Source organism: Equus asinus, chromosome 29 (assembly GCF_041296235.1).
Source record: "Equus asinus isolate D_3611 breed Donkey chromosome 29, EquAss-T2T_v2, whole genome shotgun sequence".
Classification (NCBI taxonomy): domain Eukaryota; kingdom Metazoa; phylum Chordata; class Mammalia; order Perissodactyla; family Equidae; genus Equus; species Equus asinus.
Window position 1 is genome coordinate 44,025,880 of NC_091818.1, and position 72,089 is coordinate 44,097,968.

A 72,089-nucleotide genomic window follows, 5' to 3' on the forward strand; every position below is an offset into this window, starting at 1 on the left:
ACATTGAAACTATCCTGTCTTTTCTTTCCATTGCAGTGAATATCCAATCTAATATCAAATTTGGTTGACTCAATTTTTTAAATACATTCTGAACCTTCCTGTCATGCTCATTGCTACCACCTGACGCGAGCCAACATTTTCCGCTCCTGGATTGTTGCCATGGGCTCCAGGTGTTCTCTCTGCTTTTACCCCTGCACGCTTGCCATCTCTACTCAACACAGCAGCCAGAGTGAGGCAACAGTCACGTAAGACATACCATGTCACTTCTGTGCTCAGAACTTTCCAATAACGCCCTTTTTACTGAGAATGAAGGCAAAGCCCTGGTTTAGTCACAGGACCCTGAATAATCTGATGCCCTTTTTCCACCCCGATCTTATCCTCTGCTCCTCTCCTCTTCCTGTCTAAGCTGGTGTTCGCCAGCCTCAGTGCTGTTCCTCAAATGGGAAGAGCATGCTCCTTGCACAGGACCTTTGCACTGGCTGCTCTCTGCCCTCCTCCGAGTTCTGTTTTTCTCGGTGAGTCCTAGCCATTCCTTTTAACTTGCTTTATTTTTCTTCATGTCACTTATCACATTCTAACATATGATACACTTTATTTATTTATTCTGCTTTTTGTCTATTTTCTTCCACTAGAATATGAGCCCTAGGAAGCAAGTGACTTTGCTGGTGTTGTTCTCTGTTGTATTGTAAGCACGCACAGTAGGCCTGATTCATCACAGGTGCTCAATCAATATTGAAAAATAGGACGAAAGATGGAAAGAAAGAAGGAAGGAAGGAAGAAAGGAAGGAAGGAGGGAAGGAAGGAAGGAGTGATTGCTAATGATCCTTAAACATTTTAAAAATATGTTCTCTCTATGAAATATGTATTATTATAAACAGTGTTCAGAATGAAAATGATGTGTGTAAATTATATACTTCAGGTCACTTTTTCACTTAATATTAGCATCAGGAGAACAGAACATATAGAGAGGCTAATTTCAAACTGTGCAGTATTGTAGTCATTTAATTTGTTTGACCTACATAATGAGCAGAATGGGAAGTGTTCCAACCCCAATCCGTTAAAAGCAGGTAGTTCATGCTAGATTATGAAGCATTCTTCCTGGTTTTATTCCTAAAGAAAAGTCTTCAGTGGCAGAAATGTCTAAGCTGGTATCAATGGCACATGATTAAGTCAAATCGGCTGTGGTAGGAAGATGATGAAAACTCTACAGAATAAGTGGACTTCACTTTCAAAGACCGTGCTTCTACAGGGAACCTATGCATCACTCCATATGGAAAGCTTCCATTTGATCAAGAATAACTAAATCGTAGCTGTAAAATGAGTGTCTACTTTAACTAATATGTTTTAAAATTTGCAAAATAACTGGTAGAATATTGACCTCAGACTTAGTCTCATACAGACTCAAGACAGGAAATCATGTTCTTTTGGGTAAAGGACAGCCAGGCTGATAATGTAGAAACTGGACTCAGCTGTGGAGCTTGGGAGCAGCGCCCTGCTTGTCAGGTGTTACCCGTATCAGCCTGTGTCTGTCGGAAGGAAAATTTATGGTACTCAATAAACATCATAAAGCTTACTCAAAAATTTTAGAACTAGAAAAAGACAGGAAAGATATTGCTAAATCAGTCAATATCCTCCTCAGATCAGCTGTAAGAGGTCAATCTGATTTTTGCATGTACTCCATATTCCAATGAATCACCCTAAAATGCCATTTATTTAAGTGACTAGAAATTCACAAATGAAATATCAACTTCAAACCACTGAGTCAAATATTTTCAAATTTGTTATGAAGCTTTTAAACAGAAAATTGTGTAACAGATCTCTCTGTAGCCACCACTGATGATTAAACAAATGGGAATGTTCTACTATATTTGCTTCATACTTTTAAAATTTTTAAAGAGTGATATAAAACCTTCCAGACAGGGTTAAGCGTCAGCTCTTTGCATCAGTCTCACTTCCTCAGAGAGAACCCCCATGCTGAAATCGGTACATATTGTCCTGAATACACTACTGCCCTTTTATTGCTTACGTATGCGCCCATAAGCAACACTTTATGCAAGTGCATACATACCTACTACTTGTGTAAATAGAATCATAATATACATATATTTTTGCAACATCGTTCTCCCCCTCAATACTACGTACATGAAGTTGATTCCTGTGTAAGTAGATGAATAGATTTGGTTAATTCTAACTTATAATGTTTGTATAAAAATATCACAATTTCTTCTATCCCCCCACTAAAGGATCATAATCTCATTTCAAATTTTTCCTATTACAAAGAAACCTAAAGTGCCATCATCACACAGTTCTCTTATGCCCATATAAAAATGTTATCTAGAAATCTAAAATTTTCCAGGAACAGCTAAGTGGATTTGCTACAACATCCCATTTTAATGGGGTTGCAGAATTGCCTCTCCGTGGCGATTTTACAAAGTCTCATCACCACCAGCAACTTTTAAGAGTTCCTTTTCCCTGTTCATTTGAGCTAACTCTCTCTCTGTCAGATATTCTTTATTGCAAATCCAATTAATAAGAAATGGAATCTCAGTTTCTTAATTTGCATTTCTTTGATTACCAGTGTGGTTTTAATTCCCACCGACTCACGGGGGCCAGCTGTGCAACTAGGGCTGTTAGAGTTCTAGCTTTCACATCTTCACGGTAAATGTCACCCCAAGACTATCAATCTTCTGCACCATTGACATTCTATGGTTACTGCTTCTAATATAAATTTTAATTCTGCTTTTGCACCTTTAGTTTTCTTATCCTTTTCTTCATAAACAGTTTGCACTGACTTGACTTGGTTCTCTATGCTATCTACCTCATTTCTGGTACAATTATCCTCTTTCCAAGTGCCGAAGGGCTGGTGGATGCCCGTAGCCACTAGCAGATGCCTGGCATCCTTCATCTAAGATTTGTAGTATGATGATGTTCTTCCCTTCAGATTCTCTTGTCACTTCTCTAAGAGGAGAATATTACCTTCTTATTCTGAAGCCATCTGTAGTCCTTCCTTTGTCTCAAACAGGGAAGGAAAGAACGTTCTCCTAACCTAAAGAATCCCATTCTCATGCCTCTTCCTTTAGGAGCCCTATGCTCTTATTGGTTCTACATCTTAGGAGCAGAATGGGCAGATCTCCAGTAATCGGAGGAGGTCATCAAGACGACATGACCACCAGTTGACACACCAGCTGGAACCAGGCAATCAGAGGCTCTTCATGTCCTCCCTTGTCCTGGGAATGTAGGTTCTGCTCACAGTTCCCACCTTGGGAGCTGTTTTCAGGGACACGGCCTTGAGAGAGCAATGTGCTGTGGAGAGCTTCTGACTAGCATATATGACTGAACCCAGTTAAGACCTCTATATAAACTTTTAAGAATCTGTGTAAATCTACTCATCTTGTGGCCACCCAATACAAGCCTTGTAAGTAAGTTCCTCTGCTTATTCCACCTGCCACCTACCAATCTGGAGTGGTCTGCCTCTTTCTTCATCTCTCCTTGCCCTCTGTGTACAGGGGCCAGTTTGTGAACCAACACCAGTTTAGCTAACAGTTCTAATCAATGACCTGGAACAAAAGTAGGCATTGCCTGAATGCCTCCTAACATGTGGGAGGGAAATGAAAGACACAGGGTGCCTCAAGTAAACCCCTGTGGAACACAGAGATAGCTGGCAAACTTCTACGGCATGAAAGTCTAGTATTTCCACATTAGAAATATGCATTAAAGGAAAATGAATCCCTAATCTGCCTCCCCCTGCCATATTGTATCAGATCTATCTCTGCTCATTACGGTGGAATTCAGGAATATGAGCAATACCGAGCACTATGCGAGTCTAATGTGAGGCTACTAGTGCTCTTGTTAATTTTCTTTTCTTTGACTCTTCATGAGAATTGGTATTGGGGATGGAATAAAAAACAGACTCAACCAGCTAGGCTCCATCTGAACCCCAGAGCAAAAGTTTGGGCATTACTAGGAGCAATAACATCAACCTACCCTGTGAAAGATGCTAAATTATTGCTGAAAGAGATAAGCATCTGCACAAAGAGAAATCATAATATGGTGGGTAAGCACACAGATGCTGAATACGTCCTGCCTGTGTGCCAACCCCAGCCCCTCTTACCAGCCTTGTGACACTGAGCGTGTTACTTAACCCGTCCATGACTTTGTTTCTTCTCCTAAGTAAATGGGAAAGTATTAATACTTACCTCAGGAGATTATTATGAGCATATATAAACATGATATGTTATATGTATCTCAGTAATTTTGTAAGAGGAATATCCATGTGCACTTCTGAGATGTTCCTTACAATTAAATGTGTCCCATGCATGCCATTCCTGATAAGTTTGGATCATTGACATCGTGTGCAAGTGTATTCGTTTTCTGATTCCCATTTTTTACCTTTGTTGCCTATTTTATTCCCATTCATATAGAAGAATCGGGCTTTTGACTTTCACTAAGGCCCTGAAGTCTCTGGATGCACCATGATTTGTCATGACCAAATGCGTTTGCCCAAGTTAACATCTTACCCTGAGGTCTGGCACTCTCATGCTTTGCGCCTAAATAGCCCCTTTTTGCCTTTGGAGATTAGGGGTGACTCAGGAGTCACCTCCTCCAGGAAGCCTTTTCTGAAATTCAAGATTAACTTAGGTGTGTCGCCTATTTGTTTTCATAGCATATTGTTCCTCTCACCGTTATAACAGCATATGCTTTATTTTTTGTTGATACTTTGGCTGTCTCTGCAAATAGTCAATAATCTCTTACTGGGGAGATTTCACACCTTTACTCTCTTGGATTATAGTTTTCAACACAGTGTCTGGTGCATAGTAAAAGCACAACTTATGTTTGTATAAAAATTGAATAAATAGCTGACTCGCACTCAAAGAGTAACCTAAAGTTTTACTGGAACATTTATGTGTGTACTATACATATAGGAATTATCTTTAAATTTAATAATCTAAATTCTCATGTATATTTGTGTGTGAGGTACACTCAGGCCAGCAAATTGCTCAGTTCTTCTGTAAATAGGTGGACCTTCTGCTTCGATCAACCTTTTGCCACCTTCAAAGTATTAATACCACTATTTAAGAATAATACACTAACATAAATTTATTCTGATTTCATCTCTGCCTGATCAACCTGATGCCTATCCCAGATTCCAGCAGCCAGGTGTAACTCTATACCTAATACATACAGTTTTTCTTCTAGTCTAGGAATAACTAAAGAGAGTCCATTCCAAGAGATACACTTTGGTGCCTTTGAAAAAGGTGTCTTTTTTTAATTGGTTGAAAATGATTAAATTTAAATTTATATTCAAGTCCAGCAAAGAAGAATATTGATGATGAAAGAAAAAAAAAAACTGGGTGGTACGATGAAGACCAGACCCTCACCCTCCGTCTTCAAAAAGCTACTCTACGAGCACGGCAGTTCTCATGAAAGGGTTTTCTTTCCAACATCATTTGGCACAAAAATTCTGACTTGGAACCTGAGAATTGCTATGGTTTTCAATCATTGTTCATGTTTTGGTCATTGTTCGTGTGCATTCTTGGTAAGCATAGTAATTGAACTATTTATGGAATATTTCATTTCAGTCATGTCCCCTCTACTTAATTCCGAAGGGCTTTGTGCAAATTTGTATCACAATAGATTATTCAATCCCTGGAATTACAAGCATTTAGTCTTAAATAGCCTTCAAAGATTTCACGCTAATGAGTTTTGTTATTAGCTTTGAAGACCCATATTAAGAAGTCTCACTGCAACCCTGGTTAATGGAGCAAGGTCACCTGAGACAACAGAAAAAGTTTTATGAAAAAAAAAAGTTGAGGGGCTGGCCTGGTGGTCTAGTGGTTAAGTTCGGCATGCTCCACTTCAGGGGCCTGGGTTCACAGGTTCGATTCTCAGGTGCAGACCTACACCATTTGTTACTCATGCTGTGACAGAGACCCATGTGTGAAATAGAGGAAGATTAGCACAGATGTTAGCTCAGGGTGAATCTTCTTCAGGAAAAAAAAAAAAAGTTGAGAGAAAATAATAAATTCTGGTCTCAGCTCTGTCATGATAAAAATGTTGGACTTAAGCCTTTTCTGCTAAGATCTCAGTTTGCCTTTTATAAAACAAAGATAATACTCAGAAAATCTTCCTACCTGGCAACCATTTGGATCAAGTGAGAAAATATGTGAGAAGACATTTCATAAGTATAAATCACTATTCAGATATGTTATAATTGTATTTCTGTTACTATTGCTTCAAGATCCCATTGGTAACATAAAGCCCATATTTAGAACTTATCATTCGTCAAGTTTTGGACTGGGTGACTATCTCTCTTTCTTTTTTTGCCTATAGTATACCATTTTTTGGCTGAGAGGTATGAGGTATGTTTGTTTTGGTTACTATCAGTACTGCAGTTGTATTTTGTGAACAGTTATTCCTGCGAGTCTGAATTCCAGGCATTATCAATAAACCTGAAAAATCACAAAATAGGGTTTAATCAATGAACCTACAAAAAAAGGAAATAACCTCCAAAAGATGAATTAAACTGACTCACTCAAAATTATATTTAGAAAAAGTAATGAAAATATGCTTATTTAAGTGTATGGCTTATATCAACTCTCACTTCTGTATAATGGTACTATATCCCAAGGAAAATTATGAAAGACACCATTCATAAAACAATTGTCACAGTTTTTACACACTTTGTTGAAATGCCTTTACCACCTAACACACTTATAATCAATTAAGTTTTGCATTTCATAAATTCTATTCAGTAAAAAATCATATATTAGAAAAAAATTTTTCATTTTATGTTCAATAAAAGGAGACAGAGTCATAAACTCTGCCTCATAAGAGAAAATGGTTGACCTAGATTTTCTTCTTTGTTTGTTTGTTTGCTTTTTGTGTGTGTTCCCCAACCTACCAAGTAGTGCTTATTTGCATATATATCACTCCTGTCTTAAATTTGTTAATTCAAACATTTTTAAAATTCAAATATACTTAAACCTGTGTTTGAGGAAATGAATGAATATCTTTTCATTTTGAAATTTTGAAAGTGAGAGTTTTTGCCTGATTTTAATTTATCTTTCTCCTTCCTCTCTCTTCTTCTTACACACGCACGGCTCACATTATTATTTTTTAATATAATCTGTTTTAATTGAATAAATATATTTTTGCAGACTTCTGTGCTGTATAGACTATCCAAAGATAATGAAATTTAGGAAATATATATAAATCTTGCTGATCAGAGAAAGAAAGGAGAAAAGGAGAGAAAGAAGAAAGAACAGATACTCTCCCCTCAAGAAAAGCAGAGTGAAGGTGAGAACACAAGGTCACATGAAGGGTGAGTGAGAAGAGAGGGTGAGAGAGAAAACATCACCCAGAGGGACGTATGGCAGCTGCATTAGGAGGAAAGATAGGATTCTGCAACCCCAGCTTCTTTAGTTCAATGAAAGCCATCAAGTGTGTGGTCCCTCCAGCTTAAAGGGAGTCCTGGAAGCTGGAAGACAATGGAGCAATGTCTTCAAAATGTAAGAGGGGATGATTTTCCAATTCAGATTTTTACCCAGCCAAAACATCGATCAATTGCATGGGTAGACTAACTATATGTTAAGATATGATAGATCTCAAAAAACGTATCTCCTGTGGACCCCTTTCTCAGGAAATGACTGAGAGCCATGTTCCAACCAATGGGGGTGGGAGCCGTAAGGAGGAGGACAGGGTCCTGGAAACTGAAAACCCAATACAGGAAAAAAGCTCTGAGGATGTCTGAGTGGCCAGCCTGGAGATTAGCCGGTCTAGATGGGAAGGGGTCTCCTGGGGGCGCAGGAAGGATGCATGGTAGCGGGAAAGGAACAGAGAGATGGACACCTGCTGTGTTTGGCTACACCTAGAAGAGAATTCAGAGGGATTTTTCTGTGGAAGAGAGGCTGGTAGGTGGAGAGGGAAGAAAGGAACAAAATTTATTAACTCCAGGAAAAATAAAAGGTGCCCAGAAAAGGAAATGTAATCACAGCTTAGCTTGGCTAAGTGGTGAAAAAGAGTAAAATTGACCGAATCAGCTCAAATGAGTGTTGGTTTTAGCTAACGCTGTCTTACCCTGTATTAGACTGATACAGATGAGACCGGGGGAGTGAGGTGGTGTAAGGCAAATCTGTCTTTTCCACAGTAAAAATATCAGTTGAAAATGTTCATTAGTGTTTGATTGATAAATGAAATGGTACACGGAGACAAATTACAGAAAGACATGCTGAAAAAGTAAAGTGTCCTTGTCTGATGGGAGATGGACTGAGGTGCGCTGGGTACCCAGTGTGACCTTGGTGATGCTGTTCGCCTCTTTATACTCTGTCTTCTTTCCCTAGGGCGGCCGTAACAGAGCACCAGAGGCTGGGGCTTCAACAGCAGACATTCGTTGTCCTGTTCTCTGGAGGCTGAAAGTCAGAGATCCAGGTGTGGACAGAGCTGGTTCCTCCAGAGGCCTCTCTCCTTGGTGTGCAGACACCGTCTTCTCCCTGTGTCCTCACATGGTCATCCCTCTGCTTGTGTCCCTGTCTTGATCTCTTCCTGTTAGGACACCAGTCATATGTGATTAGGGCCCCACCCTGATGACCTCATTTACTCTAATCACCATTTTAAAGGCCCTTCTCCAAATACAGTCACATTCTGAGGTCCCGGGACTTAGGACTCCAACATGTGAATTTTGGGAGGACGCAATTCAGCCCATAACATATGCCTATGTATAACTTTAATACAAATGAAAATAAGAATACTAATTAAAGTAGGTGCACAGCAAGTATATGTGTTTACCAAAAACACATCAAATTACACTCAAGTGCATGTGTTGCATTGTAGGCAAATCAAACCTCAATAAAACTGATTTTATTTATTTATTTATTTTTCCTTTTTCTCCCTAAAGCCCCCCAGTACATGGTTGTATATTCTTAGTTGTGGGTCCTTCCAGTTGTGGCATGTGGGACGCCGCCCCAGCATGGTTCGATGAGCAGTGCCATGTCCGCGCCCAGGACCCTGAACCGATGAAACACTGGGCTGCCTGCAGTGGAGCACGCGAACTTAACCGCTCAGCCACAGGGCCAGCCCCTCCATAAAATTGATTTTAAAAGTATGTGCCCAGGAGAATTTTATTTGAACTCAGTATTATTTAAGTAATTTTGACAATATCTCTTCTCTGGGTTGTCATTGTTTAAATTACCTAGAGTAAGAAAAGATAAATTATATATTCCCGGCTAAATAACTGAGATTCTTAGGACCCTGTTTGCCCTTTTCCTTCATGCTTATTTATCACACGCACACATGCTCACATGTATGTTCTGAGCAGGAAGGAGGGAGAGAGTGATCTGGAATCTGTCAGTTGGCAGGTCCATCCCCAAGGAGGGGAGGCAGAGATGGAGAGAAGAGTGCAGGCTGCTCGGGTGGAGGAGCACAGGGTGCAGCACTGCCTCGGCGGCAGACCCATCAATTACGTCCCCTCATACCATCGCCATTAGTCCCTGTCAGTTCTCTCCCAAATGACTCTCAGGAAAAATAAGACGTCCCTGCTTCTCCCTCTAGGTCAAGCATCAGTGATTGAGGTCACAACGGTTGTTGATTCTGTGCAGTGTCCTTTTCATATTTCCTGTTTTCTCACTTCACTCTTGGAATCATAACCTAAAGCGTAAACTCTGTGCAGTCCCCTGTGGACCGCCACCTGGATAACCCAGGACGGCCATGTGGTGTTAAAAATAGGCCAGGCTTCACTTACAAAAACGTGCCTGAGCAATGCCGATAGCCCAAAGTCAGGGAAAGGCGTAAACACGGACACCAAAGATCAGCTCCAACGCCGACAGGCCCTGCAGCATCTGCACGGCTTTCTGTTTTCCACCAGAAAGTGACTAATGAAATAGTTTGGGGCTACAAGCTCTCACAGTCACAGGGAGAACAAATGTCACAGCTTTCTCGTTCTGGCTTAGTCATATTGAGTGAACTTGACCTGGCCTACCAACCTTATTAAAAAAACTATATATATGTTATAGGTAGAGTGCAAGTCACAGAGTGTGTTCACTGAGCTGCCTCTGAGGCTGGTCTTTGTGGTAATTTACTCTCCTGCCTTATTCTTTCAATGACTTTGATGGAAGTACCTACAATTTTGAGTACTTGAATCTCTGGTAAGCTTAAGAAACTTCTGTCAAAGAGCTGTGGAATGGCTGTGTTTGGTTGTAGTCATCTTACTCAATTTGTAAATGAAAATATTCATTGGCCACTTGCTGTTTGTAAAACATTATGTCAGATATTTGAGAATAAAGGGAATATTTAGGTCTCTTTCCTTGAATGTGCATTATAAGTAGCAAGGTTCTTGTAGTGCATGTAACAATACTATAAGGCAAAAAATTTGGGAAGTACCAAGATAACAATAAAGACAAAAGGCTGGAAACATCACATATTCAGTGTGACTCCTCTATTTATGTGATCAAGGAAAACAGTTTACGATGCCATGACTGAGTCCTCATCTTATGTGGACTTGGGCTCATTCAGAAAAGAGTGAAGTGTTAAGGCTGTGAATGTGCAGCCTTCCTCAGAAGGAACAGGGACGCGTCGGTCCTTGGCAGCAATCCTAGAGAGCTACTGTTTCCTTTGGAGACATCACATCAAATCTGCTAGAGGAGAAAAATTTTTTCTTTTTGTTCCAGTTAGGAAATTGGCCATCCACAGCCATGCTTCCTCTGTGAGCAGCACAGTTATGCCAGACGCTTTCCGATGTGTGTTAAACGAAGCCACCAAATTGGCGGGTGCCCGTTTCGCATGTGGCTGGAGGCTTGCCGAGTCAGCAGTGACCCCCACTCTACTCAGGAACCCTCATCTGTGCAGCTGTCAGGGCCGTGCGTGAGTAATAAGCTCGTGCGTCCATGTGGAACGTCTCTCCCTAGGAACTGTGGCTCCATCGCAAGCAAGATGCCTGTCTAGTATGCCTCGTGCTACCTTTATATTTATGCAGTAAAGACGCAGTGAGGGGAGCATTAAATACTTCTCGTCTTGTGCACGGAGCATGCGATGAGTCATAATTGGGCAGACTGTCACATGATTCATGGCCCCTATTGCCATTTAGCAGGGCCAGCCAACTGGAAATTGTGAACGAGGCTCCTCCGTATCGGTGGACTCGAAAGATACGTGATACTGGTTCCTTCTGGAGGTGACAAATAGTACAGCGAACATGTGCAGCCTTTTTCTCAGACATTTCTTGTTTGCAAGGAAAGTCTAATTTCCTGTGACACAACAGGAAAAAAAACAGTGACTACTTCAAGCAGGTACTATAACAGTGCTTCTTAGATGCAAAATCTTATGTCTGTGAAATACCCAGTAACTTGCTATCAAAGACCCCTGTAACATTTTCTCTCCTATTTGTGCATCTCAGGGAAACGCAGATGTTTCCACACTTTCCTCTTTCTTCCTCTCTCTCCATTGCTCCCAAATTTTCCCTCTCTGTTCTTTCATGTTCTATCCACTTCCCAATTTCTGGAAATATGCTTTTCTCCAACTTGGAGTCTCTCTTCTCTGAACTGAGTGTAATTGATCTACTATGCTGATTTTTTCGTCCTTTATTTTATCTATCAGGACCAATATCAAAGAAGCTCAATGGGTGAGTATACATAGACAGAGAAGGATCAGATATTTTTTCCAAATATAATTGTAACATTTAACATTCAAATACACAATGATTGAATATCGCCTCAAATAAATGTCAAATCATTCTATGTAAATATTACTGTTCCCAATATACAGAAAGGGAACTAAAATATAGGTATTTTAAGACCTCTATCCAAGAATAATATAATTGTAGGTGGCAGACCCAGAATATAAACTCACAGTGAGGCTTTGCTGACTCTGGCATTCTGTCAACAAACTTGCAGAGTCCATTTCTGTACGAGTAGAGTTACTATATGATCATATGCAAAGCAAACATTAAGTGCCAAAATAAATGCTAATCAGCCAATTAAGGAACAAGTTATTCATAGAGGTGTAATATTTTCCAAACTTTGGGGCAATTACAATGTTTAGATATAGTAAGATTGAGTCTGCATTCTTAAACAAGCACTTTTGGAACACAGCAGATGGTGTCAAGTATTTTATAAGATTGAAGAAATGTTTTACAACTGAATCAAAACACGATATGTGTATTTTGATACTCTAGGTTATTAGGAGGGAAATAAAATATATTTAAATCTTTGTTTTATTCTGTAGTTTTTTTTAATTACAAAATGTTTTGAAATAAGCATTTTAAATTAGAAGATTTTAACATTTACAGAAAAAGTGCAAAAAGAATGCGGAGAGTTCCCATATACCACACACTTGGTTTCCTCTGTTAATAATGTCTTACGTTAATATGGTGTATTTGTTACAATGAATGGTCCAGTGTCCACACACTGTGATTAATTAAAGCCCATTCTTTATTCAGATTTCCTTAGTTGTAACTTGAGTCCTTTTTCTGTTGTAGGATCCCACCCAGGACACCACGTTACATTTCGTCTTATGTCTCCTGAGGTTCCTCTTCGCTGGGACAACTCTTCACACTTTTCTTGTTTTCGACTACCTTGGCAGTTTCAAGGAGAACTCATGTTGTGTGGAATGTTCCTCACTTGGGATTTCTCTGATGTTTTCTCATGATTAGACCGGGGTGAGGAGATCCTGGGAGCGAGAATGCAGGGATAAAGTGCCATTCTCATCTCATCACGTCACATCAGGGTACATGTCATCAACATGACCTGTCACTGCTGAGCTTGATCTTGCTCACCTGGCTGAGGCTGTTAACATTAGCTCCCTCCACTGGAAAGTGACTTTTTTTCCCCTTTCATACACTTAATGAGTGGGGAGTTATGATTCATTTTGGGGCAGAGTATCCACATAAATCATTTGAAATTATTCTGTATAGGATATCTGTCTGTTCATCTCCATGTATTTATTTAGTTAACCATTGATTTATGTTAGTATAGACTCACCAATATTTATTATATACTCTCTGTTATAATCCAATAATATTTATTTTCTTGAGCAAATTGTTCCAGTTTCGGCCATTGGCAACACTTTCAGTTGGCTCCTGTGTCCCTTTGACATAATATATTTAATCATAATATTTCAAATGTTGTTTTTTTTTTTTTTTAAAGATTTTATTTTTTCCTTTTTCTCCCCAAAGCCCTCCGGTACATAGTTGTATATTCTTCATTGTCGGTCCTTCTAGTTGTGGCATGTGGGACGCTGCCTCAGCGTGGTTTGATGAGCAGTGCCATGTCCGCACCCAGGATTCGAACCAACGAAACACTGGGCCGCCTGCAGCGGAGCGTGCGAACTTAACCGCTCAGCCACGGGGCCAGCCCCTCAAATGTTGTTTTATGTCTTCAGGGCTACTAGAAACATTAGATGTAGAAATAATTTAGTAAGCAGAAACATTACTCTTAAAAATAACAGAAATAACAGCACATGGATAATGAACTGATTCAAATGTATTTTGGGGGAAATAAGTATTAAGAATATGAAATAAAGGCTTATAAGTTTATGAAAAGATCTGGTAATCAGCTCCAATTGCTTCCATAAAGTGATTTTGTTTTAAAATATGCTTTTATTTTGGCAAAATAAAATTAGACTCCAAGGAGACCATACACAAGATATCATCTCAAGTGTCTTTCTAAACAAGCATGCTTCAGAGTTGGTGGAATTGGGGTCCATAGAGCTTGGGTTTGTCTTATCCATTTGGGTGGCATTGGCAATCTCTCTGAAAAGCCTGAAGTAGGGCAAAACTGTGATCTACTGGAAACATCAGAAAGGAGCCTGGATGGAGAGGTAAGGAATGGAGCCCAGGCAGTGGAACTTGTAAAGACAGAGGGAGACACAGAACACATTAGATAAGGGGAAGTCTATAAAATTAGAAATGGAATAAATTTAGCATTTTCTTCAATTCAGTACTTTGTTCATTTTTTCTTTGGTTAGTCCCTTAATTTATTTGCTCTTTCTCTCAAAAATTATTTATCAAGGCCTTTCTTCCAGGCACTGTGTCAGGCACTACGAAATCAAAGACGAATAGGACACAGTCTCAGTTCGTGGGGTTTACTGTCCACTGGGAGCTGGTGGGTGCCAAGACTTCTACAGGATAAATGAGAGAATGTCCTAATAGGTGTGTAGACTTCATCTGTGGGGGCAGAGAGGAGGAGCACCTGATCCAATGGTTCCTAGTACTGTCTTCAAGTTCCTCAGTCCTTTCTTCTGCAATATCTAACCTGCTGTTAACTCTACCCAGGATATTTCTTGCCTCAGACAAATTAGTTTTCATCTCTAGATGTTTGATCTGGGTCACGTTATATCTTTCATGCTGTACATGACCCATCTTTCCTCTAGGTTTTTGCACGTGTGAATTACAGTTCTACAAAATATTTCAATGTCCTTATTTACTAATTCTATCATCCGTGTATTTTCCTGGGTTGGTTTTGAATGACTGATTATTCCTTTCATTATACGTTCTATTCCCCTGCCTTTTTGCATATCTGGTAAATTTTAGCTGCATGCCACACATTGTGAATTTTACCTCAGAGGGTGTTAGATGGGTTTGTAGTCCTACAAATACTCTCCATCTTTGTTCTGGGATGCAGCTGAGTGACTTACACACTGTTTGACTCTATCCAGTTCTGCTTTTAAGCTTTGCTGGGTGGGACCAGTATTTAGTCTACGGTTAATTTTCCCCCTTTCTTAGGCAAGATCCTTCTGAGGACTCTCCTCAATCCTCCTTGAAATGTAAGATTCTCCAGTCTCTCTGGTACAATGTGATTCCAGGCTGTGGTTCCTTATATCCTTTCAAGTACTTCTTTTCTCTCTGCAGCTGTTGCTTCCCACACACACCAATCCATCTCCAGTGAAGATTCAAAGGGGACATGCAGCAAGTTTTCGGTGCCCTCTCTCTGTGCATTCTCTTTTCCAGGACTCTGCTCTGTGAACTCTATCAGCCTCACTCTCCTTGGGCTCCTGATTCTCTCTACACAGGGTCTGTAATCTCTCTCCATGCATCAGGCTTGGGTGAGCATGGGCTCATCTCATTTCCTTTCCATCTCTCAGGGTCCACTGCCCCTTCATTGCCTGATGTCCAATAACTTGAATCCTATTGCTTCATGTATTTTGTCTATTTGTTTGTTACTAACTTCAGGCAAAAGAGTAAATCCAGTCCCTGTTGCCTCATCTTAGTGAATGGACTCCCACTTGTGCATTTTTTTTCTTTTTCTTTTGGTGAGGAAGATTGTCACTGAGCTGACATCTGTTATCAATCTTCCTCTCTTTTGTATTTGGGATGCTGCCACAACATGGCTTGATGAACTGTGTGTAACTCTGCACCTGGGATCCAAACCCACAAACCCAGGCTGCCGAATAAGAGTGTGAATTTAACCACTACGCCACTGGGCCAGCTCCCCACGTACCTATTTCTGATGATAGAATATTTGAACATAAAATTCTAACTTAAGATGATCATGTAGCAGATGTTAAAATATAGAAAACATAGCTTGAGCTAGGAACCATTGATTTATTTAAAATAAAAATAGAATTTTAGATCTATTATGAGTCAAAGCTTTGACAAAGTTATTTCATTCTAACAAATACATAACCAAAAATTAAGACATATGTACATTAGAAATTAATATTGATTATCTTCTCTAGACTTTCTATATGACAGTGCTGATCTTTATTGAGTGACTCCAATGCACCCTACACAATATGAGACTTGTATTTAAAAATATATGTAATCTACACATGTATTTTTATTTGTCTTATTCAAAAGATGCAAATTTTGTTGTTATTCCAAAATAAAGGAGGAGGAAAGCATGATTTGGAGAAAGAAAATGGTTTACTAAAATGGTTATATAGTGAGTAGATAATCTGACATACAAGCCTGTCAGTGCTATCCTTGAATATACTTTTTATAACTAAAATATTATGCCCTAGAAATACTTGCATTTTTATTTTACAAATTTCCTTTAAAATAAAAATGAATTTAAATAAAGTATATGTTACCTTCTCCACTGATGTTTTACATTAAATCTAAGAGGGGAAGCTTGAGTTGTTTTATTTTATTATATTTCTCAAATAAAAGCATTAACAGCCTTACGATATAATTACAAATCACACCTATAAGGCCTCATTGATGGAACCACAAAGGGAACATTGAAATTAATAACCCTCGGTTAGTATTTGAAAGAGAAACTATTTAAGATTCAAGCTCTATGATAAAGCAGGCCTGTTTCAGCAAAAGTTCTAAGAGAAAATTATGAGTCCAAACTCCTAAGCAGATTTTACTGCTATAGATCGGAACATAAATGCTCAAGAAGACAGATGATGAATATCCTTTAAAGTCTGCGAATCTTTAAATGCAAGTTGGAAAAATAAGGCTGCATTGAATTTTTATGATAGCCTATGGTTTCTGGGTAAAAGAAAGCACAAAATCAATATTTTCACACAGTATTATATTCAGTTATTATTGTAATTTCTAGTTAGAACTTGATAATTAAATATAAGTGAGCTTTACTTCCAAGCAATTGGAAAATTTATTTTAAAACCCTTATGCAGATATTGATGGAGGTGAACAGTAACATAGACACAATCCTTTACAGTATGCCATTAGTTCTTCCTTTTAAAAAATTAATAGAGACTCAGATGAATAATAATTTGAAGATATTTGGTGGAATACAGTTCTTTCCTCCATTGGGATATGATTAATAATTATAACACTTAATGTCTAAACTCTGTCTAATGAGCCTGAAGACACTAAGTTAAACAAACATATTAACCTTATAGCATGAGATAGAGTTAGTGTTCTATGGAAGCAAGCATTTCCCCATGACATAGTCAATATTAATGGGATTTCATGACTGTACTGAGACAAAGACAACTCCTCTTTTTCTCTTTCATTCAACAGTGGCTCCCAATCTGAATATCAATGTTCAAAATCTTTAGTTTAATACAGATTATTTTATTCTGAGAAGCAAAACAGAACAGTTTATGATAAAGCATCTTATGGCTGAGGGCCATTTTGACCGTTGTCTTGTGAGGGCCATTTAGAAGGAGACTAGAAAGTGAAGGTTTTTAGAGCCCCTTTTCATCTTGGTCTAGGATTGTTTTCAGCCAAGTCTCACTCACAATCTTTTAAACAAAGTTCCCTTCTTTGAAATGGTTACGTTCTTTATTAATCTCAAAGAAATGTGTAAATAATTCTATTTGGCATAAAGACACCAGTCTAGCAGGATAATCACTTTTCATTTTCATATCTCTACCTGCACAGGGACAAACCATCTGGAGAAAAACTGGAATAAGGCCAGGCTGATCTGCTGTTACATTTAATTTAGCCAGTTTTTATATGATGTGAATTGTGTTGGAATCCCTGATCACTCTCAAGTCACTGAGTTTTGGTTCTGAAGTGTATCATACTCTAACTACTGATGAAATGTACATGTTTATCTGTGTTTAGGATTTATGTTGTTCATGTCATTCAATAGAAAATAAATGTGATCAGAGTAAACTCAATCCAATACCAAACATAGTCTGCATAAGCTGTATGCTATAGAGTAAAAAAATAATTTTTTTTCTGCCATTGGTCTCTTATAATCTAGTGAAGAAGATAGACATTCATACATCCAACAAAAATGCAAGACAAAATATGATTACTTGTATTTCTTGAATATATTTTCTCCTTACCATTCTTGCTGCCATAATTATAATTTTTTGTTTATCAATCCTCACCAAGAATTTTGTAAGAACCTCCGGGTTGATCTCTTTGCCTGAATCTTTGACTCCTTCAAATCATTTGCAAGAATTATCTTCTTAAAACACAAATCCCATCTTGCTTTCATCCTGATGCTAAAATTCCAATGTCTCTCCATTGCTTCAGGATAATGCATGACCCAGCAGGCATGTCACAACCTCTTTATAAATGCCCTTTGCATCTTCGTATCCTACCCCCTCGGTGAATGGACGTTTTCCAGTGACTCCAAGCTTTTTACCTGTCTCAGAAGTAGTCATAATTCAAATACACACACACACACACACACACACACACACACACACCCCTTTTTGGAGCATCACTAATTTTCTAAGATTGAATCATTTAATTATTTGTTTAAATGTCTCATTTATCTTTGTAAACTTTCCAGTGTCCAGAATATTGTCTGGGGAAAAGTAAGTGTTCAGTAGTTTATTATGCAAATAATTTTCCTAATAAAAATGTAAACTGTTACAGAGGTACATAAAAAATATTTTTACTATTGAGGTTAAAGAAAAATGTGTTGATGGCGATGGTACATTAATTTTGCCTTGAAAAATGAGTAGGTTCTTTAAAGGTAAAAATAAGAGGATGGAATAAAACAAGGGTTTGCTAAAGAAAAGACACCAACGTCACATTTTCTCCCTCAGTTACCTCTTTTTGAAGACAAGGCAATCCACCTGACATGCATAAATACAACTAATAGCCTGGGTTGCAATTCTTTTGTGTGTCTTGTAGGAGACTCCGTCAGGTGCCTACTGAAAATCCAGCCTCCACTTTTCCTTACATACAGAATCCTAATTTTGTCCATGGCAGCAAAGTGGCCAGCTAAAAAATTACACTTCCTTAATTCTTTTGAAGTTATTGATGACCTTTTAACACACCTCTAGACAAAGAGACATAAGGAGAATTTACCAGGATTTCTGAAAAAACATGGCTTCCTGGACGTAGGCATTATGTTTCTCTTTCACATCGTGCATCTTTTATCCTGTGGCTAAGATGTGAAGACTGGAGCTGTAGTGGTCATTGTCACAGCATGACAAAAGACACAGTGAATAAAAGAGGTCTCAAGTATGAGTCGATAAAATGAAATAAGCAGCAACTTATTTGCAGATTTCTTGTTGCTAAAATTGTAAAACATTACCCAACTTGCTTAGTTTACTCTTTGCTTCTCATATCCAAATCCAGTCCTTAAATGAAACAAGCCTGTAATAGATATTGCCAAAGACTACTCAAAAAAATGTAATTCTTTATATGACAGATCTTGCTGAGAAAGCGTTTGGAGATGCATGAAGCAGCTTGTAATTTTACTAATAGTTTATGACTATTAGTAAACAGTGTTCACCCATCAGCTCTTAACATATGAGAGACACACAGAACTACATTGACAAAACATACCAATGCTTGATTTTAGCCCCAACATCAGACTAATAGCATATTTAAAACAGACTATCAACAGAGTCAATCATGAAGGTCTTCTTGCCCAAATTCACAAGATGTTGTATCAGTGCAGGCTTTGACATCCCTTCCGTGAGTGGATGGATATATACAGAATTATGATAAAACTTGGGTTCACTATAAACCAACTAATCAAATCTTTCAGTTTTGTGAAGTATACTTTTTCAGGAAAATCAAAACACCACAATTATGACAATTATATGCTATTCATTTTTAATAGGAGAAACAATTAAAATTATTAAAAATCTGGGAGATAGTTTGATATTGGAAAATCCCTCTTTTCATACTTTATCCTAGATCATTACAACTAACGTTAAGCATTACAATATGGATTTCCTAGGAATTGTAGGCAAGAGAGACTGATAGATTCGGGGGGATTTTTGTTTGTTTTTCTAAGATTTAAATCAAGGACACTTTTCTGTTTTACCCTGAATTAGACTGGAAAAGGGATGAAAAGAAAGGAAGTTTCATGATTGAGGCAGAATAACTTTGGCATATATGGAACTGAAAAAGATTATCAATAGAGGCCTGATGGGAATGACGGAGACTGAAATTCACAAAAATACTGACTAAAGCACAGAGTCTAATTAATGTCATTCACAAATATGTCCAGTAAAACAGGGAGACTGGTCTCCTTCTCTTAAAGCCACCATCTGTTTCTCCTGCCCTTCCTCGGGTCGTTTTGAGTTGCGTCCCCGCTTGAACTTTGCCCATAGTCTGTCATTCACCGTCAGGACTGGGAAAGTCTCATTTGCTTTTCCACAATAGCTGACTCAACACAGACAAGAGACCCTGTTGTATCTGCTACTCGCGACCTTCTTCACGGTGAACCCCCCTTTCCCCTTGGACAAGCCACGGCTGTGTGATGACCATGCTGACATTCAAAATAATTCGAGGGGAGAAAGTAGTGTTTAAATGAACCTCCTGGTGAACCTGAGTTTGTCATATTAAAGATCAGATGTGATTCACCTGTATTTTAGTGGAGAATAATTTAGTTCAATGTAATTATTTCTCAAATCTCTACTACCCTTCAAGATCTCACGCTTTTAAATAACTGTGTGCTAAGGAATTTGGCCTTTGTCTCCTGTCTCCTGGGAGGGTCTTCTAAACCCTTGGAATTTCCAAAGCGGTGGGTTATTTTTGCTACGCAAGGCAGGCTTCCTGGGTTGTCAGTACTCCCAGAAGTATTGTCACACGTCCCACATCATTGCTGGGAGAGGAAGGAGGGAGGGGGCCCGTCCTGAGGACAATAAGGCTTCACCTTTGAAGGTCTCCTAGTCTACTATAGGATTCATTATGTGTTGTTTTTGAAGAGATAGCACATGTATATATGGTCTACGAGTCAGAAGGATATCAGAGATGAACTGAGAAGTCTCCCTTACTCCTCTTGCCCCACCCATCCTATTTATTTCTGAGTCCTTAACATATCTACATTATTGAGTTTTTTCTCATCCCAGATTTCTTTATGTGGATATAAGGAAATGTAAATAGATATTAATTCGTATTTTGCCCTTTTCCTATATACAAAATATACAACAGTGTATGATGTAAGAATTCAATATCCACTGTTCTATACTTTGCTTTTCTCAGAAATATATACTAAATATCTGTCCATATTAGTATGTAGACATCCTTTTCATTCTTTCAATTGTATCGAAATCCATGTACTGAGGAAATAAGATTTATCCAAACAGTCATCTCTATTAGGCACTCACAAGAGGGAGCTTGGCTGATCCATGTTAGTAGAACTCCATTCTTTGAATATGCCATTTAATTAGTGCTGCTTTATTAGAGGTGTGGTGTTAGGGAGCAGCCAGTGCAAGGCATAACCTCATAGCATATGTGAGGGCTTAACATCTTGATCATCCTGGGTCTGTGTCATGAAAAGTCAAATGCACATGACTTAGACATACCTGTGAACATTCCCATTTTAGATTTATTTATTAATGAAACTACTAATAATGCCCATAAATGTATGCAATTCTAAAGTAGTCCAACAGATGGACTGTTCAACAAAGGAATAAAAATAACTGAAAATCATAAAATGCTTCAATGTTCTTCTTTACTATGAATAATAACGAGAATTCCGAAACACTGCAGCATGCTCATTTCATAAAAAATGTGATTCAATTTATGTCAATTTACTGCAATAGTAGTCTGATTGGCCTGCATCACATTATATTAAACTTAATTTGTATCTATTTTAGACTTCTAATAAATCAGCTCTAAGTAAAGGCCTAAAGATTAAGGGATATTTTATGATGTATCATAATAGAACACCTGATCTCATTGGTTTCTTTTTGTGCAACCATAAACCAAATTTCTACTGATGATTGGGGCAAGTGAAATTCTGCTGCATTACTCTCACCCTTATATTCCACGATGAATAAAACACCTTGACCTCTGAAAAAAACTAATACGCTTACTTTATATTTTCTATTAGAAGCTACCACATAGAATAGAAATAGCAATAATGATCATAATAAATAACATTATGTATGTATTCTCAAGTTTGTGCAAAATATATCTAATTGAAAAATGCTTGAATTAAAAATTTAAGGCAAAAGGACCACTTACTGTTAGGGGTATGACAGCGTCCAAAGGACTTCGGATAGTAGAACTTGATACTGCTCATCCTCCTTTATGACCCCAACCAAGAAACATTCTTATATGCTTGTCTCTTGCCCAAATAGATTAATGAATTCAGGATATAATAGGTCCCTGAAGTGATTTGCATGTATTGATTAAATGTCATGAATGAAACCCTGTAGGTTAAATTACTAGAGACATGGGAAATGGAGAAAGCACAATCGTAACCATTGTTTAAATAAATTACTTGGCAATCCTTCTTGACATATGATTATATTCCTTATATCTACCCCAAAGGCTATGTTGGTAGTGAGAGTTGCCATACAACTGCCAGTGTTTCTGACAGACTCCAACACTTCGGGGACCTTTGGCCCTAGAAATTGCTTCATTATCTTAATAGAATCGTGTAATGAATGATCCTTGGTTGTATGATTAAAGTGCATATAATGAAAAGCAGACATTTCAAAATGGAGATGTACCAATGTTTACAAACAAAATTGAAGCATAGTTAGAAGGCTTCGTTATAGACAGCATAGCAAGGCTGACTGAGTGTGGAGTAGAATGAACAAAAACAGACCCACACCTAGGCTGAGAGGTCAGCAGAAATGGGAAACTCGGACCACAGTTAAGTGATGCCAACTATTTACTTAACTGAGATAAAGAGCACATTTCCACAAATTGGGGCAAAGAACAGAGTTATGTTATAGTTCACAAGGGCCCCAGTGCTTGCCTCCCTTATGCCTCTCTCAAGAGTTCTTTCAGATGATTCGTTCATGTGACCAGTATGTGGTTAGCGTGCCGCAAAATAAGGAAAGCTCTGAATCCTCCTACTCACGCATTTATCCCAAACAATCTAGGAAGCCGCACCAGTTACTTCCTAGCCTCATACATGCCTTACCCAACTGTTTATCCAGCCTGTAACTGCCACCACATCCAGTCTTCACTTCTAGTTTCTTGGTCAGGTAAAAAGCATCCAATAGACTTCTTCACATAAGAGCTTCCTATAAATAAGAGGGGAATTTTAGCTGAGGGCTTTCCAAGAATCAGACCTGATCATGGTCTAACACACCAAGACATATCATTTTATGATTTTATGAGACCGTGTGTAAAAGAGGAGACCATAAAAGCATCTAAGAGGAAAGAAACAAAGGCTTTCAAACAGACAAAAGCACATCAGCAAAGGAAGAACGTCTGGTACAGCAATACACCAGCAGATGATATGGAAAGAGTATTCTCAAGCTGGAATTCTGTATAAGAGAGTCTCCTGAATTCTGATTAGGATAAACAAACAAAAAAACCTACATATCCACAGCTGGAGCCCAAGACCTCTGTAGTTTAATGTGTGACCGAATGGGAAATTCAGAACATATTTAACTGGTGTGAACTCAGGAACTGGGAGGGGTCCCAGATTTTGCCTTGTTTGCAACCTAGCATGTTAGCCTATGAGAATTTCTTAAATGATGGTAGAATGACACTGTCTCAGTCAGTTCAGGCTGCCATACAAAATGCCAGGACTTGGGGACTTACAAACAACAGAAATTTATTTCTCACAGTTCTGGAGGCTGGTTGTCTGCTGGAAGAGAGCTTTCTCCAGAACCCAGCCATGCTGGCACCCTGACCTCATTCCCTCCTGTGGGACCCAGGATGTGTGGAAGGGGAGAGGGAGCTCTCTGGGGTCTGTTTTATTAGGGCACTGATCCCATTCCTGAGGGTTCCACCCTCATGACCTGAGAACCTTCCAAAGGTCCTGCCTCCTAATCCCATCACATTGGGGGTTAGGATTTCAACAAGTGAATTTGGGGAGATAAAACAGACCATAGCAGACATGAAACTCTTGGGTTGGAGACAAAGGATGTTATCATCCACAATACAGCAGGCAGCCTGAGCTTCATGTTCAAATAGGACCCCTTTGCTCCCCAGCCCACTGTGAGCAATGGGGAGAGGCCAGGTGAGTGCTGCATACACGATGGGTCTGTGGCACAGCTGGGAACCCCAAACTTAGGAAACCCATAGTCCAAAAAGGAGCAGCTAGCAAACCTCCCCAAGCTTTGCCCCTAGGAGGACATTGTCTTTATCATGCTGGTCAGGAAAGCACCTGCGCTCTGCCCTGGAGAGAGATGCTGTCTTGGTCCTATCAGGCTGTTTGCTATAGGAACATCCTTTAGAAGATATTCTGCCACAAAAGCTGTCACATGATGAGTAGAAATGCCATAGAGAGTTGTCTCCTGGCAAGTGGTATCAAGTGTTTGCTTAACATGAAGGGAGGATCCATTTCAGCCAATTCAGAGAAGGACATTTAATGTCAACATGGACCAGGGTCACAGTGGATCAAGAGTGAGGCACTGCATCCATATGAGGACGTATGGACATAGTAAATGTTTCATGTGAATACATGCTTAGGAAATTAATTTTTTAAAATTGTATTCCAACAAAATGAGTTTTAAAATCAAGAAATGGATCCAGGAAACAGGTATTCCAACTCAAAAATACCAGAAAGGGAAATCCTAAGATAACAGTTACTCACAGGCTTAAAGAAAACCAGTCCTGCCTGATGTACGAGGCAGAAGGATTGTGGAAGGAAGTCAAAAATAAACTAGAGGGCTCTGCAAACATAGTATAGTTGAATGCTTGAAAGCAAAAATGAGGATATAGCAATGCACAGAATGTGGCTCGTAGAAAATCTAGTACAACTTAAATAGTGTGTTCTTAAAGATCATAGTCCAACCACATGTGACATATCCAATGCAAAGGAGGAGAGGAAGCCAAGGGATTTCAACTTGAAAAGTAAAATAGTGATGGAGAGAGTGAATAAGAAATCAGTGTATTTTTTTCACTTTTTGCGCAGTGAGTTCAAGAGAAGAAGGAATATGGTATATGATTATTCACATAATAAGAAGATATAGATAATCGAAACTACAAGAAAAAATAATTATTTTTAAAGATTTATGACTCAAATGTGGAGCAACCTGAAATGCAGCATGGCTTTAAGAAATCAGTATTGAGCAAGAAAGGAGAGTGTGTGAGACAGATTTCTTTGGGGTGGCATACAGATTGTGGCACTCAAATCTCAGGGTTTTCTTTTTTTTTGAGAAAGATTAGCCCTGAGCTAACGTCAGCCACCAATCCTCCTCTTTTTGCTGAGGAAGATGGGCCCAGAGCTAACATCTGGGCCCATCTTCCTCTACTTTATACGTGGGACAGCTGCCACTGCATGGCTTGACAAATGGTGCCTAAGTCAAGGCCCAGGATCCGAACCTGAGAACCCCAGGCCAAACTTAACCACTGTGCAAGTGAGCAGGCCCCATGAAATCTCATTGTCAGCCACAGTTTACGTAGTACTAACAATAATGTAAATGCTGCCCATTGTTGTTTTGTTTTGTCTCCTGAAATTATAGATGATTTCTATATACCGATAATATAATATAGTATAATATATAGATAACTATGGATAAAATCTATGGATAAAAAGGAAAATATTTATTTTTGGTTATAAAAATAATGCAAATGCAATTAATCCTGTTAAAGGGAAAAAAAGGCAGATAGTTGAAAGTTAGAAAGATGGGAAGTTTGGAAGGGGAAAAAGCTGATAAAATTCTCATCTTACTACGTTAGGAATCTAGAGTTATTATGTGAAGTCCCTGACATAAGAAGTAGCGGTTAAGAATTATAAATTATGAACAAATTAAATATGAAGAACTAAAAGTAATTATATAATATTATGGAGAGTATAACAGAAAGGGGATGAAAGGGGAGTGGTGCTGATAAACTATATTTTTACCACAGAAAGAAGTCTATACATCAGGGAGATGAATTAAAAAAATAACCAGTAAAATCTCTTCAAGTCGTGTTGTGAAAACTGGACAGCCGCATACAAAAGCCTGAAAGTAGACCATTATCCTACACCATACACAAAAATTAACTCAAAATGAATTAACGACTTGAAGGTAAGATGTGAAACCATAAAGCTCTTAGAAGAAAATATAGGGAGACACTCTTTGACATCAGTCGTAGCAGTATCTTTTTAAATACCATGTCTACTCAGACAAGGGAAACAAAAGAAAAGATAAACAAATGGGAAACATCCTATTAAAAAGCTTCTGCAAAGCAAAGGAAACCATGAACCAGATGAAAAGACAACCCACCAACTAGGAGAAAAAGCATTTGCAAATCATATATCTGAAAAAAAGATAATTTCCAAAATATATAAAGAACTCGTACAACTCAACAACAAAAAAAATGAACAACCTGATCAAAACCAGGCAGAGGATATGAACAGACATTTTTCTAAAGAAGATATACAGATGGCCAACAGGCACATGGAAAGATGTTTAACATCACTAATTATTAGGGAAATGCAGATCAAAACTATGAGATATCACCCCACTCTCAGAATGGCTACAATTAACAAGACAAGAAATAACAAGTGTTGGAAAGGATATGGAAAAAAGAAAACCTTCATAGGCTGCTGGTGGGAATGCAAACTGGTGCAGTAACTGTGAAACACTCCACAGTATGGAGATTTCTCAAAAAATTAAAAATAGAAATACCGCATGATCCAGCTATCCCACTGCTGAGTATTCACCCAAAGAACATGAAATGAACAATTCAAAGAGACTTATGCACCCCTATGTTCATTGCAGCATTATTCACAATAACCAAGACACTCAAGCAACCCAAGTGCTCATCAACCGATGAATGGATAAAGAAGATTTGGGAATGTTTCCCAAAAGGTTTAGACTATGCAATTAATCCTCCTCCTCTGAGTGTGTGTGCTAGGGGTGTGTGTGCTGGGGTTGTGTGTGTGCTGGATGTGTGTGGCTGGGGTGTCTGTGTGCTGGGTGGGTGTACGCTGAAGTGTGGCGGGTGGGATGTGCTGGGCGTGGAGAGGGAGCTGCTTTCTCCCTGCTCTGATGTCATCTTTCTGCTCTTCTGCTTTCTGTGTCTTCCCAAGGTCAACCCTAACACTGCTGAAGTTTGCCCTCTCCAGGTAAACCTTGGTTCCCGCCCTTGGTTCTTCAGGGACTGTTGAATCCTTGCCTATTTGGAGCTTTCTGGATGATTTCCAACCTCTAACTTGATAGATAATGAGTTTTTTTGTGGTTCAAGGTACAAATCAATAAGTGGCACTTTAATTGCTCAGAGGAAAAGGGAAATGAGGGAAAATCACAAAGAAAGCTATAGAAGGGTTGATTTCTGCCTATTTGGAAAAGAGAATGAAAAAGAGGCTCCTGGAGGGCTTCTCCTTCATCCTAGAGTGTATTGAAATGTAAGCTACAACCAACAGTCTGGTTAATAACAATTCAGGCCGCTGTCAATCTTTTTGACCAGTATCATCAATATTTTACACTGCAAAATAGCAACAATTAAGAATCAGGACCAGGAGAAATACTGGGGGCAAAAGTGTTTCTAACACAATAATGAAATCGACAATTCGGAGCAGCATTTCCAATAGACGTTCTAAGAAAGGTCTTGTCCTGACTTTATTTTCCAAACAGTGTGAACGAAGCACTGTTCTTATTACAAAGGAATACTGAGGCACGGGAGAGATACTGTAGTTCCAGTCTCCAAAATTCAGGTAAAAGTGCTTCCGGGTCAAGCAGTAATGCTAACACAAGTTCACATTTACCCTGGACTGACCATGGGCTAGGCACTGTTTTAAATAGGAGATGAGTTCAAAACAAAAGAGTAACTTGAATTCAAACGAATCTTGGCAAATTTCCACCTGATACGCAAACTAGCGTGTAATGCATACCAGAAAAAATCAAATCTGCATTTATTTCTCCCAATTCAATTTTTCTACGTTGTAAGAAAGATGGAAGTGGCTTTCATTTTATTTTCTATTTCTACTTCTTAGTGAAAGTGAAAGCGGTAGGGGCCAAATTCAAAATTCCATTTCATTTATTACATGAGCTTGAGTTGAGCTTTTACATATTTTCATGTCATTTTAGGTTCATATTTTAAGCATCATTTTGGAAGTTTACCAGCCAGAGACCGCCAAAAGCGCACCTACAGTAACAGACCCAGGTAAAGATCGTTGACCTCATTGCAGCCAAAGAAAATGGTCCCTGAGGGCTGATGAGCGTCTCAGTGAGGGAAACTGGGGCCTGAGCTTCTTATAGGATGGCACTGAGGGGGAACTGGGAACGTGGGCTGTTCTGGACTGGATGCTCTCGCTGGATGGGGCAATTGGCAGTTGGGTATCTGGATGTATTTTTGTCCAGGGGGCGGGAATGGAAATGCAGGGCTAGCATTGTGTTGGTGCAGAAAATCTGATCACTCCACAAAGGACATATTGATTGTTTTTGCTGTTGTGATTATGTTGTCTATGTTCTGTTAGAAGCACTGTTTCTGCTAAAAGAGGTTAAGCAGGCCCACATCTTTGTCTGGGTGCTGTTGGAACCATTGTCCGAGTTTTCTTAGGAATTCCTTACACGAAATAATTAGATACAAAATGTAAAGTTTAAGACAAAGGCTTGAGGAGATGGTTAATTTTTGGATAGTTCCTATGAACCATCGTGTATTTCAAAATCATCATTTTATTAACGTGTACGTGAAATATTGCCCGACAGTGTCATGAAGGAAACCTTACAGCATGCAGTGATCCTTCTCAAATCCATGTCTATTGCTATCTCCTAGGAAAGCAGAAATGATTTTTGGGTAATTTTGGCATCTGAGAGTAGGACCCAAGTGTCTTACCTTCTATCAGGATGCACCACGCCGTTAAAAGTTTGAATTTCATAGTATATACATGCATACATATTCCATTCCTAACAACATAGCAGAAATATTGCACAAACAAACTCGACTGTTTTCATTTCACTTCCTGGCACCCACATTGTACCAATACTCTCTGCCTAGGCCTCTGAGAAATAAGGAAGGACCAAAAGTCAGAGCTGCCCTAGGCTGCTGTTCTTCCCTTTGTTTCATTGCTGTCATTTTCAGCTAACACAGGGAGGTACCAGGAGCAAGAAAGGATACGGAGGCTTCCTGGGTTGTTCGTGTTTCTTAGAATGCCATCGCCTTCTTCCTGACTCAGAGCCAGATCTGTTCCAAAGGAAAGCCTGGCCTTTGGGGCGGGCTGGCGTCAATCCTACTTAGTGAGAGACGCAGTGTGCTTACCTCTACTCCCTTTGAGTCTTGCAGACTCCCAGACATCATGGATCCACCAGGATTCTGTACTTCTGGGGCATCATGAACACTGAGTGTGATGGGAAGGAGAGGGAGGGCAGCAGACCCTTGCAGAGCACGCATCTCCTCAGCTCACACGCGTCTTCCATCATCCCACTGGACTTCATTCACTAAACACAAGTTCAAAGATAAAATTATCAAGAATTCAAGAGGGCATCAGCCGAGCATTAAACCAAGAGTGGGGCCTTTCAGCGCCAGCCCTGTGTGCACGCCCAGGAAGCTGGTCCTGCTCATTACAGCACAAACACGCTCTTATTCCTTCCATATGGTGTAAAACAAACTAACAGGTGAGAAAATCCTTTGACTCCACCTTCCCTGCAGCTACTGCTCAGTTTCACTTCTCTTACAGCAGAATTTGAAAAAGTCCCCTCTACATCTGACCTCCAATTTCTCTCCTCCCATTTTCTGTTGAGTCCACTGACATCAGGGTTCTGTGTACATCCCAGCCATGAAGCTGCTTCTCTCAGGGTCACTGATGAGCTTTCCATGGCCAAATCCTGGCCCTTATCTTGACACACAAGAGTGTCCCTGAAACAAGTGTGACACTTGGCTTCCTGAGGCCACACTTGGTGATTTACCCCCATCCCTCTGGCCTCTGCCTTCTGTTCTCCTGAAGCAGCCCTTTGAGCTTCAACGTGCCCATAGCACCATTTGATGTGTTCAGAAAGTCTTCTCTAAGTGAGGGGGGCAGGATACACCCTTCTTTGCCCCTCTAGCATCCTGCAGCCCCAAAGCAAATGTAATTGCTGACAATCTCTCAGTAACCTTGGCTCATGAGGACTGCGGCCACAAAATAGACATCATAAACTGAAGCTGGAGGGGACATCACTGAAGTGTCATTCTATCTGTGGCTGGTCTTCTTGACTTATATGCAAGATTTAAAACTCTGGTCCTTTGGGTTTTCTGTAACATGCAGCTGAACCTATGACACCCTGAGAAATGACTCTTAACTGCTGTCATTCTTTAGAATATGCAGTTTATTCTGAAGATACACAAACCATTTACAAGATGAAAATACCTTAGAATGGGAAGGGTTAGTCAACCCAAGTAGGACCAGGATACAGCTGGCTTAGTCTTTCTCTCCTCTCACTGCAAGTGACTCCTATTTCTTCATTTATTGAGACAACAGGAGTTAAGTTTACGTTTGAAAACAGACAGACTCTTGCCTAGAAGTCTAATTTGCTGAGAAGAGAATAAAAGATTGAAACGTACATTTATTTACAACTTGAGTGAAAGATTCCCTGTGTCCTTTATCCATAGAGATTTGAAGTGAGAAACATTTCCCTCTATTCTGAGATTCTTGCTTCTAACAAATGAAAATAACTTTTATTTGTGTAGATAAAAACAATCTTGGGGCCGGCCCCATGGGTGAGTGGTTAAATTCGTGCACTTTGCTGTGGTGGCCCAGGGCTTTGCTGGTTCGGATCCTGGGTGCGGACATGGCACTGCTTATCAGACCATGCTGAGGTGGCCTCCCACACGCCACAACTAGAAGGACCGACAACTAAAATATACAACTATGTACTGGGGGGACTTGGGGAGAAAAAGTAGAAAGAATAAAAAGGAAGATTGGCAACAGTTGTTAGCTCAGGTGCCAATCTTAAAAAAAGAAAGAAAGAAAAAATGATCTCAGTTGGGTCTCACAAACATTCTTCAAGGTTGAAATTATTACCTCCGTTAACAATGAAAAACAAGGTCAGGAAGTCTAAATCAGTTGTTGATGAACATACGGTGTTGGAGATGGGTCTTGAACATAGATAGTCTGACTCCAAATCCAGAGTTCTTTTTATATAAGATTGCCTTATTAGATAATGTATGTTTGCATCCAAACTCAAAACGAGACAAAGCATGACTCTAACATCACTTGACATCTGAATTCCAGGTTTCTTGACTTTTGTTGGTCATCGGTGTGATCTGGACCATAGCCAATATTAGGAAGAACAAGTCCTACCTTTCAAGTCATTACTAAATAAATAACGTTAATGGGAAACATTTATTCTTACCCAATGGATGAATCTCTCCTATTCCTTCCAGGACAAAATTGACAGTTACATAATGATGACATCAGCTGGGCTTTGGAATTTAGTTGTCCTTCAGGAGAGAGAGTTAAATCCAATTGTAACACTTAGAGTTACTTATCCATTGCCATGAATGCCTTGACTTATTGGAACCTGCTGGCAAAACCCACAGTATTCTGCTAGAATAAGATATTTTCACCACAGTTAAGCAGAATAATGCTGCTGGGGATGAGAACTGAATATATCAAAATTCCTATTTTTCATGATTGAGGCTAAGGAAAAGTCAGGGACCAAATCAATTTTCTCTCCTGGTAAAATGACTTAATATCATTTCAGAAATTGAAGACATTATAAATGTAATCCATTTTAAACTTTTTTACACTGGGCATAAAGTAGGAAATATCATTCTTTTATTGGGAGCTCTTACAAAGAATAACTATACTTTTAGTTATATTTTAGTTATTACATTAAAAATTAGCATATTTTAAAAAGTAAATATTAATTTTAATAAATAAAGGTTACTGGTTACAATAATCCACTCTTTTCTAGTCATATAATCAAATTTGTTTGAACACTTACATTTATGATGCTTTTGATGAGAAATAATGTGGTGAGGAAGAGAGATGAGGAACAGGGTTTAGAATGAATACTATCATAAAGATTAGCTTCTATTTGGAGATATCGCCTGGTACTTTCATAAAAATTTAGAGCCAGGATGCCAAACACTGGGTTCTGACCTCGGGCTTTGAGATAATCACATAAACTTTTCTGAAAAAAAATAGTGGTGCTAAGCATTATCTGTAGAATGATTTTTCCTTCTTTTTTTGCAGAGATATTGGTATTCTTACTTTAATTACTACTCAATGCAGAGATATTACATTGAATATGTATACACTCATATATATTTATGTTATATGTTTATATATGGAATGTAAAAAATCTTGACTTCAAAGAATTTTACGATTTAGAATTTACAGTTTTATTGAGAAAAAATGTCTATGATGAAATTGTCAACGTCAAACAATTTTCTCAATCAAAAGTCTGAGTTATTCACATACAGTAATCTTGCCAGAAAACATGATGTTCATATCTACGATGTACTATACTTACTAGAAACTAGGTTGTGGGAAATGGCATTTGTGGGGAATTTCTTAAAGCACTTGAAGTTAATCTATTTGTCTAGATCAAGGGCTGGTCATTTGGATCACAAATTACCACAAGGTAATAAGATTCAGGTATCTGTTTTAAGCCAGAACCAGAGTTCCTGAAATGCTCTATAAATTTTGGGTGTATTGAATTGCCCTTCTCTGGGGAGACACTCCATGGCTTTGACATGTTCTCAAAGATTAGAAAACTATAGACAACATCTTTTGGCCCCATAAAATCTCTTTCGCTGAATTGCATTTTGATATTGTAGCCCATCACGAACTTTAAATGCAGAATTCTTCATGAAATGGTCATATCAGTGTAACCACTGTATTTATTGTGGGGGTTTTGTTTTTATAAACTTGGGTCCATTATGAGACTACAAAGGAGAATTGTGTTTCCCACTCAGGTACCAGAAGCATCTGTGAAGCTGTTCTTCCCCTGAACAACTGTGTCCCTGTTGTCTCACAGACACACAGTTTTTCAACATGTCCTTACTGGATGCAGATGTTGACAAAACTGCAGGAGCACGGGGGATCTTGTCCTGAGCAAAAGAGACAGAAACCTTCTCCACAGAAGTTCCATCCTAGGACCTCAGGAACTTTACATTCCAAGGACTGACATTGTAGATCTGGGATATTTTGAAATGGATAACTGGGTGCATTTCCTTCCATGTCTTGGCTGTTGGGATGTCCCTGGACCACTTATGGCCCTACCATAGAAACTGTGTAGCATTTTACGGCATGTATCTCCATGAATTCACTTTATTTGCTTATTCTATTTCCCTTCATCCTACTTTCTTCCTAGGTTCTGAAACCACTTTAAATTCCCTTGAAAATGAAGCAACAAATAAAACTTAAAAGTAAAGTAATCTTGGTTAGTTATTAAAAATGATTTAAAGTAGAGTATGTATTCTCACTTTAATCAAGAGGATTTCTACTTACATTGAAGAGAATTGAAGTAGAAGTTACACTTGCTTCGTTTTCCTTGGAATTTTGAATAACCAAGAATAAAGCCCCAAGTTAAGCAAAATATTTCCTGAAAAACCTGAGACTTTTTGAATTTTTAAAAAAATTAGCCATACAACAAGCCCACATGCTTTACCAAAAAATATTTTAATGCAGGACTGGTTACATAATTTGTGACCCTCAAGTGCAAGATGTAATTTCAGGGTCCTTTTCTCAAAGCCTATTAAGAATTTTAAGACAGTGACAGCAGAACATTAAACCAAGTACCAGGCTTTTATGGATGAGGTGCCATGAATCTGACCATGTTCTTACGAATGTTAAAGTCTAATTTTTGGTAGAGTTTAATTTTCCTTTTTTTAGTGCAAGTTATGGGAAGTGAATCTTGAGAGAACTATTTCAAAATGTGATTGTGAAGACAGATATGATGCTGTCAATTGGCTTAATTTCCACCATGTTGGAGATCCTTATAGGCAAGATGCTAGGTAGCACAGCTCACATCTAGGGCGTCATCATCTAGATGCAGACCAAGCCTGACTACTCTATTCCTAAAGAACTGCCAGCAGAGACACAAAGAACTCAATTATGGTGTCTTATGCCATCAAAGAAATTAGAAAAACACCCACTGAGAAAACTTGATGAAATGACATTAATTTGAACTCGAGACAGTCATTTCACCTTTCAGTGAAAATTTCATAAGTCTTTTTATTCAAATATCTTGTTCTTCTGAGGAACGTTATATGTTGGTTATATACATTTTCAGAAAATTAATGAGATCTGAAAGAATGAGCCAAAAAAACCCTCTTGGAGCTATTGAGATGTTATAGCAAGGTTGCAGGACACAAACTTTACATACAAAAGTCAATCACTTTCTTATATATCGGCAATGAACAAGTGGAATTAAATAGTAAAAATACAACACCATTTACAATAGCACCCCAAACCTGAATACTTGGGCGTAAATCTAACAAAATATTTAAAGAGCTATATGAGAAAACTACAAAATTCTGATGAATGAAATCAAATAATTAAATGAATGGAAAGATATTTATGTCTGTGGATAGGAAGACTCAATTTTGTCTAGATACCGGTTCTTCTAACTTGATTTATGGATTCCACACAATCTCCAATCAAAATCTCAACAAGTTATTGGGTGGATACTGACAAACTAATCCTAAAGTTTACATGGAGAGACAAGAGACCAGGAGTGGCCAACACAATATTGAGGGAGAAGTAAGTCAGAGGACTGACACTACCCAACTTCAAGACTTACTAGAAAACTACAGTAATCAAGACAGTGTGGTTTTGTTGAAACGACAGACAAATAGATCAATGGAACAGAATAGAGTACAGACCCACACATAGAGTAAACTAATCCACGACAAGGGAGCAAAGGCAACACAATAGAGCAAAGATAGTCTTTTCCACAAATGGTGCTGCAACAACTGGACATCCACATGCAAAAAACATGAATCTAGACCCAGATGCTACACCTTTCACAAAATGAAACCAAAATGGATTATAGGCCTAAACAGAAACTCCTAGAAGATAACGTAGGAGAACACCTAGATGACCTTGGGTAGGGTGATGCTTTTTTAGACACAGCACCAAAGGGGCAATCCATGAAAGAAAAAACTGATAAGCTGAACTTCATTAAGATTAAAACTTCTGCTCTGCAAAAGATACTACCAAGAGCGTGAGAAGACAAGCCACAGACTGAAAGAAAATTTTTGGAAAAGACACATCTGAGAAAAGACTGGCATCCAAAATATGCAAATGACTCTTAAAATTCAACAAAAGAAAATGAACAACCTGATTTAAACATAGGCAACTGATCTGAAGAGACACCTCAACAGAGAAGACATGCAGATGACAAATAAGCATAGGAAAAGATGCTTCACGTCATATATCATCAAGGAAAAGCAAATTAAAACAGCAAGGAGATCCTATTACACACCTATTAGAATGGCCAAAATCCAGAATGCTGATAACCCCAAATGCTGATGAGGGTGTGGTGCAAAAAGACGTCTCATTCAAAGCTGGTGGGAATGCAAAATGGTGCAGCCACTCTGGAAGACAGTTTGGTGGTCTCTTGCAAAACTAAACGTACTATTACCATACAGTCCAACAATCATCCTCCTTGGTTTTTACCCAAAGGAGTTGAAAACATTTACACCCAAAAATCTGCACACAATTATTTATAGCAGCTTTATTCATAATTTGCAAAGCTTGGAAGCAACTAATATGTCCTTCGGTGGGTGAATGGATAGATAAACTGTGGTTCCTCCAGACAACAGAACATTACTCAGTGCTCAAAAGAAGTGAGCTATCAAGCCATGAAAAGACATGGATGAACCTAAAATTCATATTGCTAAGTGACAGAAGCCAATCTGCAAAGGCTCCATCCTGTGTGATTCCAACTCTACGACATTCTGGAAAAGGTAAAACTATGGAGACAGTGAAAACATCAGTGGTTGCCAGGGGTTGGAGAGAGGGAGGATGCATAGATGGAGCTCAGAGGATTTTCAGGACGGTGAAACTAGTCTGTGTGATACTATAATGATGGATCCGTGTCATCATACATTTGTCCAAACCCATAGAATGAATAACACCAGAAGTGAACTCTACTGTCAAGTATGGACTCTGGGTGATATGACACATAGATGGAGGTTCATCAGCTGTGACGAATGTCCCATCTGGTGGGGGATGTTGAGAGTGGGGGAGGCTGTGGGTATGTGGGGGCAGGGGATCTATGGGAAATCTCTGTACTTTCCATTCAATTTTGCTGTGAGCTGAAAAGTGCTCTAAAAGATAAAGTATATTAAAAATTTAAATATGATAAGTAAGAATTTAGTGACGATTATTCTTAAGAATTTGATGTCATTGAAATACTTGCTTTTTATTGTAAATCTGAAATGCAAAGACAAAGAAGTCAACTTTGCCTCACCCAGAGATGCCAGTGCTAGGTAAAGCATTCTGGATGGAGGTCCTTACTAGGATGACGCTTTTGTGTCTTACTCTTTCTCTCTTTATAGATCCTAAGTCTCCAGATAAATCTATGTCCCTTTTCTTCCATCTTGGCTAAAGCATTACTCTTGGACCCAAATGGCGTTTTCTCCATTTTACAATTTACCTTCCTCTGGAAATAGATAATGTACACATAGTCTCCCAGCAGATCAAGTTTCAAGCCTAGAATGGTTACCTTCACATGAAGGACGTTTGAACCATGAGTGAATAATAATTGTAACCAAGTCTTCCACTGAGAATTGTCCAAAAGCTGAACCAAGAACAGGAGAGCCATGGCCTTCAATGCAATTTGTGCCCCTTGATTTTTCAATTTGAAAGAGCTTGTCAGATTTCTCCACATTCAGAGAGTGGGCTTCCCTGTTTCTCCTGCGGATACATTTTCATTATCCTTAATTAGCGTTAAGCAGGAGCATCTTGTCCACGATCGCCATCACTTTGCAGCTCCCATTTAAGATCATCAGGTTTCCTGTTTACACTCACTGTAAGGAAATAGGTTACAAATATTATAGGCAGTGGGCTAAAATCATTCAAAAAATATTTGCGTTGTGTCAAATTGCCAGTCTTTGCACAAGCTAACCAACTATTTTCTCCTCATAACCCTGAATGCTACAAATTTTGTGGCTCACACTGAAGTTTTGTTTAAAAGGCATTATAGCCCGCAATCTTAGTTCATTTGGTACTAGTCTAGTAAATGACCATTTTTCACATCAAAAATTTCAATCTAGGTACTGATCGGTGGGTTAACATTATAGAAAGTGTACCTTAGGGGAGCATAAAGTGATGGTAGGATTTTAGAGCCTGGTAAAATAGTTCCCTACTCCAAAATGGGAAGAGTTTAATCAAAAAAACAAAAAAATCTTGGTGTTTCAGTTCATATGAGTGAAATTTCACCAACATCTTACAATGTTCCACCACGTACTTCAGTTTGTTTCAGACGTCAATTTTAAACGTTATATTGATTTTCTAGAAACATAGTTTGATATACACATCCTGCCCTGCAAATAAACAAAATGAAATAAACTGAAATATTTTTGCAAATATTTAGAAACCCCATAATAGTTTCTCGGAGTCCCCTGTGTGGTGCATTGTGGTGGACCCTGTCTTAGGATGCGGTGTTCTATGTGCTCACCCCCTCTTTTGCATGGATTACGATAGCTCCTTTAATATAACTTTGGTCAGGTAAAAGCTTTTATATCAAATGCCTGTGCGTTGTTTAGCATGTGTAGCATTTTCTCGCACGGTCATCTTTCAAACGGCCAAAGGGAGAAAGTGCTGAGCGCCCAGCACATTACACTCGTGCACCAACCCTCACTGTAGCCAGCAGGACGGGTACTTTGACACTCACTCTACAGTCAGATGAACTCGGGCTGGAAACACTAAGTCATTTTCAAAGGGCTCTAAAGGAAGACAGTGACGGGCCATGGGATCCAACCCAGGCCTAGTGGAGCCCCATTCCATCTGGCCTTCATAGGCATCTCTCTCTTGTGATTCTCCCCTTACAACGGGGAGAGAAAAACCCTGACTTGAAAGGAAGTGTGGTCAGCCCTTCTACACTGAGGCAGCTGTACAAAACTGGCATGGTCTGGCCCTGCCCAAGCTCTGTGATGGGTGTGGGGAAGTCGCCCATGGCCCCCAGGGCGCTCCTGCCTTGCCCTCCTTTAGTACAGAAGAGGGAGCAGACCCACCATTCTGGGGCAGCTTCCCCACTCTGCCAGGGACGACTGTAATTACTGGGACATGTGGCCAGTGTGGTGGACGGAGAAATGCAAAAACCTAAGTAAGTAATTAAAAATAAAGCATTCAGTTTATGCGAGTGAAATTTCACCAAAATCTTTGATTTCTCCAGATCAAAACAAGATCTCTGATAGTACTGGGTTAGCTATCCACTTGAGAGGTACTCAAACATTATTTTGGGCAACTCTTTTGAAATATTTAATTTTTAATATTTTGTCTGCTGAATTAAATTGCAAGCTCTTCAAGGTCAGGGCATCTAATAGTGCATAGATTTGAGATTTAATGAATAATAAGAACAATACTAAGAGGGATGATAACGAATAATGAGATTCTTAATCTCGTGCTAGAAATGAGGCACAGGGAGGGTAAGTGACCTTCTCAAGGTCATAAAGCTGCTCCACTGCAAACCAAAGTGTTAAAGAAGCCAAGAAGGCTTGCCTCAGACGGAGTGGTGTCAGCCACGACCCTAGACCACCGCCAGGCTCCTTCTCTGCAGTAGCTGACACCTCTTACAAATGCAATGAGACTGAAAAATGAGACAGTACTAGGAATTTCCTGATTCCTCCTTGAATTAAAATATGCATAAAAGCATGATACTCCATGTGAAACTTCCTATGATGTTTTGGTTGAAAAACATTTATACTAAAGTCAAAATATAATTTAAAAGAGAAAGAGAGGAATTTTTTAGAGAACTTGGAGGATAGAGTTCCTCTTTGATTGAGACTTTGTCAAATCTACTTGAAAAATTATTTTCCAAAACGCATCAACCCCATTAACCCAGGGAACATATGTGACCCAACTAGATACACTTTGCAAAAGAAGAATATTATAGAACATCCTATTAATTTATATTATTCTATTACAAATTTCTATGAAAGACCCTATCATCATTAAATACTCCAGTTAAGCTGATCCACGCTGTTACAAATATTGTTCTGGTTTGTCTTAAGCCGTTGTGTCAAGCAAAATTTTCCCAACCATGGGAGCTAATTGTTCACATTTCAAAGCTGTGCTGCAGTATTTCAAATTCTTTCAATGTGTTAATGTTAGAGATTTGAGAAGACATCCCTGAGTATCGGTTTGTAACTGAAGTCTCGAGGAGACGTCAAATATAAGGAATTAGTAAAACTCCATTTTAATCGTTAGTGTGTTATAGCTGAACCATTTTCCTCCTAAGCGGTTATTTTTTTGTATCAAGTGTGATTTTCCTGGTGTCTATTGATTGGGCTGAGCAGGTTGAGGGGTAATTTAGCATCCCTTGGGCTACACTGGGCTCCAGTCTCTCCACCTGGGCCCCACTTCCTCTGCCTGAATAGCCGATTGCCTTCCTTTATTCTGAGGACTCAGCCTGACTTGAATATTTCACTGTCTCAGTCATCTGCAGCCAAGAACACCCCAGGAGGAAACCCTTCCCTTGGAATGAAATATTGGCAGGGTGGAGAAGAGCTTGCACATTATTACCAAATTAAATATCTGTCTCTGAGACTCAGGGACAAGGATTGTGCCATGTTGCATATTAAATTCAAGAGAAACTTGGGAAGAAGGAAAAGTTCATGTTACAAATTGATTTACCGTCACTAGGCCAAGTGAAAGAAGTTCTGAACAGTCCTGATTGTCTTCTCATTGTTTTCTGTCTCCTCTTGCTCCTCCTCCCTCTCTTTGGCAACAACGTCTAAGACAGGTTTGAAAATTTGAATATAAGTGCACAACGCCCTCTGCATAAACGTATACATACACAGACCTATGGAAAGGCCAGGTGGGCATTTCAACTCCACACTTGGTTGAATAAATCAATCTTTGATGCCTAATCTCTCATTGATACCTAATCTTTGATGCCTAATCTCTCATTGATGCACACTGCTCATGGAGCCATGCTGTGGTGGCATCCCACACAGAGGAATGGAATGACTTACAACTAGTGTGTACAGCTACGTACTGGGACTTTGGGGAGAAAAAAAAAAAAGAAGGGTGGCAACAGATGTTAGCTCAGGGCCAATCTTCCTCAAAAAATAATTTATAAGTTAAATGTACAAGATTCCCTATGAAAGAGGGAACAAGGACTGTGGATGGGAAGGAAGCAATTTTAAAAAGTAGACAAAAGAGGCCTCTCATGTAATAGGCAGGTAATAAAATATATCTATAAAGCTAAAAGAATAATCAATTCTATTTTGGATGCTGGGAGGCCTTTAAATTTATAAAAAATGAAATAGTTAAAGAGGGAAAAACATAGCAGACTATTGGACATGAGGAAAAAATGACCCCAAACTGTCAGACGCCCCAGCCTGTGAGGAAGCACTTCCACCTGCCTCTGCTCTGTGGATCACACCTTCATCTCAACTCCTTTTACCTCGCATGCTGGTTCCTAATGGCCACCGATGTCATGATGGTGCGCTCAGATCACAGACTTCCTCCACACCCCCAGAACCAGCCTCCGGGTTCCCTTCTCCACTGGGTTTAGTTGAGGCTGAGGCAGCATCAGGAAGTGTATGTTTTGGGGGTTTAGTATTTCAATAAGTTCAGGCCTATCATAGCTGGCTGTAGGTTATCTTCCAGCCTTGCTGCTTGTAATTGAGTTAAAAATAGTAGTACATGCTTTTGTGTGTTTGTGTGTGTGTGTGTGAGGAAGACTGGCCCTGAGCTAACATCTGTGCCCATCCTCCTCTATTTATATGTAGGATGCCACCCCAGCATGGCTTGACGAGCAGTGCTAGGTCCACACCTGGGATCCAAACCTGCAAACCCCAGGCCACCGAAGTGCAGTGCATGAACTTAACCACTACGCCACCGGGCTGGCCCAAGGAATATAAGCTTTTAAATTTGTACTTGGTCAAAGAAGTTTCCTAGGATCCATAAAAGGTGAGCCTTCATAATTTAGGCACACACAGCCCGCAACCCCTTAACTGGTTCCTGGGGTCAGGCGAAGGCGTCTTTGGTGGTAGCGTGATCCGTGATCCACAGTTGAGGAGCATCCTGCAGACTCCTCCAGGGGAGGTGAGAGAGAATTAAATGAAACATACAGTAATTTCAAGTAAGAGAGAATTGAATGCAACACACGGCATATTACAGTATGGCTGCTCAGTCCTTAGTGAGCAAAAAGACATATTTGCCTTATTAATTTCATCCTTAAGATCCTAAATTTCTTGGGGTGCATAGAACTTTAGGATCTGACCCATTTACTCCCAAATACTCTGGGATCTGGGAGTTAAGCAGAGGAAAGAAAAAAATGGGATGTCTTGAGGAGAGAGGAAAACAGAGAGAAGGAAGGAAAATCTGATTCCCATGTAGGACGACTTTGATAAACGACAAATGGAGAAAAACTTTTCCCTTTCCTCAGGACTCTGTACCCACAATCCGGATGAGTAAGACTTTCTTTCTGGTAACTGAGTGACCTCCATAATACCTTCTCAGATGGTATCAGCATGGAATCGGGGGTTAAAACGGCATACATCTTATAGCCCTTCACAGTTTGCAAAGCTCTTTCAAATATAGGATCTCACTGGATCTCCACAATGTCGGTGAGGCATGTCTAAACCACAGCATGTGGTAAAGCTGAATCCAAGCGCAAGCTTCTCTTTCAAACTGTGGACACTATAAATACGCCGGAGAAGCAGTACTGTGAGGTGTAGGCAGAACTGTACAAATTCATACCCTACAAATGCTGCCAAGAAACCCCACATTCCAAATCAGATTGGCAGCCATAGGCAAAGTCACCTTAAGAATAAAGTGCGCCCTCAGCAAAACTCAGTTGACTATAATCTGATTAAGAGTATTAGCATATCAAAAGGAAGAATGTGCCAATAAGAATTAACAGATGTAAGCTGCGTCCATTCGAGCTGCCTGGCAAAGGAGCTCTGGGTCTGCGTAGCACATGTTTACCCAGTGTGGGGAAGGACACTTTAGCCTAACAAAACTTCACCCTGTTAAAACTTCAAGCCGCACAATTAACTCCCTTTGTTCCGATCACGCTTAAGAAGAAATCATCCAATAATTTGACTTCATTTGTAGCTTTTCTCCTAGGACAAGGTGTATATGTCAACAGGCTGTCCATGAGACTATTACATTCCACTTCATAAATTACCAGATCATCTCTATGATTCTTCTACTTCAGTCTCTGATCGAGTCCATCAGGATGGATCACCTACCCCAAGCCTGGCCTGGCCCACTCCTCAGAGATGAGATTTTAAGAGTTGAGCTGTGTTGCTGTAGGCCAGGAAGCTGGGCGTGGATGGTAAAGAGGGTTTGTAGTGCTTCATTTTATAAGAAGGTTGGGGAGCTTCTTGGAAGTACTGCCAAAGAGAAATGGAGCCGGACACCGGTTAGAGGCAGGTTGTATTCAGTGCTGTTGCAATAGGGAAAGAGTCTTCCGTATAGAACTCAGCTCCATTCCAAATACAGCGAACACAGCTGGGATTTATAACCAGGGGGCAGAGAGTCAAGTCAGTGGATGGAAAATCACTAAAAGGAGATGTCAAATGGGGGAAGGGAGGAGTCTGCGAAACTGGCCTAACAGGATTCTTGCTAAAAGCAGGCCAAGTACTTAGAGGTAAGGATGGGGATGAGGACCCTGATCAGAGAGGGAGGGTGATCAAAGGGGGAGAATTCTCCCTAAACTGACTTGGCAGGATTCTTGCTAAAACTGGACTAGGAAGGCCTGGGTCAGGGCCCAAGGATGAGGCCGAGTCCAAAAGGAGGCTCAGAGGAGGCTGACCAGCATTGGGTCAGGGAGAGGGTCTTTGTCAACGTGAAATGTGGTGGAGGCTCTAAGAGCTGAATTTCAGGTCTTCTAGCTCCTACGGTTGTTTCAGCTATCTCCCACCACCTCACAGTCTGATTTTTATCCATTTTTTAAATTATTACAATTTACTCCAGTCTTCATAATGCTTAATTTTGTTCTTTCAAAAGATTCCACCGAGTTGATTGAATTGGCTCCAACATTTCCCTTCAAAGTATACATTACACCTCGCCAGGTTTACTGCTTTTGTAAATAAATGCAAGGACTCACTTTTACTTCTGTGACATTATTCCCTTAAGGTAAATTCCCAGGAGATGGATTAGTGCGTCCAACACATGTGTATCTTTATGGCTGCCATAGTATCAGAGTTTTTCTTTATAAAAGGATTTGGAATGCCCTCAATACTTAATGTTTAATTCAGTACCCCCTTAACCTGCCGTCTTCGTGTGTTATAATTTAAAATACTAATTTAGCGAGTACAAACATTTGTCACAAATTTACTTTCATTTGCATTTCTTTAATTACTACGTTGACTCAGTTTTCTGTAGTCTTTAAAAGTGGTCTAATTATTTATCTTATGACAATGTGGCTCAGGGACTTTACTGAAACCTTTAGTCTTTTCCTGATGGCAAACTTAAGTATTTGAAACGTCTGAAGGTAAAACTTTCATAATGTTATTGAAGACTCCTGCACTGTTTTGCAAAAATGATCCTAATTCAACGTGGACTAAGACAAATGACCAAAAAACCCAGTAATATGAAGTAAAAATGATAGTAATGACATTACACGCACTTTCATTAATATTTTATTGAGTTTATTTTTTGTACCTTCTTCGAAGTTACCCGTTTTGTTAATATCTATGTGTATCTTATTAATCTAATCCATTCAACAATTACACCTCTGGAAATTAATAATAAATTGACACTACTTATTTTATAGTTAATATCTGGAGACTTCAGTCATCTTAATTTACTTTTTCTGAGTCTTGCCTAATCTGGATCATGACATGCTATATTTTCTGGAGATTCAGGAAAAGGACCATGACTTACAGAGATGGTACAATATAATTTTATAAATTGGAAAGGAAATACTTTTTTCCATCCTTTGGCTACTTTTTTCATAACTTAAATTTAAGTCAATAACTTAACCCGCTTATTTGAGTCTACTCAAATTCTTGGGGATGCGGAGAGTTGTATGTCATGGGTTCTGAATGATGACTTTCAGAGAACCACAGGATGGCTGGGCCCTCCCCTGCCTGTGCCCTCCCTGTGCTGTCTCCTGACCTCCCTCATAATTACCCACCCACCCACCCAATACAGCCTTCTCTCTTGTAGGCAAGGGTTTTCTGTGTAGCACAGTGAAAAGTCTTTCTCAAGCACAGATAGATTACATCTATTGTCTCTCCTCTGTCAGAAGTCCTGACACTCCATTATGGAAGGAAATTAAATTGACTTGGCACAGTTTGTTCCTCCCAAAGCACAGCTGACGAGCCCCCACCTTATTCTCTTCCAGGTGATTGCAAATTGATTACTTGACACTTTGTTCCAATTCCTTCTCCACTATGGAAATTTTAAGCTGACCAGTTAATGATTCTGAAGATAAAACTTTTCTTTTAATTTCAAAAATGAGTGGCCTCATCAGCGCTTGCTATGATTTCATGGACTCTCTATGGCCGCCATACGTTAGCACAAATGTCTGCTGATTACCTGAGAGTGTGCCATCAGGGCTCCAGGCCTGGCGCTCTCCCTGTCAACCCTCTCTCTTCCCTTTTCATTTCAGTTTACCCCAATCTAGCCAACGCCTCTAGACTCTTGTCTTTGTTAAATTTATTGATGTTCCTATACAGAGATGAATCATTTATCGGATACAAAAAAGAGGGGGCATTTGGGGAAATTAAAAGCTTTCATAGCTGAAATTCTTTAAGGCACTGTAATGAGTATATTCACAATAGAATATTGCATATCTTTTCCAGTGCTACGTAACTTCCCAGGTGACATTCAATTGACTACATATGTTGAGATTCAAATCACCAAATAATTATTCACACATTATAAGAAAAAGACTTGCGGGGTTTTATGTAATCTGTGATGAAGAGTGATGATGTGATTTTCATGGTGTGGTAATGCATTTTAAAGTAAACAAATGGGTTTCAAAGTACGTAGCCAGATATTCTTGATAAGAAAGCTCCTCTTCGATTTTTAATCAGAGACCTTGGGGAGCTGCGTTGGTTCTTGCAGTCTTTTCCCATCCAGTGGCTGTATCAATAATACTTTGCTAAGTGGCACGTTGCATCCTGAGAGAAGTGAAGCAAATTACAAAAGCACATGACACATCGCTAAGCTCCCTGGGGCAGGATGGGAACCGCTGGTACCCTCCAGAGCTAAAAGAGCACAAGTCGCTGAGTTGAATCCCAAAGCAGCATACCGACCTTCAGAATCTGTGTCCTTACCTGGGTGGCTTCTGCCTTTATGCAGAAAAAGAACATGAAAGCAAAAAGTAAAATCCTGCCTTATTCAATTCAGGGGCAAAATGCCTGTATCAGCTCTGAATCAAGCATCCAGGATGGTCACTGAGGCCTGGCCAGCTTCACTCAGGGTAGTCCCCTCCAAGAAAACAGAACTGTGGTCTACTTTCAAAAACCTGAATTATGATAGTGGCCTGGGTTTGGTTCCCAGGCACGGAATCATGCCACTCCTCTGTCAGTAGCCATGCTGTGGTGGTGGCTCACACGGAAGAATGAGAAGGATTTGCAACTAGAATATGTAACTCTGTACTAGGTCTTTGGGGAGGAAAAATAAAAGAGAGGAAATTTGGCAACAGATGTTAGCTCAGGGTGTATCTTTCCCAACAAAACAAAACAAAACAAAACACAAAAAATCCCTGAATTATGAGCAAGGATGGGCAGAGATGGTGGCACAGTAAACTCTGGGAGAAACCCAAAAGAGGCACAGTTGGATCGGCAATTGGACATCATGCAATGCCACTTACTTCTTTCTGTCGATGTGTTGAAATACAGGACAAAAATAAAAACAAAGTGCTCTGTTGACTTACAAAAGAGTTGAATGACCCCTGTGTTTTCCCCTTTGTGCTGCGTCTAATCTGGCTTTGTGGGACCTGTCCTTTGACCACGGTCTGCCTGCCGTATTGATGGCAGTGGTGGTAAAGATTCTGCCTTCCATGGTGAGAGCATGGGAGGTCTTGGCTGGTGCTGAGGTCAGGATGTCAGTGGAAGAGTGAAGGCCCAACCCTGCCTTGGGGTTTGCCCTAGCACAGCATGCAGCACGGAGGGCTCACGGAGCCTACAGTTTTCTGTGCAAAGTCAGCATGAGGAGCTGATTTGGAATAGAGGCTTATGTTTTCATTTAATAGATATGTATGGAGTGATTTCCATATGCTGGGCAGTGATCTAGGCATGAAACAAGGCAGATCAAATCCTGCTCCCTGTGGAACTGGCTTTCTAGTTAGGGTGAGGGGGCTGAGGCCCTTATGGACTGATTGTGTTCTCCCAAAATTCAGGCGTTGAAACCCAACCCCCAGGGTGATGCTTTTAGGAGGTGGGGCCTTTGGGAGGTGATCAGGTCATGAGGGTGGAGCCTTATGCTGGGATTAGTGCCCTTATGAAAGGGACCCCACTCTCACTGCCATGTGTGGATACAATGAGAAGGTGGCCATCTGCAAGCCAGGAGGAGGGTCCTCACCAGAGCCTGACCATGCTGTCACCTTGATCCTGGTCTTCCAGCCTCCACGACTGTGAGCAATAGATTTCTGTAGTTTATAAGCTACCCACTCAGTGGTATTTTCTTTTTCTTTCTTTTTTTTTAAAGATTGGCACCTGAGCTAACATCTGTTGCCAATCTTCTTTTTTCTTTTCTTCCTTCTTCTTCTCCCCAAACTCCCCCAGTACATAGTTGTATATTCTAGTTGTAGGTCCTTCTTATTGTGATATGTGGGATGCCACCTCAGCATGGCTTGACGAGTGGTGCTAGGTCCATGCCCAGGATCCAAACCAGTAAACCCTGGGCTGCCAAAGTGGAGCACGTGAACTTAACCACTTGGCCATGGGGCTGGCCCCCTGTGGTATTTTCTTACAGCAGGCAGAACTGAGACAAGAATAAATAAGCAAACGTTTAAATGAACCAGACAAAAAACAGAGCAAGAGGTGCCACGAAAACAAACAATAAAACTAACTCACTCAGAATGGCTATTATCACAAAGACAAGAAGTAGCAAGTGTTGTAGTGGATGTGGAGAAGAGGGAACCTTAGTGCACTGTCCCTGGGAATGTAAATTGGTGCAGCCACTACGGAAAACAGTATGGAGGAGCCTCAAAAAATTAAAAATAGACCTACCAAATAATCCAGCAATCCCACTTCTGGGCATTTATCCAAAGAACACACTTTCTTGATGACTGTGACTTAAACAGTTTTGAAGTAAGGTATTAAGCGTTGTTCTTGTCTTTTCAAAATTTTTATGAGTATTCTAATTCCTTTCATTGTTTCCATATACGTTTTAGGATCAGCTTCTCCACATCTGTTCAACAATCCAGCTGAGATTTTGATTGGTGTTGCTTTGAATCAATAAATCAATCTGGGGGGAACTAACATGTTGAAAATGTTGAATCTTCCAATCCATAAACATGGCATATCTCTCAATGTATTACGTCAATTCTCAACATAGAGGTCATGTGCATACTCTGTGGGATTATTACCTAAGTTTCAGGGGTTTTAGTGCTATCATCAATGGTGTTTTTATTTTAATTTTTTTTCTAATTGTTCATTGTTTGTATGTAGAAAACACATTGCTTTTTGTGTATCGACTTTGTATTCTATGAGTGGACTAACTAACTTAGTTCCGTAAGAGTTCGTAGAGTTTTTGGTAGGTATTATGTAGTCAATTACCCTGTTTGAAAATAGAAACAGTTTTCTTACTTCCTCTCTAAACTATTTGACTTTTACGTCTTTTTTTTGCCTTATTGCACTGACTAGGGCCTCAAGAACAAAACGGAGCAGGAGTGAGGAAAGCAGAAATCCCAGACTTATCTGTGACGTATTTTTCATTTCAACCCAACACAAAACGTTTTTTAATTTTCCTGTGTCTTCTTCTTGTCCCATGGGTTATTTAGAATTATATTTTTAAATTTCCAAACATGCGTGGACTTTTCAGATACCTTCTGTTTCATTTCTTCATTTTTCCAGTGAGACAAAACACTTTGTATGATTTCAGTTATTTTAAATTTGCTGTGGCTTGTTCTGTGGCTCAGAATATGGTCTAACTTGCTGAGTGTTCCATGTGTCCATGAAAATAACATGGATTATGCTGCCTGGGGGCTGAGAGCTTAATAAATGCCAATTAGGCCAAGTTGGCAGATATTCTTGGTGAGATATTCTAAATCCTTGCTGATTTTTCATCTACTATTACTTTGATCCCTGAGAGAGGAGTGTTGAGGAGTTCAAGTAAAATGGTGGATTTGTCTATTTCTCCTCTTAGTTGTGATCATTGTTTTTCTTCCTTTTAAAAATAATTTGGGAATAATCATTTATTCTGTTTCTTTGATTGTTAAACAGAAAAATCCGTCCTGACGGAGAACCTGGTTCATATCCACAATTCCTTCTATAAAACCCGGGAGTCAGATGACTTCCAAAGCTCAGAATTTTGGAGGGTTTTAGAATGATGAGACAGCGCCTGAAACAGATAACGTGAACAGGCTCAAAAGGTCTGAGTGAGCAGCAGAGAATCAAACACATTACTGTCTCTGCAGGGGAATATGCAGATGTTGGCACTGGGTGGGCACAGAGAGACTTGCATAAATAGCCTCATTTAGCTCAGCCCATTAGTGTTCCCAATGAAGTACAACAAAACTTTCAGTTGTCAACGATGGTTGGATTGCGGAATTAGCTATAAGGGAGTGTGGATCTGCAGCAGCTCATATTTATAGATATTAATATTATAAATTATAATTAGAATGCTGTTTGAATTTATTAAGAGCACAGGAAAAAACACAAAAGAAAGATTGATAATAAAATGATTCGTTCAAAGTAGATAATGGGAAACGTTCATGGGCCAGTCACATACCCATCAGCATATACATATATCTCTCTATGTATACGTATACACATGTACGCATATATGATATATACCATACATGTATATATCTAGGTATCTAGATACAGATATATAACATGCTCATGCCTCTTGTTTAAAATTGAGTGTCCAATAATGGAATTATTAAGTCTGGTCAATATTAAATGCTAACCAATAATTAAATCATCAGAAATCCCTTTTAAACCATTAGCTCTTGTAGGGCAAAACTTAATCATTTTTGTAATTGAGTTATTCTTATGAAAGCACTAATAAAAGCTTTTTTAAAAACAGTGTCTCAATTTACTACTAGGAAACAACACTTTTGTAACCATATCTAATTGAGATCCACTTTCTGACATAAGAATTCTCTGCAGGGTGTGGAGAACGAGACTCAGGCCATCCCCACATGTGGCCCTCTTTAGATAGCTGAGGTTACTGATTCTGCCTTACACCCGTCCTTTGCTGTCAGCGCCAAGATGTTCCTTTCTTTGCCTGGTCTGCAGATCTTATGGTTTGCTTTACAAATGCAACCTCTATTTCTTGTGACGTTTTTGTGACACTTTAGGAGTTGAAAGGAGAAGGGAGGCAAATTGATCTCGTGTAAAGATAATTAAGCATGTACAGATTCTCTGCTCTAATGAAAGGATATTGCCAAGTCACTCTCATGCTACGTTTTAACCTCAAAAGCAATATTTTCCCAAATCTATTTAATCTTCAATTAATCTACCAGAGAGCCTGATAGACTTAAGGTTTAATCCAGTCACACTCTTGTCACCTACCAAATGCCTGGTTCACATGACCTTATTGATGATATCTCATAGGTTATTAATTAATTTAAAAGGTCTTAAAAGTTAAAGAAAAATTTCCATGATCTTTGCTCATGTGGAAGCTAAACTAAATACTCAGAAGTTAAAAAAATCTTGTTGTAACAAAATGCACACACGCACCCCACAAGGACTGACTCCCTGTTTCCTTTGAAAATGGAATGATACATCAGACATTTTTCTGAAGATCCATGCAGATTTAGAAAAAAACTTAAACAGTACTTTCAAAAATAAGAATCCCTGACTGTTTAATTCTTCTGAAATCCTAAGAAATTAGTAAACACTCTTGTTGCACTTAAAACATATTAATCCTCTTTCAAAACTTTGGATTGTCGACTTCCTGACATCTCAGCAGAAGTTAACGTAAAATCGAGGTACCAAAGACTGCCTGTAGGAAAATATATTTATTATTCTTTCAAGAATAATTTATTTTATATTATTTCTTCACAATACGTCCCCTTGAAGTCTCCACCAATTCTTTCTTTATAAATTATTTGTGATAATAGCGTCATCCCCATGTAAGTGCTCATTTGCCTCTATCTTTACAATGATGACAACAAAACGAACACTTTTCTTTCTTTGGCAAGGAAGAAAGGGAAGCTCAGTAACATATGGGAGAAATAAAATATATGTGCTGATCCACGTAAATGGGCTTTTTTACATGTTGCCTCCCCTATTGAGATCATTTATTCATTTATTTATTTGTCTGCACCTTACAAATGCATTTTTATTGTGTAAATGTAGCTAAGCTTGCATGTTCTCGTTTCTCCCAGATCTTTTTCCCGTGCCAGCTAGAAAGCAAGTTTCCTGATAAAACCACAGCCTGACAACCTCAGGTGAGAGTGGGGGTGATGCTGTAAATTCTGAGATAGAGTCTCTCTTCCTCAGAGGCTAGGAAAGCAAAGGATGGCTCAAAGGAATTATATCTGGACCTCAAAGGGCAGAGAGACACCTGCCATATGGATTATAATCTAAGTGCATTTAACCTCTAGGCCATAATTCTCTCCTGAACTTTAGAAAAGTATGGCAATTATTTCACAGTCTCTTTAAACTAATGATTTTTAAAACTAAAAATAGCATCTCATGCTTAAGCCGAGGATTATAAAGATTAAGTAAAATAAGTGGTGGAAGTGGAACGGCAGAAGTGAAAATTTGTAGACATTTTCAAGACTAGCAATGTTTTTTGACTCTGTCCTACAATTTTCTCTTCCTCCCTTTGGGGATTGACTCTGAGAGTTGGTAAACATAAAGATTATAACAGTATGATTACGTTAATATTGCTTGACACATGACTACTTGGGAAAGTCTGACTATACTTCATGAAATCTATGCCACATGAAAGAAATTTCCCACAAATTGTTCAAAATCATGACTTATATTGGTATTTCTTTGATAAATGGGATTTTCTTTTCCTTTTGTTTTTTGTTCTGTCTGTGGCTCTATTATATACTTTTTAAACTATTCCTACTATCCTCCATTTCTTACCACCACTATTTCTTGGTTTTATTCCACTTTTGTTTTGAGAATGGAAGCCATTCTTCTCAGAGGACATTAACATGCTTTTCTTATGTAGATTGATTGCTGTCCGGGCTGCACATAATAAATTTGCCTTTCATTGGAATCCTATGTTATTTCTACAATTTTTGATATGTCACGTTTTTCTTTTTATTGTTTTTCTTTTTCCCCTTGCAGGATTAAATCAAGTTTTTTGTCTTTAGATTTTTTTCCAGAAAGGAAACATATGAGTTCATAGTCTGAGCCCTTACCTGACTGAACACAAGTCCATCTTTTGAGCTTGATTGATAGATCTCTTCTAAGACAAAAACCATTTGCTTTCACATAATTGAAGGTCAAATTCCTCTGTAGCCTAGAATTCATTCCTACCAATGAAAAATCTTATTCCTTTTCAACTTAAGGATATTTTTAAAAAGTCTATCTCTGCACCCCAAGAGCTTTTAGAGCACTTTAAATTTAGTATTCTTTAAAATTATAAATGATTGAGTCTAGGAATATCAATTTGCTATTACCACAAAAATGTTCTGTAGAAAATGTTCCCAAAACTTAGCTTGTATTCCAAAAACAATAATTATTCTCATGGCAATTCTCTAATTTTTTTGGCTTTTTCTGCATCTATCGAGATGGTCATATGATTTTTATCCTTCATTTTGTTAACGTAGTGTGTCATAATTACTGATTTGCATATGTTGAGCCATCCTTGCATCCCAGGCATGAATTCCACCTGATTATGTAGTATGATCCTCTTAATGTGCTCTTGAATTCAACTTTCTAGTGTTTTGCTCAGGATTTTTGCAGCTGTGTTCAGCAGAGCTATCAGCCTATAATTTCCTTTTCTTGTGGCCTCCTCATCTGCCTTTTGTATCAGGGTAATGTTGGCCTCCTGAAATCAGTTTGAGAGTATTCCTTCCTCTTCTATTTTTTGGAAGAGTTTCAGAAAAATTGATATTAATTCTTATTTAAATGTTTGTTGGAATTCACCATTGAAGCCCTCTGGTCTTGGGCTTTTCCTTATTGGGGGATTTTTTGATCACTGATTCAATCTCCTTAATTGTTATTAGTCAGTTTGGATTTTCTATTTTTTCATTATCTTCCCTTTCATCCATGAATTGAAATATTAATACTTTCCCTCTCTACTTTCAGATTTATTGTTTTATCCTGAAATATGCCTCAGTTTGAAAAGCTCTGTAAATCATTTCTCAGAATCTCCTGGAATCACAGGTGGACTTCATCACAGCTCTGTGACGTGGCCTCTGGTCTCGGTCCTGGAGGTTAATAAGGCAGTTGATTGCTCTTTCGGAATGGAGTAATGCAGAGTGTTCTTTTCTCCAGCGCACAACTATCTCTTGTTTGTTTCTACATTAATATCATCAGCAGCATAGAAGAAAGAAAGGGGAAAAAATGAACAAGAGAGAGAGGGAGGGAGGAGGAATTCAGGGAAAAAAAGGAAGGAAGGAAAGAAATAGTGAGAGAGACAAACTTCCTGCCTGGTCTGGGCCACACTGAGGTTTTTTCCAAGATGCTGGCGATGACAGCAAGTCCCCAGGGAGTTGTGAGGTAAGTGAATGTAAAAAGTAGATTCCTACAGATAAAATTTGACTAATAAAATTAGCTCAGAGCAAAATGCTTCTTTAGGGAAACCAAAACAGATGCATAATTAGGGATGGAAAAGTACTGGAAAGGCAAAAAGAGAAAATCAACTTAAAATAACATCATCTTTAATGAGTTGTGTTGATGCTTAAAAATTGGATGTAAGCTATTTTTTTTTAATAAAAAGCACATACACACACATTTTATGACTTAGAGCAGCTAAGCGCCCTAAGGAACTGAGCACACAAATGAGAACAGCTAAAGTACGAAATGCCAAGCACTAAAAGCCAAGTACTTTACATTGAAAATAAACGCATTTTAAGCAGATTGTCCAACAGCACATACATTTGGTATGTCTACCTAGGCATGTGTGGGGTGCAGCTGGTCACCATGAGCATTTTAAGATTTATGGAATAGTTTTTTTGTTCAAGTCACTTAACCGTTTTCTTTTTAACTTTTTAATGAAATGAAAGTCCAGCCTTGCAAGTCACAGAGTTTCATTAACTAAAGTGACTGACAGCCTCATTTTATTTCCCCTAGTCTTCACTTTCCACGATTCTGCTGAGTGTCATTCGGTATATTTAGAGGAAGCTTCCCAAAATATTAATTACAAAAGTTTAATCACAACAGCAAGAATTTGAGAATAAAATCAAATTCCTTATTCTGACATTTAGGAACCTCATAACATGATTCTTCTTTACTTATTGCAATTATTTCCTAATTTAAATGAGCAAGCTTTCCTGTTGCCTCGTCAATGCCATGATGATCACAGATCACATGTGCTGACTCCTCCATGGAGTAAATGATGTCCAGTCTACTCTTCAAGGCACAGCCTTCTTCACAAACTGTCTGAGCCTTCAAGACCCTAATGATTTCTGCATAGGTGTTAGAAAGATAAAGAGACAGAAAAAGGCGACCAGCACCACCAGAACAACCCACACCTAGAATACACAATATGTACTGGGGGGCTTTGGGGAGAAGAAGAAAAAAAGAAAAAAGGAAAAAAAATGAAAAAGGAGACCCTGCCTTCCAGAAGTTTAGGATCTAATTAGGCGGTTGGAATATAGACACATAAAAGGAAAGTGAATATTAATGAATGTGTGATGAAAATATGTAAGAGCTATGGAATTTCAGATACATGAATTATGCACACATTCTCTAAACATTTTTTTTCTTTTTGAGGAAGATTAGCCTTGAGCTAACATCTGCCGCCCATCCTCCTCTTTTTGCTGAGAAAGACTGGCCCTGAGCTAACATCCGTGCCCATTTTCGTCTACTTTATATGTGGGACACCTGCCACAGCATGGCTTGACATGTGTTGTGTACGTCCTCACCCTGGATCCGAACCAGGGAACCCTGGGCTGTTGAAGTGGAACGTGTGAACTTAACCGCTGAACCACTGGGCTGGCCCCTCTCTAAACATATTTTAAAATTTTAATCCAAAGAATGCAGCTATTTTAGACACTATATTTTACAAAATAAAATTACATATGGTAAGATTTTTAATCTATTGATCAGAAAGGCCTCATTACTTGTTAAAATCCAGATACACTGTCCTGGTAAATGAACCTCACGCATTGGAATGGTGGTAGTAATACTGTTATAAACCCAGGCGGGCTCTGTGGTTTCTAGCTAAGAAGAATGAACACACAAAAAATGGTCGTTTATAATCTCTTACTTCCATGAAGCAGGGTACAGATAAAATAAATAACTGATAAATGATTAAAACCCTTTCATGTTTCTTTCTTCTTTTCAATTTTAACTCAAACCATTCCCTTTCCCCAAAAATGCCCAAAAAAGAAGCAAATGAAAAAAAAAAAGGAACACCATTATCAGTTTGGAATCCAAGTCCACCACGTTTGCTCTGAATTGCTTCCATTTTTTCTGCAGAGGGTTTCAGAAGCTGCAGGCACTACTGTTTGATTAAATTCAGAGAATTTTAGTAGATAATTTCTTTAGTTTACAGTGCAGAGAAAACAGCTATATGTTTACTTTACTGGTGACAACATGAAAATCGTGACTGGAAGCCATTTACACGTTCAAGTGTGCACTGTGGGAATTTAGGCTGATTTAGCATCTGGGATTAGTAAGACTCTCTGGAGGTTGAGAGGAGGCCAGCAGTGCACTCTCCTGGGGGAAGAAGAGGAGAAGACCCACCTTCAGCATCTCCGCTACAGACATATTTTTAAATAACAGTGAAAAGTTAGCACAACAACTTTTAAGCAAACGTCCAAAAAATTACACCCAATGCTACTCCATGAACCCAACAATTACTGCACTTTCCCCCATTACTCTCTAGGCTTTGTCCACTTGCCTCCATTTACCACCTCGCTGCAATGACCCTGTGCAAATGGCTTGTGATTTCTGTGGGCTGGTTTCCCCAGAGGGGTTGGTGGATACAGACTTGTCCTTCCCACACTGGTTGATTCACTTGAACCAGATTTATGACAGTGGTGACTCATTCCTGTTTCTTCACCTGGATTAGGCAGATTAGCACATTGTCAATTGCATTTCTACAGGTGGATTTCTGTATACAGGTTGCATCCTGGTGTCTTGGGGGTGGTACCTATTTCTTCCAGGGAGCTGGCTCCTATACATGACTTACTGAGATCCTGGGAATTTGGACAGAGTCAGAAGTAAGCAGAGTGTGGTGGGAGCTGCTGGCCATCCAGATCCCTCTTCTTCTCTCCATGTGCACAAGGCTAGACTCAATTATGAAGCTTTGCGGGGAGCTGCTGGTGGCCATAAGATTAAGCTTCTCCCTGGGGCCTGTGAACTAAAGTGATGGATCACAACGTCCACCTTACTCACCCAGGAGGAAAACACTAGCCTAGACTTCTGCTCTTTCTCTTCCCACCCCAAGAATGGCAGTTACTAAGGCAAATTTGGAGGGCAGAGGTTAGCATGGGGATGTGACTCTCCCACTGTATCCTGGAGTGTCTGCTCGGAGAGAGCCTGCCATCAGCCTGGACGCTCACCTACAGTGGCCAGAGGAAAGGGAAACAAACTCTCTCTCTCATCACAGTGTTATTGTGCCTCTGGTTACAGAAGCTCAGCTTCTTACTAAAGCAGAGGGTGGATGGACCGGATCATTTGGTTGAGTGTTTATAGGTTATTTGTAGTTATTTCTTAGGATCTGCCTATGAATATGTTTGAATTTTAGATGAATGTATCTATTGTCAAATTTGGTTGTGTTTTCTTCTCATCGGTGTCTTATTCTCTAACATCTGCCATGCACAATCTGAAGATACCATGATAAAGAAAGATTGCAGTCGGTGACTAAGAACCACCCATGTCCCAGGTTCCATGTTAGCGACCCTCATTCACGAGCATCTAACAAGCAACAGTCTCCCCCCACATTCCTCAGTTTTGTAATATTCCTTTACCTTATTTTGTTTTATAAATAAATATACAAATATTCACACATGCAATTTTCATAATTGTATAGACATGATCATGTCAAATATGCCAAATATGAATTTTTAATTTTTTCTTTTCTAATAGGGCTTCCCCTCTTTCTTTTTCTGCCTTTTCTCTTCCACAACTTCTAATCCCCTCCCCCGGATAACTCACACTAATAATCAACTATTTGTTTTTCTATGTATTCATATATTTGTATAAAATCTTGGAACAACAACACACACACGTATAGGGCTTTTGTTCTCTGTCTTGTGAAAACAGTTTCATATTTTACACACTTTTCTGCCTCTGGCTTTACTTCTTTGCCGCTCACTTGCAGGAGAATTCCAGGAAATCCTATAATTGTAATTCATTCCTTTCAGCGGCTGAAAATGATTGCATCCTGTGAAGGTTACATAGTGTCTTCAGTCTCAGCGCTATTGATGATGTTTACTGCATCCTCATTAGCAGGTTAACAAGCGTGGGGCAGTGGAGGACTAACTGGAGAACGTAAGGACAAACTAAATCTGACTCTGAGTTGGACTGCCTCATGTTACCACAGTGTGTCAGCAATTCCCAACAAGGCTAGTGATAAAGAACTCCTCCTGCTGGGGGTGACGGCTCCCACCGCTGAGACCCGACGTTCCTCATTTATCCTTAGAATCAGAGCTGGATAATGTGCCCTCATCACACCCCCTTCCATGTGAGTGATGTCTTGCAGCAGAAGAGAGGCTGGGGCCCGGATGGCTGGGTCAAAGCTGAGTGCATTTTTACTAGATACTCCTAGAATTTCCACATGGACTAACTCAAATTTCTACCTCCAATGCCCAGAAGTGAACATTTCAGTTATCTCAACCAGCAATAGGAATTGTTCAGGTTTTAAATTTGGGCCAGATGGGCAAAAAGTAATTCTGCAATTTTGAACGCATTTAACTACCTACCAATGAATCTGTCCTTTCACATACAGGCAGTCTCCGACCTCCAATGGCTAGACCTGGGAATTTTTGACTTTACAATGGTGCAAAACCGATATGCATTCAGTACAAACTGTACCTCAGATTGTGAATTTTGATCTTCTCCGGGTCCAGCGACACGCAGTCCGATCCTCTCTCACGATGCTGGTCGTTGGCAGTGAGCTGCAGCTCCCTGTCAGCTGCACAATCACAAGGGTAAACGCCCGACACACTTACAACCATTCTGTGTGTACAGTCATTCTGTTTCCACTTTCCGTATAGTATTCGATCAATTACATGAGACAGTCAACATTTCATTATAACATAGGCTTTGTGTTAGATGATTTTGCCCAACTATAGGCCAATATATGTGTTCTGAGCACATTTAAGGTGGGCAAAGCTAAGCTAGGAGGATTGGTAGGTGGGTGTATTAAATGCATTTTCGACTTATGATGGGTTTATGGGAATGAAACCGCATCACAAGTCGAGGAGCACCTGTATTTGATAGCCATTAGAATTTGCCTCATGATCTTTTCTGCTAGATGTATTTTTTAAAATTGTTATTTATTTACTTATTAATGGCTTAATTGAGGTATCCTTGACATACAAAAAACTGCACATAATTAAGTACACAATTTGATGAGTTTGTACATATGCATATCTGTGAAACTATCAGGACAATCAAGGTAATAAACGTACCGATCACTTCCAAAAGTTTCCTCCTGTCTCTTTGGGGTGTGTGTGTGTTTGTGTGTCTGTGTGTTAGAGAACACAACATGAATTCTACCCTCTTAACAAACTTTTTAGGTGCACAATACAGTGTTATTAACTTTAGGCATGACTTAGATTCTCCCAATCTGGATTTCGTCCAAATCTGTCATGTTTCTGCTAACCTTGCTGAGGATACATTTAGCTACATCAACAGGTTACAGTTTTTCTATGGACAAATATGTCTACCTTTTCCAGTATTTTGTCTGTTCATGCAGACTTGGTGTAAAGGTTTTCCTGTGCTATGAGACTCTCTACTCCATCCCTTATATGTTCTCATGAGAGCATTCTTGGACTCCTGTTTATGCTTTTAGTCCTTCTGGAATGCCTGTCTTAACATAGGTCAAAATCTAAGGGACTGAGTTTCAGTTTTTCCTGATGGATAGATAGTCAGTTGCAACAGCACCTTATAATATACAATTAATTTCTCATAAATAAACCCTTTAAGGCCTAACCTACGTACAATAAAACACAACTACTTTAATTGAATGATGCGTTTTGGCAAATGTATGTACTCAGGAAACATGGGCACAATCAAAATATAGATCATTTGCCTTGCTCCAAAGGTTCGCTTGTGACTGTTTGCAGTCAGTGACCCCTCATGCCTACCTAAGGCCTCTGGCAATTTACTGATCAGATTTCTGTCACTATGGATTAGAATTGTCTCTTCTAGAACTACCTATAAACGAAATAAAACCATGTAAATCATAAGACCTCTACTTTGCTCAACATAGTAATTTTGAGTGTTTTTCTTCTTGCGTGTTATCAGTAATTCATCCCTTTTCCTTGCTAAATGCTTTCCCATTACATAGATCTATCCCACTTATTTTTAACCCATCCTAAACTGTTGGATGTTTGGGTTGTTTACAGTTTTTGTTATTATGATTGAATTTCTATGAGCATTAATAAAAAAGTGTTTAAGTGGAGTAATGTTTTCATTTTTCTTGGATAAATGTCTGGAAGTGCGACTGTTGGCTCATAAGGCAATTATGTATTGGACGTTATAGGAAAGTGCCACCCTGGGTTCCAAAGTATCTGATCCTTTCTGCTTTCTCACTGGCGATGTGTGACAGTTCAGGGCGTGCAGTGGTATCTCGTTGGCATTTTAATTTGTGATTCTATCACAAGGGAAGATGCTGAAGATGTTGAGTATCTTGTCCTATTTATTGGGCCTTTATCAGATACATGCTTGCAGGCATTATCTTCTCATCTGTGGCTTGCCTTTTCATTTACTTGATGGTGTCCTTCAGAAAACAGAAGTTTCATTTTGATGAAACTCAATTGATAATTTTAAAAAAATGAATCGTATCTTGTATAATGCAAAGTGAAGGCTGAGGTTCATTTTGCTTTTATATGGCTATTCAATTCTTTCTACACAATTTGTCAAAAGACCACTTTTCCCCAATGGGTTACCTTGACATCTTTTCTTTTTGTGTGAGGAAGCTTTGCCCTGAGCTAGCATCCATTGCCAATCCTCCTCTTTTTTTTTTTGCTTGAGGAAGATTAGCCCTGAGCTAACACCTGTACCAATCTTCCTTTACTTTGTATGTGGGATGCCTCCACGCATGGCTGATGAGCGGAGTAGGTCTGCACCTGGGATCTGAACCCGAGAACCCAGGCCACCAAAACGGAGCATGCTGGAACTTTAACCACTTGGCCACAGGGCGAGCCCCCCCACCTTGATATCTTTTAAGAATCAATTGACTACTTATGTTTGGATTTATTTCTGGATTCTCTATGTTGTTCTATTGATTGAAGATCTATATGCTCTTTACAGCCTTCATTAATAGAGGTTTATTGTGAGTCTTGAAATCAGGCATTGAAATTCCTTCAATTTTGTTCATAGCTTTCAAAATTGTGTTAGTTATTCCAGGTTTTTTTACAGTTTCATGTGAATTTATAACCAGCTTCTCGGTTTCTATCATAAAGTGTTCTGAGATATCTGTGATATTAAATTGGATTTGTAGGTCAATTTAGGGAGACTAGCTGTCTCAGTAGTATTGAGGCCTCTAATCCATGAACATGGTCTGTCTCTGATATTTTAGATTAATTTTTTTTTCAGCAAGGTTTTGTAGTTTTAGAATATGGGTCTTGCATACATTTTGTTGAATTTATCGTAAAATATTTTATCTGTATAGATACTGTTGCAAGCAGTGTTTCAAAATGTACTTTCCAAATGTTTTCAATAGTACTTAGGAGCAATTCATTTGTGTATATTGCGTGTTTTGTCACAGTGCTGAATTCATTTTTGTTACTTTGGTAACTTTTGCTAATTACTATTAGTTTTCTGTGTACAACGATCCTATAACCTGTAAATAAAGGATGCTTTCTCTCATCATTTCTGATCTGCATGAGTTGACTTCTTTTCCTCTTTATGTTACAGGCTAACACATCCAGAGCAGTGTTGAGTAGAAGTGACAGGAGTGGGTACGAATGCCTGGTTCCAGATCTTAACGGGAGAGTTTGTAGTCTTTCACTCTGTAAGATGTTAGCTGTAGGTTTTTCATGCATGACATTTATCATTTTGAGGAGATTCCTTACTTTTCCTCATTTGATAAGAGTTTTTAAGAAGGAAGGGTCTTGAATCTTGTAAAATTTTTTCTTCATCTGTTGAGAAGATCGAATTATTCTTATCCTTTATCCTTTTAATACAGTGTATCATATTGACTGTTTTTCAAACGTCAAAGCAAATTTACATTTCTAGCATATACCCCACTTGGTTACAATGTGTCTTTCTATTTCTATATTTCTGGATTCTATTGATGAAAACTCTGTTATGGATAATGCTGTCCAGATTCACAAGGGATGTTTGTACTTTTCGTCAGTGTGATGTCTTTGCTTGCAGTCAGAGTAACATTGGGCTCATAAATTGAATTAGACAGTATTTCTTTCTCTCTAGTTTCTGAAAGAATTTTCATAGGATTGGTATGATTTCTCCCTTTTATGCGTGATACAATTCAGCAGTGAAGTCAATGAGGCTGAATTTTTTACTTGTGGGAAAATTTTAAATTAGAAATCCAGTTTTGTAATGGATTTAGGGGCTGATAGTCCAAGTTTTCTATTTTTTATTGTTGTCAGTTTTATTAATTTATATCACTCAAGAAATTTGTCTGCTCCATCTAAATTGTCAAGTTTACTGAAGTAAACAGTCTCCCTTATTCTGTTCCACGTGTTTAATGTCTTTAGTGAAGTCTCATCCATTCCTGATATTGGCAATTTGTGTTTTCTCAATTCTCTTCTCATTCAAAGGATCTAAAGGTTTATCAATTTTATGGAGTTTTTCCAAAGTCCAACTTTAGTTTTCCTTGATTTTACCTTATTGTTTTCTGTTTTCTATTTCAATATTTTCCAGTTTTATTTTTATTATTTTATTTCTTTTACTTACTGATGGTTTGATTTGATCATTCTGTAACATCTTTAGGTGAGAAGCAATCTCATTGAGTTTAGGTCTTTTTTCTTTGTGAACATAAATATTTGAAGCAAAACTTCTCAAAATGTGGTCTGAGGTTTTCTGAGACCCTCTCAGAGTTTCTGAGAGGCCAAAATTGTTGTCATAAGAATTATGAGGTTATTCGCACCATTGTGGAATTGTTGATATCTGCACCTTCCATCCAAACACAGCAGTGGGTTAGCTGTTGGTACCTTAGCAAGTGAGGGCAGCGGCACCAAACTATGCTGGTTATCATAGTGTTACTCAGCTCACTGTACCCTCATTTAAAAAAGTGATGGTGTCACTTAAGGATGTCCTTATAAAATTACTTATTTTATTAAATGCCAACCTTAATACGCATCTTTCTAAATTTTCTGTGGGATGAGAAGGGACGTATGCATAAAACATTCCTCCTGCATAACAAAGGAGAAAAAGCATTGGTGCACTTGCTTGAATTTTGAGACAAATTGGCAGATATTTTTCACAGAACTCCATTGTACTTCAAGCCTGGCAGACATCTATAGTTATTCCAACTTGGGTATTTGGTAGATACGTTCTCAAAAATAAACAATGTGGAACTGTCATTTTAAAGAAAAAATTGAGTTATTAGTGTCCAATGATGAATTTAAATTTTAAATGTTTGACACCTTCTCAATACGTAGAGCTTTTCCAATGAGAACATAAATGATATTAACAAGTCTAATTTTCTGATATTGTTAATGAAATGTGTCAACATTTGGAAAAGCTGAGCGACTCGGCGGGCTGATGTTCTTTAAATGACAAGTGCATGAAGTTACAAAACCAAGCATTGGAAAAGATCCATTGCTCAACCTAGTTTTTCTTGTGGGGATGAGGCCATTCCATATATGGACCCATAGACAACAGGTGACTTGTCTAAACTATCATATCAGATCAATGGCTAAACCAGGCTTTGTTGTAGCACCTTCTCTCCCTGACCCCACACCACCTCATCCCCACACTACCGTTGTTTCACACACTGCGCAGTGATTTAGGAAAACTCCCCGTACTCTGTGATGATCTATCCATTCATACAGTGCAGCTGAGGAGGCCTTTAAATCTGGCCTGTGTACTTTGAAGTCACCTAGAAGCCCAGAGAAAAAAAATTGCTCTGTATTATTTAAGTGAAAAAATAATAACCAGTCCCAACACTTCTAGTTCCTGAAAAAAACTTAACATTTTTACAGCTCAATAACAAAGACTTACAATCTATTTAATGAAATCTGTTAATACATTGTGTGTTGTATTGGCTTTCTGATTTTTTTTTTCTTAAGTAGACAAGCCGGTTAATTAGTTTTGTGATCAAAAAAACTATAAATGCCAAGTAAGGTCCTTGCAGAAACAAATATATTTATTATTCTGAATTGTGTAGTCAAGTTTTTTCTTTATCCTTTTAATTTAAGAAAACATAATTATTTGTAATTATAATTGTGTGTTCTCAATATGTCACCACTTCTTTTGTGACTCCCCATGTGATTAAAAGCCTGTCCAGGTTAGACTTCCCAACGAGAGCATATTTGTGTATCTTACCAATGGGACAAAGGGTTACTTTTTAGGAATATAGAAAGCGAGAACTGGGCAGTTGTATGTGATTGATCCTTCTTGTGTATATTAATTTCTTTCTTATACAAAAACATGACAGAGAAAACATTTAAAACCTAATAAGCATTACTTATCCTTATGCCTTCACTATCTTTTATTAAAGAAATATGGAAATTGAGAACTAAAGACCAAAATCGAATTTTAAAATGTATCTCATAATTTTGTGCAAGTAATTTATCAGATATTGCCCACTCAATATGCATAACCTATCTTCAGATCATATTTTATCTTATTGGAAGATAATTTACAATGCCTCTGATCGCTAAGACAGCCACCTCAATTTCTCCAAGTCACTTTTGCCTCTTCAATTATTCAACATACACCTCTCTCCTTCCTTCTTCAGGTAGAAATTTGTTACTTTTCTTTGGTATATTCCACGTTTCATAAAATGACACTTGAGAAAGAAGAAATAATAAACTAGAAAGTTTTGGGGGGAGGGGTGCTAAATGAGAAGGAGGTTTTGGAAGTGAAGTTCAATCAGAAAAAAACAAGGGTTTCAAGTGAACTCAGGAAAATGGTTAGGGCAGGCTCACGGGAGCTGGAGGGTGTCTGTGATAGAAGCTATTGTTTCTTTTTCTGCTTTACAAGAGAGTATAATGACAAACATCTGGAGGCTGTTAATATAGGATATTCCTTTCATCTAATTTTTTCTTGTCCTTTATGTCACACAAAATTGAAGAGCCGTCACTGGTGTCAGGAACTGCACCAAGGACCAGAAATAGTTATGACTGTGACAGACGTGGCCTTGCCCTCACAGAGTTTATAGACTTGTACATGCTAAAAACACACTGTCATCTCAATTATTCCAATTGTCATATTTTTCACGTCCTTTAAGGAAAGTCCAAACATGGTGCTTCTCTTGAATCCATGGTAAGACGGCCCCACTGTGCTCTGATAGAGTCAGACATAGTCATGTGACTTACCTCACCGTGGAAGATATGAGCGGAGTTGGAAAATGTCAGAGCCAGCACAGTTTTCCAGGCTCCCTCTTCCTCCTCTGAGGGTGACCAGTGCTGTTCCAGAGCCCACCTGCGACAGACATGCAGAGAAAGTGAGAAGTGAGTCTTTGAGTTTTGAGACACTGAGATTTTGAGGTGTTTGTTGCCTGTCCTGGTGGATGCAGAATCTATAGCAGGCTTGTGGTGCGCAGACTCACAACCACCTCAGATAGGTGTCTCTTCTTACCCCGTTACTCCATACGTATGAGGAAACTGAATGACGGAGGAACTGTGTTTTTCCGTTCATTCTTCTATTTTACTTCTCGCATTTAGGACTGTAATTTGATTCTTTTGATCACCCTCCCAGCTTGCGTCCTTCTCCTGGTGACAGCTCTCCTTCTCAGTCTTTACACTCCTCTAGGAAGCGATAACCAAGGGTGGCAGTTCAGCTGCTCATCTGCTATTCCATCAGCTTTCCCATATTCCGCAGTTTTCTTGGAGCTGGGTAGGGCTGTTGCACTAGTTTTAGTCAATGAATCACAGACAGAACAACATGTGTTTTCCTGACCCTCCAGCTTTTTCTTCCTGTGTTATGATGACCTAATTGCAGCAAAAGAGAGCAGAGCATCCCTTAGCCTGGGTCTTTGAAAGAAGATGTGGAGCAAACTGTACCACAGGCCATTGGCACATCTGTGAGTGAGGTATATCCCTTCATTTTGCCAAGCCATGGTGACTATGTGTCACCTTATCACTGCAACTTAACCTAATCATACCTAACAGACACCTTGTGTGCGGGTGTGTAAGTGAGTCCGTGTGTATCTCTGTGTGCAGGTACGTGGTGTGTTTTGGGGGTAGGGGTGGGACAAAAATCTCAAAGTTGGGGATAAAAATGGAGGAAAAGTTTTGTTCCACAGAATCAACCTCTCTACACTCCATTGAACAGACTGAGACTATTATATACAAAATGGCAAGTCTGTTGGGATGGTTTTCATGGGCATCATGTCACTTGTTACTGTGGTTTAAGTTTTAAAATTAAGATGTTTAACAACATTCCTGCTTAAGTTGCTCTTTATAAGAACAAACGCAGTCTTCAATATAGCAAATGTCAGATTATTTATCAGAACAGACAATCTTGGGAACCAGAATTTTAAAATGTAGTCTAATTTCTTCAATTTCTTTTCCACTGTAACTAGCAGAATGTTGTAGGTAAGGGCAGGTGAGCCTAGGTGCAGGTCCCACTCTTCAGGATTTTTTAAGTTAAGAGAAACACTTAGATTGATAGTCAACAATCCGCCAAAGTGTGTGCAAACACCACTTACTGTTAGAGGAATTCAAAGGGACTCAGGGGAACATCGTAGGCAAATGACATGAAGAGTTTGCAGGAAGAGTGGGCGGTGAAGAGTCCCATGGCTCCACCTGACGCTGGTATGATGTGCGCCTCTATGACCAACGTAATAACAGGGAGATTTCAGAGTGTAAGCACAAACCAGTGCAAAGGAAACCCCACAGAACAGTTGTGCAATCTATATGGAAGCCTACAGTTAAAATCTGAATTTGAATTTCCCTAAATCTAGGATTTGGCAGCAATTCCACACCCCTTACATGTGATGACAGACCAGTGGTAAGTCCATTGGACTTCCTGTCCTTCGATCATCACAATGCATGAGAGTAGACTAGGTGTGGAGACCTCAAAAATACCCATTGTGAGTAACCGTTGATGGGGAGTTCCCACGTTTTATGATCTTCTGCAGACTTTTTAGTTGAAAGATAACTTCTTTTTTTGCTTTCTAATTGCTTTGAGCCCACCTTGACATATTTCATTTCCAAATGTTTCACTTACATTTTTCCTAACACTTATAATTTACAAACGATTGTTTCAATTCAAAACTAGTAAAACTTAGACAATAATGTTACCATATTGGGCTAATTTCACGCCTGTGGCATGATATCATGCAATTTATTCCGATTTCGCAAATCAGTATTTACCTTTTGTTGTATTTGCACATATACATTTGGTAGCAAATGCTAATTGGAAATGTCAGGATTTTTCAATCTAATTAGTATAATTGCTTAGACAAGAGGAGCAGAAGTATTTATTTTTTAATATAAATTCTCTTTCCATCTTTGCCAAAAAGGCCATTGTTGATTCTGTTTCCTAGGCTACCGCAAGAGTAGTGGTTGTCAACCTCTGAATCTCTTGACATGCGAAAGTGCTTGTAAAGATGAAACCCTGAGAAAAACGCCAGGCACTTGTCAAAGACCTGTTTCTTTTCTTGTATCATTTGCTCCAAAAAAATTTGTAAACTTGGACTTCAGATTTTTCTGCCCTAATTGTGAATCCAGTCATGCTTGAGTCAGCCCCTGTTTAAACTGTGCTTAAACTCTGATAGATCTTAAATTTGGCAGCTCGGTGTCCGCTGAGCTCCATGTAGCACAGGGCACACATCGGTGGAAAAAACGGGCATCAGATGTAGGTTTTATTTTTGGGAGGGGTGCAGAAAAATCAGGTCAACAGGGTTAAAGTCAAGCTGTTTTTTGAGAACTTCATTTTCATTGCCAATAATGTGACAGAAATTTACTAGGAAAATTTTTCTGCAAATAATGTATTTTTAGAAACAAACGTAGAACAACGTTCAACAGTAGCTTTCTCACTGACTGCTGTGGCCTGGAGCTGCAGGTAGACAAAAGGTGCACGATAAATGTCAGGCACTTCTAATGTTTTATTTTACTAACCTGATCTGGGAAGTCACTTACTGCAGGTACAGCAGGAAGACAAGTGGTTGATCCATTTCAGCCTAGAGTAGCTCTGGTTGGTGTGACTGTCTGCTCTGGCCCACCCCACGAGAGGATCCCACATCCCACTGTTGTCTTGTGACCTACAGCATCTCCCTGGAGGTGGAATGCACCTTCTCGTCCCATTGTCATGTTGGCAGTGTGACCTGTTGTGACGCTATGTGACACCGCCGTACCTGATATCGGAACGGAAGCTCAAAATACAATTGTCCCGTTTGTCTTGAACTTCGCTTTTGCCCTTTGCCATAAGAATAATGTGTTCCAGATAAAGGATGCTTCCAACTGTTTCTAGAATGAGAAGTCCCTGGGCCTGAGCTACAGAGCCGCCCTGACGCACACAGTCCATGTGGCATCAGGCGAGCCCTGCGTGCCGCTGAGATTTGGGTGGTTTTTGACATTGGCAGAGCTGACTGCTCATGTCCAGTCCCACAGAGACCCCTCCTCCCTTTGCAGCTGTGACGCGAGGACCAGACTCCGGTCACCACTCGTTCCCAGGGCTTGCTTTTGTCTTTTAATGACTTTACAATTTTCACTTTGGGTCATTCGCACGATCAAACCTTAGCTCAAATCTCACTTTTCTCAGCCAAGTTCTCTGCCTGTTTATGGGTTGGAAGAAAAAGAACTTGATGGAGGTCAGAGGGTCTGGGCGGCCCCTTCTCTAGTCTTCAAGGTCTGCATCTCCACATTGTGCAGGTTGAACTGGAGCCTCAGTTGCTTCTCACATGTGGGAGTTTTCAACTCTTATGAATCTCCCTTTCTCCAACTCTTATTCACTGAACTCACCTGTAACACCAGTCATCAGAGAAATGCAAACCGAATAAGACCCTTCCACTTTTTGTTATCATTCCCATGGTATTAGGCTGCTTATCCAGGAAAGAAGTAAACTCCTTAACCACGGGAATGTTTCCTGAATTATTTTTGCTCCCTTTGCAATTACAGCGCCCCTCTCGGTGTACCACTGTTGCTAGATTAATTGATTGATGAGAAGTGGGAGCTGAGGAAAGCGTGCATGCTGGATGATGGTTTTAGAGGAGACAGCTTACTCTGGTGAGTTTTCTACCAGTCCTTGGCATGGAGCTAAGAAACGAGCCATAAGCAAGCCATCCTCCAAAGCTGTGAGTTTTAACTGGAAGCCAAGAGGACAGGAGACGGAAATGATGCTCAGAGGCTGGCAGCCCCTCCAAGCAGGAGAAGCCCATTGAATATCTGAAAGGAGAGAAAATGAAGTGAAGAAGAGTAAATCTGCATTGGGAGGTGAGGTTCACAACTTTGCAAAAGACCTGTCACAAATTTGTAGTTATTGTGTTCAGCAAGATCTGGCCGTGGTTTCATTCAGCTTGTGGTCCTCAACCATAGTTCAACAGCTCTCAACATATGAAGATTAGCGGTCATGAAATAGCTTGGCTTGTCATTGTGTGAGTTTTGCTCCTCGGTGCTTGAGGTCTCTTTGCCTGTGTTGACTTGGAGGATGAGAGCACAGGAGGCTCTGGCCCTGTGGTGGAGGACAGCTATTAACCAGGAGTCAACAAACCTGGGCAGAGACCTGTCACCTGCAAGAGGAAAACCTCTCCCTGTGGCTGGACCAGGACGAGTGGAATCTTTACCTGGAGGTATTTCAGTGATGAGCTATTTTAAAATTTTGCAGTTTGGCCTCTAGAAACGTTTATAATGTTATCTCCTGACAACAAATTGAATAAAGGGATATTCTACACAAAGAATATACATGCAGTCATCCCTCGGTAGCTGAGAGGCGATTGGCTCCAGGACCCTCACGGGTACCAAATTGCAAGGATGCTCAAGTGTCTTATATAAAATGGTGAAATATCTGCACATAACTGTGCACATTGCACATCCTCCCGTACACTTTAAAATTACTTATAATAGCTAATACAATGTAAATGCTATGTAAACACTTGCTGTACTGTGTGTTTAGGGAATAATGACAAGAAGGAAAAAGTCTGTACATCTTCCTCAAAGAAGCAGCCATCTTAGGCCTTTTGATACATGATTGGTTCACCCTACGGACACGGAGCTGGCGGCTATCGAGGGCCCCTGTACCAATCAGGTGATCCCTGTAGCTGAAATTTCTGCAGTTTTGGGAAAGTTAATTATGAGACTGAAGCAGACTTTAAATAGTTAGTATTCCCAGGGTCCTGTAAGTGCTTGGGAGCCTCCAGAATAAAGGTCATAATAAATAGCGTGTTAGGAAAGGGAAGAAATGGTCACCTTCAGGAAGCAGAAAACCTCAAAAGGTGTTTTTGGTGATAGAAAGAGTGAGTTTTATTCTCTGCCCAGAAGTCTACGCATAAGACAAGTTCCTGATGAAGAAGGTCTCCTGGAGGGCACGGTGCCAAGTGCCAGCTTTAGATTAATTGTCACAAGTCACTCGTGGGTTCACAGTATCTTTCTGACACACAATTGGCGAATGTGCTCAGGAGGAGAGATCTTTGTCCTATGTGTTGTGTACAAATTAGCATTTATTTTCCTTCTAAAGAAGGAGGGAGACATTTTTGACAGGAAAAAATAACTAGAAGAAGGTGTTGGAAAGAGGAATGCCCCTCTTTTAAAAGAAATGGATTTTTTTTTTTCCTGGCTTTTTGAGACCGTGAGAATGAATTTGTAAGACATGCTCACCACAATTACTGTATTACACTAATTATATTTGTATTTTAAACAAAATTACCTTTAGAAATAAGGGGGGAAAAGTCATGTTGCAAATAATACACCGTTGAGCGGTGCTCCAGGCAGAAGTTTGGCACATCCAAGCATGAGAACACAGTCTATCTTCCTTGCATTTCTGCAGAACAACAGTATGGCCTCTGACTGTTAAGAGACCTTTCTGAAGAGTGGGCTCTGCCTTCCTTCCTAAAGAGTGTTTTGGCAGGTCTGAGTTTCTGGCTGAGTGGCTCTGCCACGGCGGCTCCCGTTCAGCATTTGTTATCCAGTTCTGCTGTCTTGCTCATCAGAACCAGGATATTTTATGAGACTTGTGTTTGTCACTTTATGTTTTAGAAGTTCAGAAATGGTAGCAGGTGAATAAATTTTTTCTAAAAGGAAAAGAATATTAGACTTATTTTGTCTTGCCTACTGATAAGCGAAAGTATTTCTATGCTTTTCTTTAAAAAAAGAAAAAAAAAAGGAGTTGAAAATCAATTCCTCATGCCATTTACCTGAAATATCACATAGGGTTACACGATAACACAGTGACTGTCAAAATGCAGTGCACATGTAAATAAGAGGAGGAAATCTGGGTTTGAGAGGTATCTGCATTGGATTTTCTCAAAATGTCTGGCATTGTGCTGGGCATACAGCTTAATAAATACTTCTTCATTTCCTTGAAGCCATATCCAAAGTCATAGGCTTTCCTAGCTCCTCACATGCTGAGAAATAAAATTTCATTCCACGTTTACAGTGTCCGTCATTCCATCAAGTAAAGCAAATACCATGGCCTTTGTAAGAACTTAATGCACAGACTTTTATGAACCTGGGTCACATCATGTTTCCTACAACCTCCCGTCAGTGACCTGGTCTCCCAAGATTAGGCTGTAACATGTATTTAATCCTGCCCCTGGCTCCAGCCACACAGAGGAGATACCCTGCAAGATTTTAGCTTTCTCAAGGAATACACAAAAAACTAGAACAACAAGGGAAACAATTTAAATCATCAAGAAAAAAAAGATATTTCAGGGCTTTAAAACTCCTACTCACAGGATTGTATTACTATTAAAAAGCAATAGACATTCAGACAATATAAAGCTACAGTAATCAGGACAGCATGGTATTGATAAAAGAATAGACTAACGTAATACTGAGACAGAATAGAGAGCCCAGAAACACATCCACATAAATATAATCAACTGGTCTTTGACAAAGGAGCAAAGGCAATACAGTGGAGCAAAGATAGTCTCTTCAACAAATTGTGCCAGAACAACTGTACACCCACATGCAAAAAAATGCATCTAGACACAGGCCTTACACCCTTCACAAAAAATAACTCAAAATGGATCATAGACCTATACGTGAAGTGCAAACCTATCGAAGTCCTAGAAGATGACACAGGAGAAAAGTTAGATGACCTTGGGTATGGTGATGGCTTTTTAGACACAGCACCATAGGCATCATCCATGAAAGAAAGAATTGGTAAGCTGGACTGCATTAAAAATAAAAACACGTGCTCTGCAAAAGAAACAGTCAAGAGAATGAGAAGACAAGCCACAGACTGGGAGACAGTACGTGCAAAAGACGCATCTGATAAAGGACTGTTATCCAAAACATACAAATACTCTTAAAACTCAACCCTAAGAACACAAACGACCCACTTAACAAAGGGCCAAAGACCTTAACAGATATTTCACCAAAGAAGATATTCATATGGCAACTAAGCTGGTGAAAAGATGCTCCACATCCTATGTCGTCAGGGAAATACAAATTAAAACAACAATGAGAAACCACTACGTGCTATTACAATGGCCCAAATCTGGAACACTGACAACACCAAACACCGGGTGAGGAGCAACAGGAACTCTCATCCATTGCTGGTGGGAATGCAAAATGGTGCAGCCACTTTTGAAAACAGTTTGGTTGTTTCTTACAAAACTAAACATTCTCTTAACCTAGGATCCAGCAACATCATTCCTTGGTATTTACCCAAAGGAGCTGAAAACTTTTGTTAACACAGAAATCTGCACACTGAAGTTTATAGCAATTTGAATCATGATTTGCAAAACTTGGAAGCAACCAAGATGTCCTTTGGTAGGTGAATGGATAAGTAAATTGTGGTGCATTCAGATAATAGAATATTATTCAGCTCTAAAAAGAAATGAGCTATCAGCCATGAAAAGATATGGAGGAAACTTAAATGCTTATTAATAAGAGAAAGAAGCCAATCTGAAAAGGCTACATACTGTGTGATTCCAACTCTATGACATTCTGGAAGAGGCAAAACTATGGGGACAGTAAAAAGATCAGTGGTTGCCAGGGGTTGGGAAGAGAGGGATAAAGAAGTGGAGGATACAGGATTTTTAGGGCAGTAAAACTACTCTGTATGATATTATAATGGTGGATACATGTCACATATTTGTCCACACCCATAGAATAAACAACACCAAGAATGAACTCTAGTATAAGCTGTGACTCTGGGTGATGGGGCAATGTGTCCATGTGGGTTCATCAGTTATAACAAATGAACCACTCTGCCAGGGGACGTTGATAGTGTGGGAGATGGTGCTTGTGTGGGACTGGAAGTTATAGGGGGAATCTCTGTACCTTCTCCCAAATTTTGCTCATCTAAAACTGATCTAAAATAGTTTATCTTTTTAAGTAATAAACATCAGGTTTATTATTTTCTAATTGCTTTGTCTAGACTTTCACTGGACAGTGCATCTCCATGCCACATAGGTGGCATTTCTCTTGAATGGATGTTAACAATCTGGAGACCATAGTTTTCATTTTCAGCTGACTCTGATACAATGAATCAGATTTTGGAAATGCACTACCCATAATTAATAATGGAAGGAAAAACTGGAGAAACACATTGAACTAGCAGAACTTCTCCTTGAAAGATCACG